The 69,417-nt window shown below is 48.6% G+C and overlaps 4 protein-coding genes across 6 annotated transcripts in view; 1 reads left to right on the top strand and 3 right to left on the bottom strand.

Moving 5' to 3' along the window:
* Positions 1-5,953: 5,953 nt before the first annotated feature.
* On the top strand, positions 5,954-10,209 carry LRIT2 (leucine rich repeat, Ig-like and transmembrane domains 2). Its single transcript, XM_029244798.1, has 3 exons — positions 5,954-6,063; positions 6,346-7,127; positions 9,416-10,209. Exons 1-3 carry the CDS (start codon positions 5,954-5,956, stop codon positions 10,207-10,209), a joined length of 1,686 nt encoding a protein of 561 aa, XP_029100631.1.
* A 5,802-nt stretch (positions 10,210-16,011) lies between these two features.
* Positions 16,012-37,012, bottom strand: CDHR1 (cadherin related family member 1). 2 transcript variants are annotated; one of them, XM_029201194.1, is made up of 17 exons: positions 36,958-37,012; positions 36,336-36,431; positions 35,427-35,572; positions 34,555-34,605; positions 33,328-33,417; positions 31,975-32,061; positions 30,530-30,646; positions 29,300-29,443; positions 27,853-27,931; positions 26,463-26,563; positions 23,620-23,823; positions 22,957-23,109; positions 21,188-21,352; positions 20,721-20,788; positions 19,974-20,202; positions 19,062-19,319; positions 16,012-18,407 (listed from the first exon to the last, which is right to left on the bottom strand). In XM_029201194.1, exons 1-17 carry the CDS (start codon positions 37,010-37,012, stop codon positions 17,838-17,840), a joined length of 2,613 nt encoding a protein of 870 aa, XP_029057027.1. In that variant the 3' UTR covers positions 16,012-17,837. The 2 variants fall into 2 exon arrangements, with proteins under 2 accessions (XP_029057027.1, XP_029057026.1); XM_029201193.1 differs by lacking the exons at positions 22,957-23,109; positions 36,958-37,012 and having other exon boundaries at positions 36,336-36,782.
* Positions 37,013-45,979: 8,967 nt separating this feature from the next.
* CUNH10orf99 (chromosome unknown C10orf99 homolog) lies at positions 45,980-54,857 on the bottom strand. The gene is made up of 3 exons (XM_029244918.1): positions 54,748-54,857; positions 52,743-52,832; positions 45,980-46,128 (listed from the first exon to the last, which is right to left on the bottom strand). The coding sequence occupies exons 1-3, from the start codon at positions 54,815-54,817 to the stop codon at positions 46,043-46,045; spliced, it is 246 nt and encodes an 81-aa protein (XP_029100751.1). The 5' UTR covers positions 54,818-54,857; the 3' UTR covers positions 45,980-46,042.
* An 8,507-nt stretch (positions 54,858-63,364) lies between these two features.
* GHITM (growth hormone inducible transmembrane protein) overlaps positions 63,365-69,417 on the bottom strand; it is a 16,195-nt gene continuing 10,142 nt past the window's right edge. For both annotated transcript variants that reach the window (XM_029245857.1, XM_029245859.1), the window contains exons 7-9: positions 65,891-66,079; positions 65,262-65,433; positions 63,365-63,737 (exon numbers count right to left, since the gene is read on the bottom strand). In XM_029245857.1, coding sequence (XP_029101690.1) covers positions 63,653-63,737; positions 65,262-65,433; positions 65,891-66,079 — 446 coding nt within the window. In that variant the 3' untranslated portion in view covers positions 63,365-63,652. The remainder of the gene's footprint in view (positions 63,738-65,261; positions 65,434-65,890; positions 66,080-69,417) is intronic.

The following is a 69,417-nucleotide window of genomic DNA, read 5'->3' as shown; positions in this document are numbered from 1 at the left end:
GCATTTGCCACATTTGTACAGCCACATGCACACACATGCAGAGACCCTCACTGTGGACACATGGATTCTAACATTTTTTTCTCCGGGTGCCATTCTGCCTGAGATAATCATCTGATTTTCAGTAAATTCTAGAGGTTTAGGTGCTGGCCAGGAGACCACTGCTCGTTTACTCTCAGAATGTCAGGCTGGAGGGATCTGAGAGACCCTCCGTGGCAGGTGACACGGTACACTCAATGCTGTCCGGCACACAGCTCACCTCTCTGTGTAGCAGCATTTGTGATTCTAACTGAAACTTACCTGGGTTCCTGAGGGTGTCTCAGAGCCTTCTGGGTCACTCAGTAAGCCACTTCAAAGGAGGATTCCCGTTCAGTTTGCTTAAAGCTGGGAAACCTCTGAGATGTCATCTCTGCACATAGGAGAAGACAAACGTTCCCAGCAGAAGGGCCAATGTTCTGTCTTGTCTGAAGGAGTGGCTTCTAACGAAGGGAGCATCCAGGCTGTTTGGTGCCAAGGCCTTTGGGTAATAACTGAGGAAATTTGGGGACAGCAAGTGATGCAAGAAAGCTATCTTTCCAGTATCACCTAAGAGACACCATATTGTCTTGACTCTTTGCTAAATATAAAGACCAGTGTGATGCAGTGATGTCTAAAGTTACTGTACTTCCTCTCACATTTACGAAAGACCTTACAACAGATAACCTTACAACGTTTTTTCTTGTTTTCTCTCATTTTGATCTTCACAATGACCTGTTTTGAAGGCTGGGCTATTTGATTTTACAGACAAGAAAACTGAAACCCAAAGAGCTGAATAATTTATAGAGCACAGTGATGGATTTTCTTGGAGGATCCGTGTCTTTGACAATGTTCTGGCCAGGTTGAGGGCCTTTGTTCAGTATTGATCTCTGCAGTGTGACCCACAGCAGTTTTACTATGGAAATGGATTTTTTTGAGCTACTGAAACCTGGGATCAGAATCATGAGAGCACCAGTGCCTGTGAATGTGGGATTTCCATACATGGCTATTTCCTGCCCATCACCTGTAGGGTACACCTGACTTTAACTTGGGGGCTGTTGCTATTGGTTAGAGAAATTATTTGGTTGGAAAATGACAAAGCCACTGTCTACATCATAGGTCAACAAACTTTCGTTTTTCTATAAAGAAAGCCAGATAGGAGATACTTGAGGCTCCATTACTACTACTCAACTCTGCTGATGTAGTGTGAAAGCAACCCCAGACCATATGTAAGTTAATGAGCATGGATGAGTTCAAATAAAATGTTATTTACAAGAACAGGTGGCAGGCTGGATTTGGCTCCCAGGCTGTAGTTTGCCAACCCCTGATCTAGATTTGTAAAGGCATTTCTGCTATGCCTTGTGAGAGTTAAGACTCAACTCTGATTGTTTGGTATATGAGACTGACAGACACTCCCCAAATCAGAACAAATATAAGTGCAGTGGATGACAGCAGCCATCTGTTGAAATGATAAAGATGTTTTCTCTAAATGATTGGCTGAGCCAATCGAGACTGAACAATTATTGACCCAACTAACATGCAGTTTTATTGAACTTTGAAGAAAAATCAGGAACTTGAAAGCAAGAATGTGTTAGTATTTATCCAGTAACGTGTGTGTGTGTGTGTGTGTGTGTGTGTGTGTGTGTGTGTGTGAAAGAGAGAGAGAAAGAAAGTTTCAACTTTCCAGTGATTCATGAAGACCTACCTTGGTGGTCTGAATGGAATGGCCCCCAAGATGGTCAGCCTCCAAATATCCATATGTCAGCCTTTCTTTGTATGTTCTGTCTTCCCTGGTTTGCTCTTGTAGAGAAGAATCATCCTGGATTGTGCTCATGAATATTCAAGTCACTGGAAAAAACAAATTCACACTGTAAAAAATAAAATGATGTCCTGTTTATATATTAGTCTTTTGGTATATGAATCTGGTTAGTATGAGTCAGTCCCTGGAAACCTAATGTCTTCTTAAAATCCTGGGAGAAGAATTTCTAGGACTTCCCTGGTGGCGCAGTGGTTAAGAATCTGCCTGCCGGTGCAGGGGACACGGGTTCAAGCCCTGGTCCAGGAAGATCCCACGTGCCATGGAGCAACTAAGTCCGTGCGCCACAACTACTGAGCCTGCGCTCTGGAGCCCGCGAGCCACAACTACTGAGCCCTCATGCCACAACTACTGAAGCCCGCACACCTAGACCCTGTGCTCCACAACAAGAGAAGCCACTGCAATGAGAAGCACGCACACCACAAGGAAGAGTAGCCCCCACTCACCACAACTAGAGAAAGCCCACGCGCAGCAACGAAGACCCAACACAGCCATAAATAAATAAACTAATTAATTAAAAAAAAAAGAATTTCTAGTCTCTCAAATGCTGAACACCAGCCCGCACTAGGGTGATCCCACAGTATGTGGCCCTTGGAAGCCTTGTTTGGAGGTTGGTTGGAATCATGACATCTCCAACATGTCTTTTTAATTTTTTTTGGCTGCAGCATGGTTATATTCCTCCTGACCTAGGCAGAGGGTATGTCTGCTGTCACTTGATGTAGACATGTAAACTTACAGGGAACCAAAAGGCAGACAACAGAAATTTTATCCTGGAAAGTGGATGTGGCTATTAAAACTAGGCTGTTAGTCAAGGGGCTCAGTGAGCAGTGCGTTTAAAGGGCTAGAGCTGGAAACTTTTGTTTTAACTATCATATAATCCAGGAGAGACAAAAATCAGTTTACAAGTACTTGAGCATATTTTATTGTATGGGCATTGTAGTCAGGATTGGTTAGGCTTATGCTGTGCTAGCAATTCTCAGATTTCAGTGGCTTAACAAAGAAACATTTATTCCTGCTCTCACAGGGTCTACTTGAGCGAGTGGGAAATGAGGATGGAGGGAGGGGTCTGCTCTCTTCTTCACTCAGCGACCCAGGCTGATGAAGACTTCACCACCTGGAATGTCAACAGTTGCTGTAACAAGGGAAAAGAGAACCTGGAGAATCACATAGGGGCTTTTAAAACATTATTTCGTCCAACATTTCATTAGCCTGAATATTGGTCACGTAGCCCACCTGTTTCAAGGGGGCTTGGGGATGTAGTCCTCTGGGTGTCTATCACAGGCACAGGGAGCCAAGAAGACCGTCTGAGACATGGTTGGAGCAGGTGGAGGAATGAAGGAAAAACACCAGCTTGAGAAAGAGGAAGGACAGCCTATCTGCTTCCTGGTAGGTTGCCTAGTTCTCTGTCTGAACTCTCCCAAAGTTCCGATCATATTGGGGGATGGGGGGAAGGGGGCGTTTTCCAGTTGAACAGATAGGAAATCTAAGACAAGCCAGGGAGCTGCTGCTCAGAAGCCATTTTTATCTAATTAATTTCACAAACACAGAGTAACTCCTCCCCCAAGATTCTGTCTCTACTAAAAATCCTAAGAGCCAAGCTCCTAAAAGCATCCTTCCAGAAGGGAGATAGGGCTATAATATCCTCAGATTCCTTCCTTCCTTCCCTTTGTTGTTAAGTCTCTTGAGTTTAGGGACACCACTTAACCACTAGTTGTTTAAGAGAAACGACACGAGCCAAGCTAACTTTAATTGTTCTAGTCTCCTGTTTTAACTGACAGCACAGCTATTCCCTATGCCTATATACAAAATAAGGAAACTAGAGGATGAGGGAGTCAGGAGAGAAGAAGGAGCTGTGATTCCAGAGATGACATACCAGTGGGCGTCCTTCTCAATTTTCTGGCAGACCACTGAAAGGTTGAGTTGAGCTGGATTCATTTAAAGAGGCTGGAGGGGATGAACAGAGAAGAAATTGTGGGGATGTAGGGCTCTTTAGGCCTTTCTATTTTGGGGTGAGAAAAGAACTCACTAGTCATTTGTGATACCCATGGATTGAATCACATTTTCCCACAAAGCAAGGCTGGCAAAATTTTGGCCAACCTGGTAGGGAACTCTGGAATGAGAATCACCCATCAGAGTTGCCCCCATCAGGCCAGACTGGCCAGGGCCCTGTGCCCTCACCTCCCTCAGTCTCTGCCTGGGGCTGCCTGGGGAAGGGCATGACCTCATGCAAGCGCTCCTTGGAGTTGAACATCGACTCATTCCTGGAAGGGTGTCTAGGCAGCACCTCTCCACATCTGCCACAGCTTTTTGCTCATTGTACTCTCCTTGCTTTTTAAATTTTCACTTTGAGAGGAAGTCCAGAGATCTAGCCAGATTGTAGAGTTAGACTGTCTGGAAATTCCAGCAAATATATCTGGCTTGGATGGAAAGCCTGGGGTATAATCAGCTTACTTGGTGACCCATTTCCCCTCTCACTGGTTAGCTACTAAGCGGATTTTCTCCCCTGAGGTCTTTTATAGGATATAATGTATACCATGAATCTTAGGGGAACCCATGGAATTTCAATAGTCATCAGAGAGTACCCCAGGTAATGGAAAGCAGACTCTCTTCCAGAGTCTGTTGGTGTGGGAGGCGAATTAAACTTTATTGGGCACCTACTTTATGTTAGGTACTTTATTTTGCATAATATTAATATTTCCTAGAAACACTATAAAGAATTCATTTATTTTCTCACTTTGCACAGGAGAAACCGACTTTCCAAAGATCTCAAGACTAGGAAGTATAAGCTAGATAGAAGATCCCATGGGACCGGATCTATAACAGTATTGCTCACCATGGCCTTCCTTGCACCTAGCAAAGGTGTGGCTTAGAGCAGATGACCAATATATATTTGTTGAATGAATGAAGAATGGCAGATCAAATATACAAAACCACATATTATCTCACTTAAAAAATTTTAACAGGGCTTCCCTGGTGGCGCAGTGGTTGAGAGTCCGCCTGCCGATGCAGGGGCCGCGGGTTCGTGTCCCGGTCCGGGAAGATCCCACATGCCGCGGAGCGGCTGGGCCCGTGAGCCATGGCCGCTGAGCCTGCGCGTCCGGAGCCTGTGCTCCGCAAACGGGAGAGGCCACAACAGTGAGAGGCCCGCGTACCGCAAAAAAAAAAAAAATTTTTAACATGAGAAATACACAGCGTTCAGGGAAGATTTATAACATGTAGAAATACACAGCATTCAGGATAAATTATGTGATCCAGGATAAGAAACATGCTTTGATTTAATCAGAAAACACAATCTCGTGGTTTAGCCTCTGTACCGTGATGCTTCTCTGATTCTGGTCATCCAAGCAGCAGGTGCAGCTGTCTTAACGCAGAAGAAAAATGAATCCACCATGCGAGGTGCTGGGGAGATTACCACTGATAGGAGTGGTTGCAGAATTACTTTGTTAACCATTATCTGCATTCACTTTTAGAGACTGGTTGAAAATTCTAGGTTACAGAAGCCAATTGTGATTGATGAAGTATTAGATGTATTCTGGCCAAATCTCCTGAACCATAGTGCTCAGGATAGCATTACCTGTTTGTTTCTCAGATCGTTTTTTTGTTTGTTTGTTTGTTTTTTGCGTTACGTGGGCCTCTCACTGCTGTGGGCTCTCCCGTTGCGGAGCACAGGCTCCGGATGCGCAGGCACAGCGGCCATGGCTCACGGGCCCAGCCGCTCCGCGGCATGTGGGGTCCTCCCGGACCGGGGCACGAACCCGTGTCTCCTGCATCGGCAGGCGAACTCTCAACCACTGCGCCACCAGGGAAGCCCTCTCAGATCTTTTTTATGAGACTGAGGGGAGGCAGTATCAGGACTGAATTGGACATCTGGCTTATAGTTTGCTCTCTGGACTCAAAAACCAGAAAAATGGTAAATCTTCTGACCTTAGTTAAGAGACATAGCTCCCTCTTCTGGGTTCTTACTGAGCTTGTGATCTGGGCCATAACAGACCTCAGAGCATCCAGGGGCTTTGCTGCTGCTGTGCTGACCTACATCATTATGGATTACCAATAATAGGATTTGCCACTCGGAAGCTTGGACTATACTTATTCAAAAACTCATAAGGTAGTTTCTTACAGAAGAATATGGCTTCAGTTTCTCACTATTTCTTGCTAGTTCTGGTCTTTCTGGATTCACATGCAGCTCAGCTATCCTGTCTGCCAGGATGTACCTGCTCAGAGGAGAGTTTTGGCAGGTGCGCTGGGCTAACAAGATCCCAGTAGGGGATGGGCTTTCTTTGGGGATGGTGTGAAGTGGGAGCAGGCCAAGATTTGGCAGGAAATCAGCAAAATCTCTGTGACTTGTGCTGAACTTTGATAAACTGCGCGTTACCAAAATGGGTCTAACTCTTGTATTTCAAGAGAATCATATTATTTCCTTCTAATTCATATGTCTAATGCCAGGATAAGCCTGATCCCACTTCCCACTTCCCAGTTTCCTGATGTACATCTCAAAGCTGTTGTGGTTTTTTGTACAGGACTCTGCAGTGCGTGTCTATCACTTTGGGAAAGATCCCAAGGAAACTTCCTGAAGAGTTCAAGCAAGTGAGAATTGAAAATTCACCCTTATTTGAACTGCCCCGAGGGTCTTTCATCAACATGAGCACCTTGGAGTACCTTTGGCTCAATTTTAACAATCTCACTGTGATCCATCTAGGAGCCCTGGAGCACCTGTCAGAACTGAAAGAGCTGAGACTGGAGGGGAACAAACTCCGCTCAGTACCATGGACGGAGTTCCGTGCCACCCCGCTCCTGCGGGTCTTGGACCTCAAACACAACAGGATTGATGCACTCCCTGAACTGGCTCTTCAGTTCTTGGTCAACCTGACCTACCTTGACCTATCCTCCAATAGGCTTACAGTTGTAGCCAAGAGTGTCTTCTTGAACTGGCCAGCCTACCAGAAACACCGGCACCCTGGCTGTGAGACCGAGATTCTCTCCAGCATGATGCTGGCGCTGCACGACAACCCCTGGTTATGTGACTGTCGCCTAAGGGGACTTGTCCAGTTTGTAAAGTCCATCAGTCTTCCAGTAGTCTTGGTGAATCCCTACCTCATGTGTCGAGGTCCTCTCTCCAAGGCAGGGCAGCTTTTTCACGAAACAGAGCTCAGTGCTTGCATGAAGCCGCAGATCTCAACCCCCAGTGCCAATGTCAGCATCCGGGTGGGACAGAATGTGACCCTGCGATGCTTGGTACAGGCTAGCCCCTCACCAACTATTGCCTGGACTTATCCCCTGAGCACGTGGAGGGAATTTGATGGTAAGTGCATGCACCCTCTCCACGTATCTGGGGGGAGGGTGTTGGGGAGGTCTGTAGCAACCCTGCCCTCAATAGAGAAGTTCTAAACTGAGTCGATCATGAAGGAGGGGTGCAGGTAAGACTGGGACAGACCTGAATTATACTCACCACGACAGAAAAAATTCCGAGACAGTGTTCCACTATTGGCATTATTTTATTATTATTATTATTTGGTCATGCGACTCAGTGAAAGCCCGGAATCCTAACCACGAGGCCGCCAGGGAACTCCCTATTGGCATTATTTTACATGGTTGCGTACAGATCTCTATAGGATATAAGATGTAAATATACATACTCCATATAATATATATTTATATATTTGTTGCATACAGATCTATCAATATAATATATATTTGTTACACACATATATGTATAATATATATCTATATATTTTTGCATACAGGTCTCTATAGGAAGTAAGATGTAAATATATATATATTACATACATATTTGTTGCATATATATATATTTGTTGCTTACAGATCTTGATAGGATGTAAGATGTTAATATATATGAATTGACTTAACAATATTTTATTGATATAAATATTATAGAATTGTATATGAACACATATATTCTTTGAAAGCCTTCTAGATGCAAAAAAACCATACCGTGTATTTTTAAATCAGAGAATTTCTGACTAGAACTGATTCTAGAGATTATCTGTTACTTATTTCTTAAACTTCTCTGAGCAGAATCACCTGGGGTGCTTGTTTCAAATAAAATTTTCAGGCCTCTCCCTGGAGATTTGATTCTGTTAGTCCAGGGGAGGGCCTGAGAGAATGTATTTTAACAAGTGTTTCCTCCCTCTGCCATTGCCTAACCCCCAGCTCACTCTTACCAGGCAAGGTTGGGAAGTCCTAGATATTGACTGAATTTTACACTTCCTACCGCTGTGTTGATCAGACCTTATTGGCTTGAAGTTGCCATGCTGGGACCCAGGGAGAGGGAGTGACCTGCGTGGGCCCCACCGCTGGGATTCTAAACTGCCTCTCATTTCCTGAAGTTCATGCTCTGTTATCACACCTCAGCTGAAATCACCTTTAATGCCACCCTTCAGCTCTGGGGTACATCACAAAGCCAGGGATGGCCTCTTTAGAAGTATCTCGATGCTATCTAGAAGACAACTAGAAATATCTAAGTGAAACTTGAGAAGTACAGTCAGTCACCCAGGTATTTGTTATATATGGTGACAAACCTCTGGATGATTAAAAAATACTTAATTAGCTGAAATTTTGACTTTTTCCTATCATTTGATTACGTCTTATAGGCTTGAGGTTAAATACCAATGAAGGAGAAACATAGGATCTGTTGTCATAGCCTCTTTGAGAATGATGAGATGCATCCAGATGTTATCTTTTGTGATGTTCTATTATCATTCTCTTTGGTACCATGTTAGATCCATTCTCTCAGTAATAATAACAGCTAACACTTACTGAGCACTTACTATCAAACTTACGGAGTAAATACTGTTATCATCCCATTTTACTGATGAGGAAATTGAGGCCAAGAGAATCTAAGCAACTCATCCAAGACCATATATTTAGTAATGGATAGAATCCAGGCACTTGGCTCCAGGCTCTGAGCCACTCTACATCCGGGAGGTAAAAAGGCACTTCCTGAAGCTCACAGTATTGTACAATCACCCTGTTGTTAGAGATCTCCTGGAAACCACGTGTTAGCTCAGCGACGCTAAGGTCGTTTGGTGGGAGGAGCTAGTGAAGTTAAAAGAGTGTGGTCTGGGGCTTCCCTCGTGGCGCAGTGGTTGAGAGTCCGCCTGCCGATGCAGGGGACGCGGGTTCGTGCCCCGGTCCGGGAGGATCTCACATGCCGCGGAGCGGCTGGGCCCGTGAGCCATGGCCGCTGAGCCTGCGCGTCCGGAGCCTGTGCTCCGCAACGGGAGAGGCCACAGCAGTGAGAGGCCCGCGTACCGCAAAAAAAAAAAACCAAAAAAAAAAAACCAGTGTGGTCTTCATAGACAGAAGAACTAGGTTCCAGATCAATCGACACCCCTGAACGATTCTCACTATAGGCAAGTTGCTTAATCACTCTAGTCCCCAACTTCCCATGTGTAAAATTTGGTTGCTTACATTACAGGATTGCTGAGAGGCAACACCTGGCACCTAGTACATGCTTAATAAATGGTCACCACCACCTTTTAACAAAAAACTGGCATTGCTGGACACTCTCCAGCTGACTGTCTATCAGAGAAATGTCTACCTGAGCTGTTTTGCTGTCTCTCTCCCCAGTGTTGACCTCGTCTCCTGCAGAAGATGCTGCTCTGTCGGAGCTGGTCATACCTGCTGCCCACCTGGTAGACAGGGGCAGTTACACCTGTGTAGCCTCCAACTCCATCGGCAGGAGCAGCTGTGTCATCTCCCTCCACGTCCAGCCCGCCCAGGCCGCGCCCACACTCCATTCTCTTTTCTCCACTTCGGAGGGCAATGCCTACGTTGACCTGCGGGTGGTTAAGCAGACAGTGCGTGGGATCGTGCTGGAATGGTTTGTGGCGGCCGACACCCCTGAGAAGTGGTTCACCCTCTACATTGGGTCGGATGAAGCCCGCAGGAAGGAGGTCGTTCATGTCGGCCCAGGAGTCAGCACATACTTGGTGGATGATCTCCTCCCTGGCACAAAATATGAGGTCTGCCTTAGCCTGGGGCGCCAGCCCCCACGCCAGGGGCGGTGTGTGGTCTTTGTGACGGGCCGAGACCACGGCGGGCTGGAGGGACGGGAGCGCCTCCTGCACACCACGGTGATCCTGTGTGCTGTGTTGCTCTCGGTGCCTGTGGGCGCCTATGTCTGGGCAGTCCAGGCTCCCTGCAGCTGCAGGGAGTGGGGCCTGCGCTGCTGTCCTCAACGCAGGAAAGCCCCCAGATGCCCCCCGGCAGTCCCAGAGCACAGGGATGTCTCCTACAGAGACCACACAGCTGTCTGTGAAGATGGCCTGGGGCACAGAGGTGCTGAGGGGGAGGGGGACGAGGAGAGAGATGTAGAGGGAGATAGTGGCCCGGGAGGAATGGTGTGGGCCTCCAGCCCCTAAATTAAATCTCTGTGGCAGCTCAACTTGGCTCGACCCATTTAGTCAACAAGTATTTATTGAGCAGCTGCTCAGTTCCAGGCTCTGAACTTGACACAATGATCCAGGAGACACAATTCTTATCTTCACAGAACTGGTGCCAATGGACCCTTGTCCAGTTATCCATGGTGACTCGAAATTAATAAATGTTATTTTCTAAATATATAACCCTATAACATTTACATGTTTACATGGAACATTTACATATAACACATTTCACGTGTTATCCTCCTGCAGAAAGGTAGGATTCTAGCCTTTGTTACAGGTGAAGAAACAGAAGCCCAGAAAGTTACAATGACTTGACCAATGTCACCCAACTAGTAGGCAGGAGGGACCACCCAAAAGAGGTTCTAGTTCCACTGTTTCCTTTAAATGTTTGCTTTGAAGTCTCTTGTGTCTCCGGTTGTTCAGAAAGTATTATTCTTCCTTTTAACAGCAAACGCCCAACTGAGGTCACATAAGTTTGATGTTCTAAAAAGCTGCCTTTTGGGGTGATGAGAGCCTGGCGGGTGATGTGAGTCTCTATTTGTGGGTGTCTGTGTCCCTGTGAGCAGTCCTTGGTGCTCCTGAGAGCCTGGTGCCATCAGCAGTGAGGAACAGGGGACTGGCTGCAGCCCGGGGCTCATGGTCCAGTGATTGATGGAAAGCAGGGTCACAGGAGCCCTATTTGGAAAGAAAAGAATTTATATAAAATCATATAACTATAATTATTATTATTGCTCTTATACTTATTACAAAGAGGAGGCTACACAGTCCTGATTCCCACCTAGTTTCATGCGATTGTGAGATTAAGGCTTATTTTTTCAGCCCTGTGTCCCTAGTATTGCAGTGCTGAGTGTGACAAATGTTTTTATATGAATAAGGAAATAATCCGCACTCCCTTCCCCAGTTAATGTTCCAAGCTCTCCTATTAAACCCCTGAGAGGTGGTTGTTTCCTCTTAAGGGGCTCACGTGGAGTGTGTGTGTGGGGGGCTGAACCTCAGGGACAGCTCACTGTCCCTGCACGCACCCCTGCTAGTGAAGGTCTTTCCCAGGATTTAAGCCGACATCTGTGTCCTCACAGCTTCTCCCGCTGGCCACGGGGAGACGCTCTGAAGACTCAAGTGTGAGCTGACCCCCTTGTGACATCCCCAGAAATATTTTCTCCCTCCTTCCCACCTTCCTTACCAATTCCTACCCATCCTTCCAGACCCATCTCATGTATCACGTCCTCCAAGTAGCCCTCCTTGACTTTACATGTCTAGGAAAAAGAAATAATGAGTGGAACAGGATATGCAATGTTTTTGTTACTTGCAAACCCTTTGGGGCAGAGAGTGACCTTTCTTGCTGTAGCTGCTGGGCTCATCCAATACCAGGACTGTGTTGATAATCAGTGTTGGTTATGATGAATTTTAAAAAAATTGAAGACAGCTCTCATATTCAGACCAATTGTTACCTCACTTCTTCAAGTTCTCCTCATTTATCTTTTTCTGAGCACCAGAAGCTTTTTCATGGAAAATTTCTGTCACACCAAAAGTGGAGGAAATCTTGTTCTTCTCTTCAGTCAGGTTCCGTAATTTTTTTTTTTTTTAACATTTTCCACTCTTACTTCATCTAGTCCTCGCTCTCAACAGGTTTTTTAAACTGGAGTATTTATGGTAAATACAAAACTTACCTGTGAATATTTTAGTTCTATCTCCAAACAGATAATGAAGTTTCAAAAAGACACGACCACAATTCCACTGTCACACCAAAGAACATGAATTTTTGAACTATATGTACATATATATAGTTATATATACATATGTGTACAAATAACGCACACATATAAGTAATGTAGCGGAGAATTTTTTTATGAGAGATTTCCCATGATAAATTCAGAAAAAAAGTGGTTGGAGCAGGGTAAGAACGTACTTCCATTGGCCTCTGCATACTCCTTTCACAGGATCAAAGGCTGTCCGTGGGTCATGAGGGGGCGCAGTCATCGTGAAGTGGCCTGGGGCTACCTTGAAGGCAGGAGTGGATGCTTTGGCCTCCACTTCGGGCAAAGAAAGCTTCGTGGTGGGTGTGGGCAGAGGGATAGGAGGAGGGAAGGGGCTGTGGAAGAGGAGTGTGGGTAGCAGGGAGAGTCAGGAGCATATCCTGAGCAGGGGCAGTGTTCAGCTGCGTCTGTGACATGGAAATTTAGGGAGAGGGAACATAATCTAGAGAGGATTTCTGAGAATCTGATATTTTAAGACCCTTAGCCTGCCCCTTAAAAAATCCTGAAGATGGGGCTTCACTGGTGGCACAGTGGTTGAGAGTCCGCCTGCCGATGCAGGGGACATGGGTTCGTGCCCCAGTCTGGGAAGATCCCACATGCCGCGGAGCGGCTGGGCCCGTGGGCCATGGTCGCTGGGCCTGCGCGTCCGGAGCCTGTGCTCCGCAACGGGAGAGGCCACGACAGTGAGAGGCCCGCGTACTGCAAAAAAAAAAAAAAAAAAAAAGCCCTAAATATGCACGTTAGATCGATTAGGCAGTATGATGGTAGGGGTAATAGCACAGACTCTGGAGCCCAGTTTCCCGGGCTTAAATTTTAGCTTTGCTTCTTACTGGCTTTGTGACTCTGTTTCCCTGAGCCTTAATTTCATCATCTGTGAAATGAGGATAATAATAGTACCTACCGCATGAGGTTGTCCTGATGCTTGTACGAATTTTTACATGTAAAGATCTCAGAACAATGCCTGGCACATAGTAAGCCCTGAATAAGTATAACCATTTAAGGCATCCATGTCCATTTGTGTTTTCTCTGAATGTGACTCAGAAGACAGACTGGTCATTTGGAACAGCAGATCTTATTAGGATTACATATGTGTGTCTATGTAGAAATACATACATATATGTATATATACATATAAAGACAGGGTATCTATGCTAATGTCCTTCACATTCTGTTTAATTAATGCTTAATTAATGTTCTGTTCTGTATAAATAGTGTTTCAAATATGCTATAGTTTTAGATTCGGTTGTCATGCTCTTGGGAATCTGTTTAGAGCTTATACCATGTCTATTTAAGGTAAGTGCCTTTGATACAGGAGACATTTGTAAGCAGGGCTACTTGCTTTTAGAATGAAGCCATTGCTAGTCCTAGGCATCTGTTATTAGCAACTTGAGAGAGGTGTTTTGTCCTTTTTTCTTTTTGCTTGTTAGAGCCTGTGTCCCTCACACCTACAGGAGGGCCTGACACAGATGATATACTCAGAAATTGTGTTATTGAAAGAATGATTGAGTAAATTATTGATTAATAAATAAATGACTGGACCTCACTCAGCCAAAGAGGTGCATTTGTACAATTTTATAATGTCACCAATATCACAAGTCCATTGTTACAAAATAAGGTCACTTACTTTATTGATCAAATTATGGTTGCTTAAGCCTTACCCACTTCATTCTAGAAACTAAGACTTTCTATTTTTAAAAAAAAATTATTTATTTTATTTTTGGCTGAGTTGGGTTTTAGTTGTGGCACGCGGGCTCAGTAGCTGTGGCACGCGGGCTTAGTTGCCCCGAGGCATGTGTCATCTTAGTTCCCCGACAAGGGATCGAACCCACATCCCCTGCATTGGAAGGCGGATTCTTAACCACTGGACCACCAGGGAAGGCCTGGAAACTAAGACCTTCTGAGCATTGCCCCCTCACCCAGTTATTTCTGTGAATCTCCTAAGGGGTCTTCCCTGTGTCCACATGCCGGTCAGCAGTCTTAGTCCTCACCTGGCATCCTCCCCATTCTCTCTGCCCATCCTCCCACGCTCGGGGCCCTTGAAGACTGTCAGGGAAGTATTCCTGCTTGCCAACACATGCCAACATCCATGCTGGGTGAGCTGACCCAGGATTTTCTCAAAGCTTCCAGTCCTCATGGTGGGGAGGGATAAATTGGGAGATTGGAATTGACATGTACACACTACTGTATATAAAATAGATAACTAATAAGAACCTACTGTAGAGCCCAGAGAACTCTACTCAATACTGTGTAATGACCTATGGGAAAAGAATCTAAAAAAGAGTGGATATATGTATACGTATAACTGATTCACTTTGCTGTACAGCAGAAACTAACATGACTTTGTAAATCAACTATACTTCAATAAAAATTAATTTAAAAAAAGCGTCCGGTCGTCAGAGAACCAGGAGACTCCGGCTCCTGCCCAGCTCTTGCCAAACTTCGCCAGCTGGACTCTGGGGGACAGCTGTTCAGTACAGAGTCCCATGGGTCCTCTTAGGGGCAGTCTCATTGGTTCCTAACTCCCTGGGAGCGTAGATGCTCAAACGCAATCTGTAGGGCTGCAAAGATCACAGATGTTGTGGTGTCTGCCCCGCCCTCCCCCACTTGCCTCCTGGTCCACTCTCCTCTCTTCTCCTATCAGAGGGTGGAAACATCCTGGAGGTAAGGATGAGCAGAAGAAATCCTTTCCTCAGGGTATGATGCTCTAGCATGGGACCGTCAGCCGTCCTCAAATGCCCTCGTGTACAGCTAAGAGTAGCGCCTGTCTCCTGAGCTTGTATCAGCAGAAACAAAGCTGGTGGCAGGTGCTTTGCATAGATTAGCTCTTGTCATCCTCATAGCAGTGATTTTTTGCATCCTGTACTGATGAGGAAGGTGAGCCCCAGGGATGCTTGGTGTCTTGTCCCAAGTCACACTTAGGTGGCAGAACCAGGATTCAGACCCAGGGCTGTCAGACTGTAAAGAGCAATGTTTGTTTGTTTTTTGTTTTGTTTTTGTTTTCTCAGCCACACCACGCAGCTTGTGGGATCTTAGTTCCCCAACCAGGGATCGAACCCGTGCCCCCTGCAGTGGGAGCACGGAGTCCTAACTACTGGACTGCCAGGGAATTCCCGAGCACGATGTTATTTCACATAATTAGAAAGTCTGAGCTCAACAACGGGAAAAAAGCACACACTGTTCTACAGACTTCTTGGAGTCACATCTGTTGGTTGTCCATCTATCCTTGGGGCCCAGGAGTGGTAGAGCCCACCCAATCTGTTATCCCTGCCTCCCAGCTCTTTACCTTGAGGTCTAACATTGTGCCTGTCTTAGTGTGACTGGGCAGGCAGTCCCTTGGCCCACACTGTTCCCTAATGCAGTAGCACTTGGCCTGGCCTCACTCCCACTGTCCAGAGGGTCCCCTCCAGTGCCACCACATTTGCTAGTCCCTTGGTGTTAGCCACATCTTCCTCCTCTTTCTCAATGTGGCTGGTGCTGGCAACTAGGCACTTTCCCCATGCTTCCCAGTACAAGAGTTGCTCACATGCCCAGTTTCCACGATTGCCTCTCCTTTGGTTCAAGTTCCTGGGCTTGTCCTGGAGCCCCCATTCCCCACCCCTGGGCCTTGGTACTGGCCTGAGCTTCCAGCCCAGGGGCCTTCATGTCCCAGAGACAGCACTGCTTCCTGGGCTTTCATTGCCTATACCAGGCCTCCCAATTCCTGCCCTCGCTGGGCTGGGCTGCGAGATAATTAACTTTAGCTGCAGTTGCCATTCCTCCCCAAGCAGCCCTGCTGAGGTGTGTCCTGCTCATCCAGGCTCTGATAAGCCACACTCAGGTAGACAAGCCCCACAGGCGTGTTGCTGTTACAGATGTATGCGTGGCAAGTTGAACAAAATTTTGCAGCCCCCCACAGTCGGATCCGGGGGCCGGGGGATGGATCCACCAAAGGAGCCAGGCAGCAGGCTGAGCTTGGCTGTCGGGACAGTTGGTCTCTACAAGTCAGCTAACACTGATGCTAAGCAGGCAGCCAGAGGTCAGCTTGGCTTTTGGTTAACAGATTTTATTTACCATTTACAAAAGAGGTTAACTGCATGCAAGTTGTAAGGGTGCTGCATTGCCTATGGAGGGCAAACGTGATCCAGCACAGCCCTGTCCTGAAACCTGTACCTGTTTGTTCAGTCTGGGCTCCTGGCTTGTCAGAGCCCAACCCTTAATACAGCTTGGGTTGTGGACTGCAGAAACCCTGGCAAGAAGCCTGCACACTGGCACATCTGAGTAACACACCTTCAAACACCAACTCAAAAATCAAGAAAACCACATGTGCATGCAATCTGTTTAAATAAAATCACGGACATATTCTAGAGAGGTTATTAGTGAGCGGAGTGAAACACAAAGAATTGTTCCGTTTCTCTCTCTGGGCACACGTTTAGATTTCCTCTTGGCAGATTTCCTTAAAGTCAGACGGAACTTCTTTGCATTAATAGAGGCCTGCATGTCGTCTCTGCTGGAGGCCGTGGTCACAAGCTGATGAGGTGTGCCCCAGCTACACAAACATGCTGAGGGGCCGGGAGCCCTCAAATGAGCTCCATGCCGCCAAACTGCTATGTGGCCTCTGGCAATCAGTCCTCTAGGGAACTCATTTTCGTCATCTTGGCAAAACGGAGCCTTGGCTGGATGTGCTGCCCAGCTCTGGTCCTCTCTGACAACGGCTGTCCTGGGCTGCACAGGGGATGTAGTTGGGGGGTGGGGGGTGGGGGGTGGGGAGGGAGGAGACATGGAAGGGAAGCTATGCCATCACCCAGCTCGGGCTGTGGTGGATCAGTGGCAGTGCCCTCACCCAGCACAGCGCCTCCTGGGGGGTGCTTGGAAGAATAGCTGAGGGGCTCCCAATACTTTGTGGAAGAGCTGCACCCCAGAGAACTGGGCTGCGGAAAAATACTTTGCATTTGTGCTGCTTTGCACTTGGTTAAAGCCCCTGTCGCTACTACTTGTTTTGATCCTCGCCCCAGACCCATGAATGAGGCAGACTCACTTTCTTCATTTTCCAGATGAGGAAGAGCAGAGCAGGGAGTTTAAACAGCTTTCCCAAGGTTATAGCATGTGAGTAGAAGAGCTGGATAAAAATGGAAGTCTCCCCAGATCTCAGCGCTGCACTGTCTCTTCAAGGACTTCTGGTGGGACAGCTCCTAAGGGGACTTGATGCTTTTCCGGATATCTCTAGGGCTGCCAGCGTGGCTCCAGCTATTTCTGGGACCAGGGCAGGCCCATGTGGGCATAGCAGGGGCCCACAGTCTCTGCCCAGACACCATCCTCCAACTTCCAATGGCTTTTAGGCACAGGTCCACAGTCAGCGTGAGTTTTTGGTGCATCTTTGCCCTCCCCTGCTGCATTTGGTCTCCTACAGCCTGCAAGGTTTGCTGACCCTCAACCTTAGTCAGCACTGAACCCCCTTTTTCTGCTCCTGTTCTTAGCTGAAGACTTCAGGATCCAGGTTCTAGTTGACCTTGTCACATGTGGCCAGGGCCCTGCTCCTGGACTGAGAAAGCTGGGGCCCCAGCAGGACCCAAGAGACACTGTGAGATCTGGGGTTGGTGAGTAGAAGACATAGATCTGGCTCCTCGTCAACTCCCAGCCTCTGCAGAACAGGCAGCATTGAACCTGTGCCGAGGATCTGGGTGACGGGAAAGTATTTGCCAATTGCATCCATAACCAGAGAAATAAATTCCTCGCCCAAGGCACTGTCCTGAGCCCTGGATATGGGGGTTACACCATTGCACAAAACAGGGGTGACCCTAAGGGGCAGAGCTGGGGAGTATGGCCCAAGCAGCTGGGCAATCGGGTTGGGAGAGAAGGACCACAGGACACGTTCTAGAAGTAAGCCTCGTTATGCACATTCTTCTTCTCAAACTTTTGCCTGAGCTCAGAGACCAGAGCTGACTGGACGGGTCTTCCCGCAGCCTTGTGTTTTGCCAAGGCCTTGGGTTTTGGTGATGGATGGGGTTGCTGAGGGGCGAGTGAGCCAGAGACTGTAGGCACCATCCAATGGGCTGGTCCCATGCTGGGTGCCATGCTGGGTGCCATGCTGGGTGGTGGAGGGGGAGCGGGGACTTTGGGGGGCGGTGCACTTCCCAGGCTGTTGTTGTTGCAGTTCTCATTGGGAGGATCCTCTCTGAGCACAAACTTGTCAGCGGCCTTGGTCCTTCTGAACTTGAGCCACTTGATGCCGGCGGTGCGGGGTGCAGGGCTGGGCCGCTTGCGGAGCACACGCCGCACCGGCAGGACCTTGTTGGACTTCTTGTTGCGCCAGAAGGTGGCGGTGGAGATGAGGACGGTTATGGCCACAATAATGGCCATGATGCCGGCCAGCACACCCACGGCCTTCATGGGGTTGTCTTTGGTCTGCATCAGGAAGGCAGCCATGGGGTTTCGGGACAGCATCTGGAAGAAAGATGCATTCGGCTGCTCCTGCCTCGTCCCCGGAGGACAGAGCAGGGGCCGTAAGCCTGATGGTTTTTAAGCTTTCTGGGGTCAGGCATCCCTTGGAGAATCTGCTGAGCACTATGGGCTTCATTGCAGAAAAAATGCACACAGAGAAAACACAATGCATGCACCTCTGCAGAAAAATGCACACAGAGAGAGCATGACGCAAGCACCTCTTCTGGATGAAGAACTCCTGCATTAGTGCTACTGCTTTCCTTTGATTGGGGGGAGTGTGTGTCACGTTTGCCCAAGTGCATTAGGAACCTCTTAAGTGATGACTTCCTGCCAGACCCTGAACTGAGAACTACACATAATGATTTTACTTCTGCCTTTCAACACCCATGTGAAGGAGGCATCACTAGCCCCATTTTACAGAAAGGGAGTGGAGGCTTGGCAAAGTCCAAAGGCACGCCATCACAAAGTGTTGAAACTAGGATTTCGAGCTGACTTCAAAGCCTGTGTGTTTGATGGCACAGGTGGTCTTCAAGAGAATCGGGTGGGTGTCTTTGGAGGAAGGTGGTCTTTCTCCCTCTGGCCATGTTGCAGCGAGGTCTGAGCTGGCCCTCTGGCCCTCCCCCCCGACTCCCCCGCAGATCAGGGCTCCGTACCCACCTCAGTGTCTATGATGTCAATCTTGAGTAAGGCCGTGGTGCTGAAGGATGGGGAGCCGCGGTCCTTGGCCTGCACCTCTAGTGACCACGTGTGGTCCCCGCTGGGTGTGATGTTGTGCAGGGCATCCAGGGAGCGGATGGAGTTCTTGAGCCGGATCTCCCCCGTGTGTGTATCGATGTCGAACACGTTGGCTGGCTCTGCGTGGGTGATGGAATAGTCCACCAGGTTGTTGGGCTCCTCTGCGTCCTGGTCTGTGGCCTGTGCACAGAGAGGGACAGGCAGAGCTGGGCTTCGAGGGCGATACTTGTGTACCCTGGCTCAACCAACACGTCATATAGAGCTGGCTGGGCTGAAGGGAAATGGTCCTAATCCTATTTGAGTGAATGGAGCTGGGAGAGGAATTGAATGAGCCAGGGTGGGTCTGCGCTTGGCTCTCTCTGTGTGTTGTAGCAGTTCATTCTCAGAACAAGTCTAGGCAGTCCAGTATCGTCAAAAAACAAAAGCCTGGAGGCGGACTGACTTGTCTAAGGATGGAGAGGTAGAAGGAGGGGAGCTGGGATCCAGAGTCAAGTCTGTTGGGTTCCAGGGTTCATGCTTTTTCTGTATCGGGAAGGCAGCGCAGCAGGGAAAGCGGTGCTGCAAAGGCAGGCAGACAAGCTGTGTGAACTCAGGCAAACCAAACATGCAACCTGCCTGAGCCTTAATTTTTTTTACGTGTAAAGTGGCAAAAATATCTTCTTTCTCAGAGGTTACTTCTGGGTTGAGGTGGGGATGACGGTATATAAAGTACCTTAAAAACCCTTGCTTATTTCAGGAATCCAGTATATTTTAAAAGAAATCCTTATGCTACAGTGCCGCTTGCAGTTGCAGGGACAAGACTTTTACGGGAGCTCAGCTACCTTCGAAGCCCACCTCAATTTTCACTGGGGTCCCCAGCACCATTGTCTTCTCCTGGACGCGCTTTCCAAACTGGGGGTAGTGGTCATTGACATCCAGCAGCGTGACGAACACCTCGGCTAAGCTGTACCTGCCCTCCATGTCCTCTGCCTTCACGTAGAAGTTGTACCTGGCAGTGTCCTCGGCGTCCAGGCTGGCCCAGGGCTGGGTGTAGATGATCCCAGAGGATGGGTGGATCAGGAAGCTGTTGGGCACAGACAGCGCAGGCAAGGGTGTGCACAAGCACACTCACGTACACGCGTGTACACTCACAGAGGTCCACACATGCCTGTGGTAAGGAGCCGCCTACAGGAAGGGGCGGTAATGCACCAGGCAGCTTCCCCAAGGCATCCCGAAGGACCACCCACCTACTTAGCAGTCTTACCAATGTAGAACTTAACCCAAGTCACAGCCCTTCCCTCTCCTCCCGCGACCTGCCCCTTCCTAGCCCAGCACTGCTTGCCTGGCCCCCAAGGCCACGAGCCCCAGCTCCAGGCCATAATGATGTCCCTTCTTCTCTCAGACTCACCTCACCTGGTGGGTCCCCACACCTTGACCCCAGGCTCTCTACAGCTCCCCTCCATTCCTTGTGCCCAGGCTTGCCTCCCCGACCCAGGTCCTGCTCTTCCCAGGCTCCTCCTGCCTTTAGCACAGATCCTCCTCCACCCTCAGCCTCCCAAATCCCTTGCCTGAGGTCCTGTCCGGGATTCTGGATCTACTCACAGGTCTGCCCCGGATCCATAGATGGAGTATTTGACTTCACCCCAGGGACCTGTGTCTGGATCGACGGCCTGGAAGAGAGAAAGCTCCCAGTGGCCCCTGCCCCTTTGTCAGGGCATGTTGGCAGCTCTTGCTTTCAATGGCAAAACAAGGATTTGGGGGGTTTGCCCAGCTGGGGAGAAACTGATCTGGAGCCCTGCTCTGGAGCCCTAGTTTCGCCCCAGGAGATCTCAAGTATTGGAGGAACCAGATCTGGAAGGCCTTGTATTTCTCATTATATGTCCTCATTATAGTCCTGTGAGGTGCTGTTATTCCCACTGTATGGAAGAAACTGAGGCTCAGAGAGGGCTGGTAGCTTGTCTAAGAACACAGCCAGTGAGTGTGGGCTTTGCGATTCAAACTGGAGCCCCAGTTTGTCTGACTTCACAAGGTCCCCTTCACCCCCAGTCCCTGGGTCAGCCCCAACCCACTGTGACAGCCAACACGTTGGAGCCCCCTGGGGCATTCTCGGGGATCCTGGCAATGTAGTAGTGGGAGGTGAACTTGGGGACATTGTCATTGGTGTCCAGGAGCTGGATCACGATGTCCGCTGTGGAGCTGAACTTCTCTGGGGTGTTCACTTCGATGGCCAGGAGCTGGGGAAGGAAGGAAAAGGAGGGCTTGTCTGGGTGGCAGTCGCTCTGCAGAGAGCCTGCCACGTCCCGTCTCAGTACCATCCCTGCCTTGTCTCCCGTTTTCTCAGCAGCCAGCCAGCTATGCCTGCCCCCACCTGCAGGGGGTACCTCTAAGGCACACATCATTTCCCTCCCCACTGACTGCAATGCCCGTTTCCTTATGGTTGCCATTTGCATTGGGACCAATTTCTTTTGCTCCACTGATTTGCATATTCCTTTGTTTTAAACTTCCATTAAAAAAACTATTTTGCTTCATAATATACTTTAATATCTGTTAGAGCAAGTTCCTGCCTCATATTCTTTTTACCTGAATTTCCTGACTATTCAGGTCTATTTCTCCAGATAAAAACCAGTATAATTGTGTCAAGCCCCCTCCCTCCTCCCCTAAGGAAATTCTGGGTAAGACTTAATTGAGGTGGTGTGATTCTTTATTAATTGACGAGAATTTGCATTTTTAAATAGGTGTGTCTTTATATTTCTTGCCTTCTTTATGTCCTTTTGTTAAATTTGTGCATTTTTTTGTCATTTAGATGCTGCATATTTCTTGTTATGGTAATTCCTAGAAATTTTATCTATTAGTTGTCACTGTAAAAGTGCTCTCTTATTCCATTATTCTCATTGCTGTTTTTTGTACGTAGGAAAACGATTAGGTTTTGTGTATCAACTTTATAATCAATCATATTAGCAACTTTGCTGTGTCTAACAGTTTTTCGATCATTTCTTTTAGATTTTTCTAAGCAAACAATCACATCATCTAAAATAATGATGATAATAATAATTTTTATCTCTTCCTTTCTAATGTTTGTACCTTTTGTTTCCTTTTTTTATCCAGGAATAATGTTATTCTAGGAAGAGTGTTAAAGAATAGTGGTGAGAGCAGTTATCCACGTTTTGTTCCTGACTTCATAGAATGCTTTTAGAATTTCACTTTTATCGACTGACTGATTGAAGTATAGTTGCTTTACAATGTTGTGTAGAATTTCACTTTTAAACATGATGCTAGCTATCGGTGTCTATGCATTTATAATCATAAATAATTAAAACAATTTAAAAAATACCAACAAAGTATTTTTCCTTTTTATTAATATAAATTATATATTATGTATAATATGCATTATTCATTTATGTTTATCATTTTAAATAATTACAAGTACAAAGGAGTATATTTTTCATCTCCTGCTAAAGTTTTTAACAGAATAGATGACATATGTCAAATGTGTATGAGAAAACATCTATCCTGAGGATCAAATAGTTTTCTTCTCTCAATCTATTCACATGGCACATTGTACTGGTAGTTTTTCTTTGGACACCTCTCCATGCATTCCTGGGGACAGTCGTAGTTTAGAAGCGGGAGCTCAGTGAGGCTGTGTGCAGTATGAGAAGGTTCTTGTGTCATGATTCTTCTTCTCCCTTTTCCACCTACTCCTCAAATCAGCAGGAGGGGCAGAGAAACTGAGAGGAAAGGAACAGGGCCAGGAGGGGCAGAGTGTGACAAGGGACCCCTTAGGAATGAATCTAGGTGCTGCTGTGACCCCCCATTCAGGGTAGTGCAAAGCATCACCTACCTTGAAGGTTAACACTTTGAACTTTTCAAAGTCAATGGTGGCTGAGTTTTCTACAATGATCGTCACTTGGGCTTCATTCGGGACCGTCTGGGGGACCACTCGGAAGATGCCCCCGGGTCCCACCAGCCGCAGGTTGAATTTGGCATTGGCTCCCTGGACAACAGTTTGGAGAAAGGAAACAGGGAAGATGGATGAGAACAGAAACTCATTAGATAGTCGCGCTGTGCAAGGAGCCTTCACGTGCCCTTGACCCCGGGAGGCGAGTATTATTACTTCTTTCTATAGGGGAGGTGACGAAGAATCAGAAAGGTTGAGCAGACTATGAAGACTCAGCAAGGAAACAAGCACAGAAAGCCTAGCCCTGAGCCGGGCACAGGGGGCGACAGGCCACATCTGCAAAGCCTGGAGGGTCAGACGCAGAGGTGCTTTCATTTGACTGGCTTTTTCCTCTTAATTGATTGTGAATATATTTAGGCCAAGCAGCTAGTCTTTGATTATCTACCCTCCCTCCTCTCTCTCTTTGGTTACCCACTCTTGCGTAATTCATTTTGTGACTCTCCAGGCCCCTGTGAACATCAGCAGGAAAGGCTCATGCAGGCTCAGCTTTGGGACTTGGTCCCATGTGGTTTGCAGGAAGACAGAGTCGAGGGCAGGGCCACATACCTGGTCTGAGTCACTGACAGTGATCTTGAGGCCCCGCAGGATCTCCCCCTGGGGCGGGTGCTCATACATGGACAGCTCAAATCTGTTCTGGGGTCCACTCTCTCCATAGAATGTCGGTGGATGGTTGTTGAGGTCCACGATCCGGATGGTGACAGGGGCCATGGCCTGGGCAGCTGGGGTCCCTGCAGAGCTGACCTCAGTCACCTGGGGTGGGGACAGGTGGCTATGGCTGTGTGGCAGGCTGATTCCAAGATGGCCCCAATGATCCCTGCCTCCTGGTATTCATGCCCTTACGTAATCTCCTCTTTTTCAGTGTGGCCTGGCCTAGTGACCTGCTTCAAACTGATAGGATATGGCAGAGGTGATGAGATATCACTTAGTGATTAGGTCACTAATTTGTGATTAGATTAATCTAATCACTGATAAGTGATTAGATTAGGTCATAACTTCTATCTTCTAGATAGATAGAAGATATCTATCTATATCTATCTTTTGCTGGCTTGGATGAAGCAAGCAGCTGTGTTGAAGAGGCCTGTGTTCCTAGGAACTAATGGTGATGTCTAGCCAACAGCCAGCAAGGAACAGAGGTTCTTAGTCTGACAGCCCACGAGGTACTAAATCCTGCCAATAACCATGTGAGCTTGGACGCTAACCCTCCTCCAATTGCGCCTTCAGATGAGAACCCAGTCCTGGCTGAAAATTTGTTGGCGGCTACGTGAGAGACCTTGAAACTGAGGACCCAGCTAAGCTGACTCTGTACTCCTGACTCACAAACTGCAAGATATAAATGTGTGTTGTCTTAAGACACTAAATTTGTGGTGATACGTTACAACAGTCATAGGAAACTAGTATAGGGCTATTACTTGTCCCGTTTTACAGATGAGGCAAGAGGAGGGAGGCAGTCACCTGGGGTCACACAGCTGGACTAGGAAGAAGGTAGATGTATCTGATTCCTTAGGCAGTGCTCTCTCCACCTCACCGCACTGCCCTCTCCTTGCAGCCAGATGTGGGTTCAAACCCTAGCTTTACCATGTTCTGCACTTGTGTCCACTTGTCCAGGGGGAGGCTGCAGGAAGGGGAGGTGTGGCGATGCAGCAGTGGATGACAAATACAGGCTGCAAAGCCAGGGCCAAGAGTCCACAAGCACCTCAGGAACGGGTGGCAAATACCATGTGAGGCCCTGCAAGGGCTTCCTTCCGCTCTCCTATAAGCATGTCTGGTCTTACCTATCCTCAAATGACCCTCCCTGGCCTCTACTCCATCACACACTATAGCTGCTTCCTAACTCTTCTTTGGTAGAAGCTTGTGCCCTCTGCCCCCTTTCCTCCCATTCAATGCTCAGCCCGTCCCCAACTCAGATACTTCACACTGACTTCCATGCTGCAGGTGGCACTGCCCGCTCCCCCTCCCCCTTCTGAGTGTGCTGTCCCCTTGGCTAAAGTGGCTCCACTTTGCAGGTTGGACTTGACCCCTGGTCTCTCCTTCCCTGGCACCTCCCTCTTCCTCACTCTTATCCTGGGGTGCTCCCGCAGTGGCCTTCTGAGCTGGTGGCTCCTCTCTCCCCCCAGCCCTCCTCTGGGTGGTCTCATGCCCTCCCCTCCTTTCACAGCTACCTGTATGTTGATGCTGTCTGCCCTGAAGTCCAAACCTGTTACCCTCAAGTTTGGATGTTTCAACTTGAATGTCCCCGAGGCACCAGAATGCCTCATGCCCATCCTACTCAACTTGCCTTCTCACCTGTGTTTGTGATGGCATGGTACCACCCTAGATGCATCCCTCCCTCTCCTTTCCCCCACCCCTCACGGCCCCATTCTGTGGAATCTGTCTCATTCACAGTTTGCCGTTTGTCCATTTTCACCGTTCCGCCTCCGCTCATCCCCACGGCCCCTCGGCATCTGTCACCTGGGCTGATGGCTTTGCTTCCCTACCTCTCATCCACTTCCCTCCAAACCCAAGCTGGGACCAGTGCTCTCAAACGTCAGGCTGAGACTGGTGCCAGAATCACCTGGGAGCTCAAAACACGCAGAATCCTGGGTTTCCCCCAGGCGTGCTAAATACCCATCCTCAGGAGTGTGTCCTGGAAACCTTTTTTTCCCCAAGCTCTCTGATTTTGGGAATCCCACTGGTCTAGCGAGCAGTCAGAGTGAGCTTTGAACAAGACTCTAATTCTGCTCAAACCTTTCCATGGCTCTTCCCTGCTCTTGGGCAGGACTAGGTACATAGTTTGCAGGCCCAGTGAAAAATGAAAATAGGGGGCCCCTTGAGAATTTCAAGACAGCAAGAGCAGAGCATTAAGCCCAGCATGGGACCCTTCTAACTGTGGTTCCTGTGTCATCTCACAGGTTGCATGGCCGCAAAGCTGGCCCTGTTGCAGGGAAAACCCATGCCTCGTATTCAAGGCCTTTGCTCCTCCGGCACCACCTGGGCTCCAACCGTTTCTCCTTTACGTGCTGCCTGTGGACTCTTGGCTCCGGTCCCACCTGACCCCTCACTGCGCCCCTGCTACATCATGTTCTCTCACCTCCAGCCTCGGCTCACTGGGCTTTCCTAGCTTTGCAAGGCCTCCGCCTGCCCCACCCTAAACAGTGCTCCCCAACACCAGTCTCCACTTGCTGGGTCCTACCCATGTTCATGGCATCGCTGCTTCCATCCTTCCTTCTCCTGCCTCATCACAGCTCCCCTCGCCAGGTACTACCTCTTGTAGGTGCTCCTTGAAGCAACATCTAGATCCTTCCTCCCTAGATCCTGCGAGCCCTGGGGGGTAAGGGGGCAGCCCAGGTCTCATCACCTTTGGAACCTTCCAGGGCTGAAGGGTGGGGAACGCCAAGCTCGTGGGAGGGTACCTGTACATGCAGCTCATACACCTCTCTCCGGAGCTGGGCAGGGCTCTGGGTGATGGAGATTGCTCCAGACGTCTCATTAATTTCAAAGGCTCCATCACTGCCTGTCACAGAAGACAGATGTGCCCTGCAGTTCTGAACAAGGCCACATGGTGGCGCAGGGTGCCATACGTTCCTCAGACGCTATCTCATTCAAGTCTCCCCATTATCATCTGTGTCTTGCCAATGAGGAAACTGAGTCTCAGAGGGGCTAAGTAACTTATCTAAGGTTACACAGTGAGTGCAGAACTGGGACTCAAGCTCACTACTTTCTGGCTCCCAGGTGCTCTAGTATTTTGCTTCGTGTGTGTGTGTGTGTGTGTGTGTGTGTGTGTGTGTGTGGTAGAAAGAGAAAGGAGAAATAAAGAGGTATAGAGGAAGGGAGATGGGAGATGGAGAGAAGGAGAGAAAATAATGGAGGGAAGAAAGGAAAAGACTGGAAGAGGAGGAGTAGAGGGAGATGCAAGAAGACAGGAGAGGAGATGGTGTGGTGTGGGCACTCGGTAGGTGTTTGAAGGATTGCAGCGGTGGAGGGGAGGGAAGGCAGTCAGAGGTCTGCGTGCCTGGGGAGAGATGCCTGTGTGTGATAGTGGACACATCTGCACGTGTGTGAGCTGCTGGAAGGGGCGTGTGTACCAGGCATGTTCCAGGGACAGGGTCAGAGGAGGTGATGGTGTCTGAGTGAGAGTACAGAGATGTGTGCATGTCTGGGACCAGGTACGAGGTGTGGTGGTCCCCTGGAGGGGACCAGCTACTGAGGGCTCAAGAGCCCTCCCCAGGGCTGGCTTCTCCTGCTCAGTTGCTGCCCAGCCCAGCTGTGGAAAGAGCCAGCAGACTTAGGTTCAAACCCAATGGGAACTTGGGATAATTTAGCTTCTCTGAGCCTCAGTTTTCTCACCCATGTACAGGGCTAGTACTAGGCACACGCAAAATCATCATTGCATTTAATTCACTGAATTCAACTCTATGCTCTAGGCCAAAACATTTAAAAGAATGAGAAAAACACATGGCAATTTAAAGAGTATAAGAAATCTTGCCACCCCTTCCCATTAACGAGGTATGCCCAGGAGCCTGTGGGAACATGAATTGGCACCACCTGTGCCGCTTTCGGTATCCAGCCCCCAGCCCCTCCCTGCCCAATGCGTCTCTCCCTGTTGCTGGACATAATGAGAAGCAGGGACCAAAGCAGACGCCCAAGGAGACGTGCCGCCTCCTGCAGGGACCCAGCCACTCTTCTCCACCCATCTTGTGCTTCTGGCCTATAGATGAGGAAACTGGGATCCGGAGAGGTTGGATCTCACTCTGGTTACCCAACGAGTTGTAGCTGCAGCCCAGCAGTGAGCCCCAGACTCACCGTTCACGAGGCTGTAGAGAACACGGTTGGGTTTGCCGCGATCTCCATCCATGGCGACGACGGTCAGGACCTCTGAGCCCTTGGGGGGAACAAGGATTTTATCCTGTGGCCCTGGGAGGCCGTTCGAAGGCTTTGGGAAGTTGCCCCACCTGACAAGCCCTGCTCGATCCTGGCCTGCCACCCCCTCCTGGTCTCCCTACTCAGGCCCGTCTCCCCGGAGGCCTATCCATCCTCATGGCAGTTTCCTGACTGTCCTCTCCCCCAGCCCTGGCACCTCCTTCCCGCTTAGCTCCTCAGCAGGACCGTCTGGGCCTCGCCCTGCTCTGACCTGCAGCCCCCATGGGAGCAGCCCGGCCTTTCTCTCTCCCTCACTCTGTGCCCTTCTGCACCACTCAGCTGCCAGCATCTGAAAAGGTGATGTCTTAGCTTGGGCCCAGCACACGAGTAGTGCTCAGTAAGTGTTTTCATTGTTGTATAAAGTTGGGAATTATCAGAATCCGGGGAAGTGAAAATTGAGAATGCAATTCCGTTCCACAGAGAGTTCTTGAGCCGTGGCCATGGGAGGTGTGGCTGGGGGGGCACATAAACACATGGGCTCACCCCGAGGATGGGCGTGCCCGTGGAGGGGCGTGCTGGGCGTAGGAGCAGACATCAACCAAAGATGTCGGCGAAAGCAGTGCCTGGGCTGAGCCGAGAAGGGCAGGAGGCGTTAGGCCCATGGGCACGTGTCCAGCAGAAGGAAAAGGGTGCAGTGGTGAGAGGGCTGGGCTGAGTAGAGGATGGTGGGGCCTCCGGGGTGGAGGGGAGGCCGGCCCCTAGATGCCAGGCCCAGGACTGGAACCTGAGAGGTCAAAACACAAAACACAGGGGTGGCGGGGGAGGGGGCGGGAAGGAGGGACGGAGACTGTGCTGAAGGGGAAGGAAGCTGAGGCCAGCCTTCCATCTGGGCCCACGTGTGATGTCCGACAAGGGTTGTGGTGATTCGGCAGCAAACTGTGGGAGAACTACCGGTTTGAGGGGCCCCAGGCTATACAGGCTTGGAGGGAGGGAAGCGAAAGGCACCTCACCTCCTGTACGAGGTGGAGGAAAGGGCCACTTAAACCAAATCATCAGCTCTCTTCCCAGCCTCTCTTCTCAGCCCTTTTGAAGGGCTGACATGTGCAGCCGGGCTGGCGTAAGCTTGAGTGAGTGAAGAGACGCCTGGCATAGCCTGGGCACCCGGTACGTGCTCCACACACAAGCCACCGCTTCTTCCCGGGCCTACCTCCCCCCGCAAAACGACCTGTTTGTGGCCTGAGTGAGGGGTCCAGAGCCGGCCTCCACATGAGCTGAGGCTCGCGAGTCCGGGTCGAGCCCAGCCATCCAGCAGGGGGATCCTCGGGCAGCGCGAAGGACAGGGCAGGAGGTGTCCGGAGGTGACACTGGGCTGAGGGGCGCAGCCACCCACCGGAAGGGTGTCCTCGTACACATAGCCATAGTAGGGCGTGCCCACGAAGACAGGGGCCATGTCCTGCACGTCCTCCACATTGACTGTGACCGTGGTGGTGGCCGAGAGCACCACGCTGGCCCCTCGCAGCCTCCCTCCGCCATCCTGGGGAAGGGTCGGAGAGGGAAGAGAGGTTGGGCTCTGGAGTTGAGCAGACTCCCACGGAATCCGGCTCCTGTCACTTACTGGCTGCCCTCCCTGATTTCCGTTTGCTTCCGTGTCACCTGGAGATAATTTTGCCCTCATACGGGTGTTAGGAAAATTAAATGAGATGATGCAAGAAGGTCTTCAATCAGTGCCTGCTATGCAGTAGGCGCTCATAGGCATTCCTTTGGAAAGAGGGTTAGGTTTCTCTCCAGGGAAATCATGTCTGATCAGTAGCACAGGAAGAGGGGGTCGGAGCCAAATCCCCTCTCCCAGCCCGGAGCCAAGCCTCAAACACTCTTGAGGACCTGCTAAGAGCATGATGTGGACCCGCGCCTGAGCGTGTATAATGGAGCTGTGCGCCCACCAAGCCAGCCCTCGTGGAGTGGCTGGCAGGCAGGCCCGGCACGAGCCTCCTGGTGCAGATTGAGGGGGATGCCCTGTAGCCAATATGTGACCAGCAGGGGCCTTCCTGGAAAAGAAAATGGGGGTCTTAGAGGGACGGCTGGGGCTTCCTGACCTCAGGAAAGAGCAGCCGCTTTGGCCGAGCACCTGCTGAGTTGCAGATCCCATGTCACACGCTTTAGAAGTATGAGGAATTTAGTTAAGTCTCGGGGTGGGCAGATGAGAAAACTGAGGCTCAGAGAGGGTAACCGGTCACACAGAGAGGAAGAGGGTGAGCAAGCCCGGGCAGAGAAACAGAGGTGCCCAGAGGCCAGGTTGTGTGGATGTGAGGGCCATGAGTCTCCAGGCACGGCCACCTGCACCTACAGAGGAGAGCCAGGCCTGTCAGTCCTGAGGGGGCGTACGCCCTCTCCCAGGAGGGAATATGCCCTCTCTGGCTCAGAAACACCAGCCTCCCTGGGGAATATGTCCACGTCTGGGCAGGCTCCACGCATTAGAGATTCCGAGCAGCTGCACCCCCATCCCACCTTCTGCCCCGAACTGCCCCCCAGTTGTAGAACCTAGCTGCTCCAATCCAAGGGCAGCTTCCCCTGACGGAGGCTGAGGAGCGTCCAGGTGCTGCCATTCCTCCCTCTCTATTACCTTGGCAACCACAGCAATGAAGTGGGCCGGGGCCTTCTCGTAGTCCAGGGTGGCCCCGGCCTGGAGGTGCAGTATACCACTGTGGCGGTCCACAGAAAACTGGGTGGAGTGTGGATTCTGTAAAGAGCGAGGGGCGGGCTGGGCCTTGGGGAGGGACCCAGGTCCCTCGCCTGCTCTGCTTCCTGAAAGGGGGTCTTCACCGTCCTCCCTTCATCACACGAACTCTGGTCTCAGGGCTGAGGTGCACACTTCAGGGCACTCAGTCTTCCCGGCCCCCAGGGCCCCGCTTCCTAGGGCTCTGGGCTTCCCCTCCCTCTCCCTCAGTCCAGCAAAGACGTTCCCTTCCAGCAGGGCCTCAGCTCTTTTCTCAGCTCAGCTAGAAAACAACGGGGCCCAGCTCGGGGCTAAGCTCTGGCCTGGAGTTTCCAGCAGGCAGAAATGTCAGCAGAGTGCTCTAACCTAGAGGAGGTGAGGGCTGAAAGCCATAGTGACAGAGAGAGCCTTCGGGATCTTTCAACCCCTCCATTAAGTGACTGTGGGTCAGTCAGCAGCATCTGGGTAGGGGGTTGGGGCGGTCAGATGGGGACAGGAGACAATCCTCAATCTGAAGAGGGGTGACTGTGTGTCAGGAGCTGTTGTTGGAGCCTGACACGTATTTAATCTTCACAACTAACCAATGAGGATGCACCTTCAACTTGCCCATTTTACGCATGAGGAAACTGAGCTGGGAAAGTCATACAATGATGGAAGCCCCATGCGTGGGAAGCGGTGGAGTCCTTTCAGAACCCGTGGAGCCCAGGGGCTTTCTCCAGAAGCTGTGTCTCTAGCCACTGAGCTATACTGCCTTGAAAATGGTGAGAGCAAGTGATTAACTGTGGAGAGCAGAGAAGATGCTGCAGAAACGCAGCCATGGAAAGGAGGGCAGTGGGTTCCGGAGGAGTCCAGGGAAAGGCAGGAGGTGTGGGGAGGGGTCTCCGCCTTCGACAGGGTGGGATGGATGGACAAGGGTAGGGTGGAGGTGTCACAGCTCTGCTCATTCTGAGAGTTGCCCCTTCTGCCTTTTTTCCTATTGACACTTCTAGGCTCAGACAAGTTTCTTTTACTTTGTGTGTGTGCAAAGTGCCCAGGCCATCTTCTGGGGGAGGGGTTGGTGGGGGGAGAGCTGAGGGTCCTGAGATCTGGGGAGAGGGAGGCAGGTCAACTCAGAGGGAGCCAGGATGGGCCAGTCAGGGGAAGATGGCTTCCTCTCAGGCCAGTCTTAGGTCCCCACCTATTCATCCCACGCCTGCATTTACTGAGACCTCTTTGGGTGGGATGCACCATCTCTGACAATCTTTGGGAATAGTTGAGGCACTGACCTAAGGGCTTTAGTGATGGAGATGGGGGCTGTCCAGGTGTCCCTGCTAGCCCAGGCCTCTGGTTATTTCCTGTGTGTCCCACCTTACCTTCAGGAAGTAGGTGACACTCCCTCCAGAACCTGTGTCCCTGTCCACTGCACGGACCTTGGCGATACTGCTCCCGGCAGGTGTGTCCTGAGGGGTCACAGCCACAGAAGGTCAGTCCCAGGGGTAGTGACAGATGCTTGGGGAACTGGGGTCTGGGGGCACGGAAAGGTGGAGTCAGGGAAGTGAGGGGTGAAAAAGAGGTGAAAGGTGGTGATTGACCTAGGGAGCATCCAATAGGAGGAGGGGCCTTGATGGAGGAGACACACTGGAGTCAGAGCGGGGTCAGGAAAGGGCAGAGGAAAGGAGGAACAAACAGACATCCTCCCCCTGAGAATGGCTCCAAATAGACAAAGGCTTTAAATATGAAGTGGCTGTAAACAGTTAACAAACACAGACATATTCCGTATCACCAGGGATCACACACGTGCAGTTTAGAGCCAGCGCAAATATCTTTCTCCTACTGAATTAGCAGACATTTAAAACTCCCAGAATGGCCAGTGTCGGCCAGGAACCAAGAGACAAACCCTTTCTCACATCCTAGGGGAAAGGCAAACAGGTGTCATTCTGGAAAATCAATCTGGCAACACCTCACAGGTGCCCAGGCTTTGACCCAGCAATTTCAAATCATTCCAGTTAGAGAAAGGAACTTTTACGCTCAGAGTTTGTTGTTTGATGTTTCTTATGACGGCAAAAACTTAAAGTATCTTTAATATCCAAACATAAAGGAACAGTTCAGTAAATGCTGGAATATGCACTCAAGGAAAGCTATTAAAATCTTAGTTACCGCAACTTTACAATTACTGAGGAAAATTCTTATGTTATAAATTCAGTGAAAAGTAGAATACAGAAAACATATGTTTAGTATAGTCACAACTATGTAAAATAAAGAGAAAGCAAGAACCTATGATCATGAAAATGATGAGGAGGAAATACCCCCAAATTTAACAATGTTGTCTCAAGCTGGAGGGATTAAGGGTGGTTTCTGAAACTCTTTTTTCCCCACTTTTCTGTACAATTCACATTTTTACAATAAGAGTACATTATAGGGAATTCCCTGATGGTCCAGTGGTTAGGACTCGGCATTTTCACTGCAGGGGGCGAGGGTGCCCCCCAAAAAAGAAAGTGCATTATAATTTTAATGGAAAATGGTCAATGAACATTCCTTTGGAATAAAAATGTGAGGGGCTGGCAACAGAGGTGGCAGGAGGACACAGAGGGGAGGGGTCTCCAGAGGGTAGTGAGTGATGGAGAGGGCTCTTCACTCCAATGCCTGGTCCCCTTGGCCAGGTCACAGGGCAGCCCAGAGGCCTGGGGCGGGAGTGCATCGACCCTGCCTGGTGGCCCCTTGCTCACCTCGGGAACCTGGACAACGTAGGGCTCCTGGATGAACCTGGGTGCCTCGTCATTGGCATCAGTCACCAGGATAGTGACTTTTTCCGCCACCTGAGAAGGGGCAAAGGGGACAGGTGTTGGAGCATTGAGACCTTCCAGGTGATAAAGGGACAATGGCCTCTAACACCCTAGGTGTATGTCTCTGCCCCCTCCTTCCCCCTCCCTTCCCCTCCCTCCCTCCTTCCTTCCCTCTTTTATTCATTCATGCAGCCCATACTGTTAAGGAACTACTCGGTGCCAAGCACTGTGCTCCATGCTGGAGACAGAAGACACAGTCTGACAGTGTGAATTTTGCAGGGTGGAGTGGTGGGCAAATAGCAACATATGAAAGAACAGTCGTGATGTCATTCAGGGCGGCAACCACAACAGGCTGGGCGCTGGAGGCTGGGGCCTGCACCACATGACTCTGAGGGTACCGTGTGCCCCAGCCTAGGCAAAGGCACCAGTTTAGGGGGCTACATCCAGAGGCCCAGAGAAGAGGCATCTGACCCAGCCTGCGGTGGATGACAGCAGGGAGGCCTCACAGAGGTGTGAGAAGTAAGGTCTGCAGCACTTTGTCAGGTGAGCAGGAAAGAGGAGGAAGGTGTGTCAGGAAGAAGCAGCAACACGGGCAAAGGCATAGTGAAGCACATACACGGGTTCAGAGCACAGAAGCAGATTTAGGGCTACACGGCTGGTGGGGTGAATGTGGTAGAGAAGGCGGGTGAGTCTGACGGTGCTCTGAATGGCAGTGTGAAGCTTGGATTCCACCCTGAGGGCAGTGGGGGCCAGCTGCTAGCGCTTTCTGAGCTGGGATCTGTGGCCAGGTCTTGTGCTGCACAGTGATGGCTCCAGATGTGGATTGAGGTCGGGGAGCCTTGGAGGGAAGGGAGCCCCCAGGATTATCCGGGAAGCAGTGATGAGGGCTGGGTGAAAGTGGCAGCTATGGGGAAGGAGGGGAGGAAGGAGGGGTCGGGTGCCCAGGTGTTCAGCTTGGGTGATGGTGCAGAGCCAAGAGCCAGGCGGGAGGAGATGGATGGGCAAGCAGGTTTGAGGAGACACTGCTTGAGGAATGTGGGTGTGCTCTCTCTCCCTTCCTTCCCCTCTCTCCTATGAGCATGTTGGGGCAGATCTTGCTGGACCTCAGCTTGGGTTTGCTGGGAGCCCTGCCCCGCGTGCGGCCGGGGGCTGGCTGGAGTGCGTACTCACCAGATTCAGGCCGTCGGAAATGCTGACAATAGCTTTAATCTCGTCCTCCCTCTGTGAAGCACAAGGACGAAGTGTCCAGGAGTCTGAGGCACCATAGGGACCCCTGGAGGCTGGGTGCATCAGAGGAGGCCTGAGCATTTCAAGGGAGCCCTGGAGCAGGGCGGAGTGGCTGAAAGTTGCCTCTGACCATGCTTGAGACCTTATTTTGGGGCTTGGCCCATCAGGGGTTCTCATAAACCCAGAGGGTGGAGGTGCCAACAGAAAATGCACCCCTGTCAGAATCTGAGAGATGCTAACAAGTGTGCTGGAGGACCCAGGAAGAGGTTATTAATCCATTTAAAAATTTTCCTCTTTTTGCCCCTTATCTCTCCCTTGACTCTCCACATTCTACAGTTCCTCAGAGGTCCAGGTCTGTGGTGTCTCAAGCTCTCCCCTTGACATGGTGGGTGTCGAGGTCCCCACGTCCCGTAGGGTGACAGGGAGGGGAGAACAGTTTCACCTCCTCTGCTGTGTCCCCCAGCTGTCTCTGGGACCCACCCTTTCCTTTCTCTGCACTGGTGGAGTCTGCCATTGGATCAGAGCTGGCAGCATCCCGCGGCTGAGGTGCAGGTACTTGGTCCACCAACCTGGTGTGGGATCTCACAAGGGAAACATAGCCCATGCCCTGTCACCCGCAGGTTCAGAGGGCACAGAGGGGAGGAGTTTTACCAAACTCAGAGCCGCTTTCTAAACCAGTCTTTCCAGCCCTGATCTGCTGGCTGAGTTTTCTGTGATTTATGGGCGCTCTCCAAGGATGCTCTCTAGGGCACCTTCCCGCCCACAGAGGTCTGTCTACATGCCTGGCAGGCAACGTTCCTCGCAGGTCCCCATACCTCTCTGTCCAGCTCTTCAATCAGGGTTATGTTTCCAAAATTGGGGTCAACCGAAAAGACACTTCTAGCGCTGGGGTCAAAGCTGATGTGGTAGGAGACGGGGTCTCCCTCAGGGTCTGTTCCATTCAGGGTGTACACATGAGAGCCTGGAAAGAGACAGTTGAGCGCTCACTGCTGGCCCCGTCCCGGCTGGCTGCTTCCTACTCTTTTTCTTTATTCTTCACGACTATCAGATGGCTGTTAGTACCTGCCACTTTACAGACTGTAATCTAGAATACAGATTACAGAGGGCTTCAGGGCTGCTGGGTCTAACTCTAGGGTCTCTGCCTGGAAATGACTCCTGTCCAGGAACCAAGACTGGGGATGCGGGATGAGGGAAAAGGGAGGAGCCTTAAGGTGGAGGGGTGACCCACGTGCAGCACTGTTCCCCATGCTTGGATTATTCAGGGAATTCTGAGCAGGTGCTTCCTTTACACTGCAGTGGTCCTTTTGCTCAGGGTTCCCAGACCAGGTGATGGAGAGGAAGTGTGAACCTCCCTCCTTCTCCGGCTCCTCTCCCTGCAGATGCCACTGAGTTCATTGTTCTGGGGCCATTTTAAAGCCTAGAGCCCTGGGGCTCTGGCACGTTAGTACTTTGCTCAAGGTCACGCAGTGGGTAAAGGCCCCAGCGCTGAGGACTGCCGCCTGCCCCTGGGGCCGGCCCTGTCTCTGGGCTCGGCACCTGGGTCTCCAGGACTGGCCCAGCTTAGGTGTCCACGGCCGCCGTGCCCTCCTTTCCTGCAACTGTCCCCGGGGAATTCAGAGCGCTAACAGGATGTCCCGGGAGTCACGGGTTCGGTCTCTATGTCCAGGGGAACGTGGGCCGCCCCTCCGGGAGACCTAAGTGGGGCAGACGCCAGGCGTACTCACCCACAGGAGTGTCCTCCGGGAGGCTGAAGAGGGCCATGTTTCCGTTGGTGCTGCCCACCCCGTTGTCGAAAAAGTAGGGGGCGAAGTTGGCCTGGGCTAGGAAGAGAACACAGAACAGAGGACACCCGAACACGCGCAGGGACAGCTCGGCACCGGCGTGGTCGCGCGTCTGGCCCACCCGCGGTCAGGCGAGGGCTCCCGTCCCAGAGCCCAGCGCGCCCACCGGGGCCCTCGGCCACCTCCTCCCGTGGGCTCCGGCTGGGATCGGCTTGTCAGGGACACGCACCATCTGGGCGTTTGGAACTCAGGCGGCGGCCAGTCTCAGCCCCATCAATGGGCAGACTAGGAAACCTCGCCCAGAGAGGGGCAGTGCCCTGGTCAAGGTCACACGGGGAGTGGAAACACCCTCCCACAGCCCTCGGGGCAGCTGCCAAACCTCCGACTGTGCTTCTGAAGAAGCGGAGAGCAGCGAGAATCCCCCTTCCCCAGTCCGTGTCCCCGTCCCCCATCCCGAGCCCCACTCTGGAAGTGAACGGTCCAGAACTGTCCCTGGGTCCACCCGGCTGGCGCCAGCACCCACCCCTCGTCCCTACCGGGGCCCGCGGGGCCTGCGGCCACTCACCCAGGCGGAGGAACAGCAGCCCCAGGGCCAGGACGGCCCGCAGGCCGCGCCCCATGTCTCCGCGGGCGGGTCTTGTTGCTCCCCGCAGCCGAGGCCGGGCGTCGGAGCACGGAGCATGCCCTGGGCCCGCGACGAGTGCAGAGCCGGGGTGGGGGTGGGGTGGGGGCGGCGGCGGGAGGCGGGCGTGGGCGGGAGGGCCGAAAGGTGCGGAGGGCGCTAAGCGGATGACACGGCTCGGATCGGCGCCGCTGGAGCGCTCCCGCCCGCAGCGGAACGAGACCAATTAGTGGGTGCAGAGCTGAGGGGACCCGCTCCCAGCAGCGGGCGGGGGTGGAGGGCGGGAAGGCATTCCTCTGTGCTACCGCGACCTCTGTCCCCAGGTCTGGAGCGCAGGAGCCAAGGGGACCCCAGGGCCGCAGGGCGCTGGAAAACTGGGACTTTTTCCGGGTCTGCAAATCCTGGTAGGGCTGGGCTCCATTGGAGTTCTCCCTTCTTATGAACTTCCTCTGTGACTGTCAGGGAGTTTGCCACTCTCTTTGAGGCTGACTGTAAAACAGCGGCAGGGCAAGGGCGCAACCTCAGCGCGGAAGGATCCCTCCCACTAGTCTCTAGGAGAAATGAGGGCGGGGCAGAAAGGGGGTGGGTGGGCTCTGGGAAGGGCACGGCCTGAAAAATCCAAATCGACTCCAGGGATGTGTCCCTGAAGGCTTTGGGGGTGAGATTTGCGGTTGGGAAAGGGGCAGATGGTGAGGGTTTATCAGGACCACCTCTCTGAGATCTCAACCCATTCCTGTTCTGCACCCCCCAGGCCAGGCTAGCTCTCCCAGAGGGTCTGATTACTAGTCTGGTCGCTAGTGGGGGTCCACGTGTGTGGTGGACGGCAGAGAGGGCCTTCAAGTCTCTAGTAAGGTGGAAGGCAGAGATTGCCAGGCAGCAGGCTAGCCTCCCTCCCCATCTGCAGTGCCCAGTTGTGACCATGGAGAAGCAGCAGACCCACGCACGCCTTGCAAGGAAGGGCGAACTGTTTGAAAGCAGATTCAAGCCCCGTGATGGGACAGACTTGCTAACAGAGCTGGCCAACACAGGTATGGACTGTCCCAGGAGGGGTGAGCTTCCCGTCCCTGGAAGACGTTTAGGCAAGCGAGGTGCTGCTATGGGGGCCCCGGGTGCTGACAGCTGGGAGGAACACTTAAGCTCAGGAGCCTTCCTGGTTGCTGATAAGTTTCCCTGGGCTGGACCTTCACTTTCTTGCTCAGACACCAGCATCTGGTTGAAGAAGCAGCCTGTTCTCCTTATATTCACAGGGTGTACAGGGCGGACACTTCAGGCCCGAGCTTGGTCACTCTCAAGGATATCCTTGGGAGGGTGTGGCCACAGACAGAGAAGACCCCTTTATGTGCTCCCCAGAGAGGCTGGGGTCCCAACATTTCCTCCCCAAGGGCATTCACAGGAGTAGAGCATCCCCCATCCCCCAGGCCAGTCCCCCTCCATCTACTGTTAGCAAGAGTTAGGGATTCAGGCCAAGGAGAAGATGAATGAGCAGTCCCAGAGTGTTTGGCAATATTCAGGCCCAATTAACCAAAACCCTTCATGTTGAATCCCCTCGGGCTTGGCCCTATCACTGAAAAGGTGCACTTTATTTATTTTTTGAAAAGGTATAACAGTTTTTTTATTTTATTTTATTTATTGAAGTATAGTTGATGTACAATATTACATAAGTTACAGGTGTACAATATAGTTATTCAAAATGTTTAGAGGTTATACTCCATTTATAGTTATTATAAAATATTAGCTACTTTCCCTGTCTTGTACAATATATCCTTGTAGCTTATTTTATACTTAATAGTTCGTACCTCTTAATTCCTTACCCCTATATTGCCCCTCTCCCCTCCCCTCTCCCCACTGGTAACCACTAGTTTGTTCTCCGTATCTGTGAGTCTGCTGGAAAGATGCACTTTCACTTGCACAGACATTCCTGCATCTTTCGTGTTACAAAATGCTGGGACAAAGCTAGGGCAAGCATTCCCTGTGTTCTACACAGAGTTGAGGAGACTGCGGCTCTCTGTAGATCACCCAGTGAGCTGGAGGCACAGACAGGGTTTTCTGGGGCAAGTGTCAATGTGCTGAGAAAAGCCAGCTCTCCCTGTGTCCCATCTGCCCACCTCCTCACCAGTGGTTGTGGTGCTTTTGACTTCTTTCTCCTCAGTTCACTCAGTCAACAGACTTGTACTGGAGAGGGATAGAGAAGGAGTACCCCACATGCCGTGTGTGTGTGTGTGTGTGTGTGTGTGTGTGTGTGTGTGTGTGTGTGGTGTGATTGTCCCTGCTTTCGAAAGGAAGAAGTTAAAGCACAGAAAGGGTAAGTCACTTGCCCAGGCTCACACAGCCAGTGAGGGAAGGAGTCTGGATTCACACCCAGTTTGGCCTGGCTGTAAAAGTAGTTGAAACTCTTTCCATGGTAGAGGAAGATGACCGTGGAGCTCCTGAAGCTTCAGCTCCTGAGCCCCTTTCTCACACGTCCTTCCAGAGCCCTAATTTTGTATTTGTAGTTTATATTCTTCTGTCCCCCTTCAGTTGTACAGGTTCAGATCTGCTATAGTGACTAGTGGCCTCGTTTGCCTGGGACTGAGGGGATTTCTGGGGTACAGGACTTTCAATGCTAAAACCATTAAAGTTTGACTTAAACGGGAATGAGTTAGTCACTCTAGACCGGCCCCTGTCCTCAAACAAATCATCTGAGAACCTAGGAAAACAGCAGCTCTTTATGGAGGTTCTCACCATGGACCCTGATCTTGACCTTGTGGTGCTGAGGGTCTGGAAACTGCCTGGAGGGCTCAGTTTCTCATAGCTGGGAAGGAAAGTCCCACCTGCCATGAGACATGGGGCTTGGCCCTCACTCAAAGACCCCGGGCAGTCTCGGGCACACCCGTCACCTTATCCTCCACGGGCCCATCACCCCTGCATGATGACAAGCTCCCTCTCCCCTGGGCCTCCTCACCATGGCACCTGCTGTGAAATACCAACTCAGGTCATCTCTAGGTCAGGTTCTGAGAGCTCTTCCTCAGGTAGATGTAAAACAGCTGGTCCCGCTGTTAGCAAGTGGGAATTCGAGTGCCAGCTGCCAGACTGGACATGCACGTGTGTTCTAGCCCCATGTGCCAGCATGTCACCCCAGGCTCTTGTGACCTCTTCGATCGTATCTGATCTGAGCGTGCTAACCCGCGGTGCCTTTGCCCACATACATGCACGCACATTCACACAGCTGCCCGAAAACACACGAGTTCTAGTCCTACTTGCAGACCCATTTGTGCACACATGCGTGCACAGCCAGCGGATCGCTCACATCTCCTCATTTAAACACGCATGCCCAGGTCGCGTGTGTGCACCTGCACTAGGGGAGGTTGGGCAAGGAGCGCTCTCAGCTCTTTCTGTTGTTGAGCAGCAGAGGCCTGCTTTCGGGCTCATGTTCCTAATGACTCTGATCTAGGAGGGGGAAAGGGTTGGTCTCCAGCACCCTGCTACTGCCCCAGCTGTCTGGGATGAGACCGCCTGGCAGACTAATGTCTGCCCTGGAACTTGGCATCCTGAGCTGATCTGTTCAGTTGCCAAGTTCCAACAAAATGACTGCTCATGACAGGGAAGCCATGGCCCAGGATGGGATTTGGTACTGAGCGTGAAGGCATAGGGTCAGAGGATGTACCTTCTCTGGACACGACTGTGAGGTCCCACCTATCCCAGCCCAGGTGAGGTCCTGAGGACTGTCCTCTACAGGTCTGGGTCAGGTATACCCACCTGGCTGGAATTTGGGAGTCCCTCCCTACAGCAGTGGGCTCTGTGGGGCTGGGGAGTCCTGGACATTATCTACTCTGAAATGTGGCCACTCTCTGACCCCTTGCTGTGTCCAGGCCAGGTATAAGGTGGCTGCCTCAGTGTCCTTTGACATGGGGATGGCATTCTTCCTCTTATCTAAGACCTGACTTGTTCCCCTAACTGAGAGACTCTGCAGGAATCTGGGGCTGCCACCTATTCCCCCAGTCTCCATCTAGCTGGAACTAGTACCCACTTGCTGGGATTCCTGTGTCTCAATGCTGGCTCTTGGTCACTGTGGCATTCACACAGGTGGGCAGAAACTCCAGTCCTGGCGTTGCCTATTTTCACCCTATAGCAGTCTCCTTTGCTATCTCAGCCTGCCAGATGGCTGAGCCTGGGTAGGGGATATTCCCAAGAATGTCTTCTCCTCCAGAGAGTAGTATGCTTCTGTCCCCAGACAGAACTGGTCCTTACTTGGGACCTTGACAGGGCCCTTAAAAGAATTTAGTGCTGTAATCTGTCTGCTTTGGTGTCTCCTCCAGAGTGCCGTGAATCATTTAGGGGAGAGACCATGTTTCATGCATAGGTTACTTCAGTATCCACATAGGTCCTGTCCCACAATAGATCCTTGATGAGCAGCTGTTGACTCGCTGAATGATGACTGAATAAATGAATGAATGAAGAGACACCTGACAGTGTCATAAGTCTTGGTTCTTGGTCCTAGTCAACAACTGACCCTCTTCAGGTCTTTGACATTCTCCCTCCCCCTCCACGCATCCATAAATGGGTAGGCTGAAGTAGCCAAAGGGTATACACTGAAATGCCTGCTGAGCCAGGCAGGATGTGGAAAAGTGTGAAATGGCTGAGGGAAAGGCAATAGGGAGTGGTGGGAACTACTGCACACGTGTAAGCGTCCATATCTATAGCGTATTTAAACATTGAGTTGAACAAGTGAAATGGTGGCATTTTGATGTGGAAAAGGTCTGACATCTTGTAATTTGATAAATTCCACCCTCTGGTTCATACTTTGCAAATCCTGAGGGTCAGGGCAGTTTGACAGATTAAACAACAGATGAACCAAAGACCTCTTCCAGTGATGGAGCTGTTGATAACAAGCCTGCCACCTGCCTCTGGACCTGGCCACATGTTACCAGACTGCTTGTAAACAGGCAAGGTCCAACCACCACTTGGGAAACCAGACTAGATACCTAGACACACCCATATCCTAAAGGTTTTATGACGCTTCCACCGCAGGGCAAGTGGCTCTGGAGTCAGTGGGAGGGAGTCACATGTGGGGTCCTGCGTGAACATTAACCAGCTGGGACTCTAGAAAGTGGTTTGCCCTGGATAGTTGGCCCAGAGATAAGCTCAGAGATGAGTCAGCAGAGTGGGTGGGCACACAGGGCTGTAAAATGCATGTGGTTTCCAACAGGAGGTTCTGTGATAGCTGGGGATGGAACTGGTCCCGGAGGACCTAGTCTTTTTTTTTTTTAATTTTACTTTAATACATACATAATTTTATTGCAAAGATGTGATCAATAAAATGTTTTTCAAACACAAAAATTATTACATTTGGATAACATTTTATGGGGAACTGGAACATAAATATAAGTTGTAAAAGAACAGTGTAGAATTACCGAATGTTAAAGAGCTCATTCATATAATTTTTTTTTGAATTTTATTTTATTTATTTTTTACACAGCATCCCTGTATAAAATTCTCCACCATCCCTGCCCACTACTTTCCCCCCTTGGTGTCCATACGTTTGTTCTCTACATCTGTGTCTGTTTCTGCCATGCAAACCGGTTCATCTGTATACCATTTTTCTAGATTCTACATATATGCATTAATATACGATATTTGTTTTTCTCTTTCTGACTTACTTCACTCTGTACCTGAAGACCTAGTCTTGAACGGGGGTGGAGAGGGGGAGAGTTCTGGATCCGTTTAGTTTGGTGGAAACAGATCTGGGATGACAGTTCGGCTTCTATTTCAGAGCCAGACATTTCTCATTTCCTCTCCCTAACAGCCCTCTGTGACAGGCAGTCTTGGCCTCATTTTCCAGATGGGGAACCTGAGACTCTGAGAGGTCGTCTGACCTCCCTGATGTCATACAGTCAGCCATCACCTGAACCCAAGTCTGTCTGGGAAGCCTGTGCTCTGTCAACTACACTAGGGGTCCCACCAAGTCAGGGAGTGTGGGCCCCTTCAGTTACCATGGAGACTGCACACTTTCTCTAGTGACACTACTGTAACCTGCCAGTGTGTTTAGATTCTTCAAGGAGTCAATTAAGGCAACAGAAGAATTCCAGTTTTATAACGTAAAGTCATTTCCAGATGTCTGGGTTTTCTTCGTATCCTCTTAGGGTCCCTGTGAGCCTTGAATAGCCTTATTCATAAGACATTCCCTGTCAACTCAATACCCTTTGAGGGTTAAGTTCTTCCATCAAGTTTAAAAGCCCGTGTCACAAGTTCTGGAGAGGGCATCCCACAGGTGAGCGTGGGAAGGAGAGTGTTTGGCATTTGGACAGCGTCCGGCTCTGCATGGGCACCTCTGTTTGCTTGGGAATTGGTCTCAGTCTTTCCCTTGCTCCTCAGAGGAAGGACAGATGGGGCAGGGTGGGCGGACAGGTGCAGGGTCCTCAGCTCCTTTCTGTGCCTCCCACTTTTGGCCTGGGCTGCTCTGAGGGCTGGTGTCCCTGGAAGCCCCTCTGGGTCACTGTCCATCTGGCCCAAGGCTGGTCTCTTTCTGGCACTCACCTCCCCCAGGCCAGTGGCTCAGAGCTGCGGGGACTGCATTCCTGCCCCTCAGAGACAGCCTCCTCCCAAGGGCCAGGTTGTGTCTTCCTTTTATTTGTGTACCTTAAATGACTTCCCTAGTGCGCCCTCAAAGATGCCGAGGCTTCTGCGGTTGTGCTTTCCTGAGGAATTGTTGGCCTTCGAATTGTTCCTCCTGTTGACTCTTGAGCACGCGTGTTTAGTTTCGTGTGAGTGTTTTCTTTATCTTCTCTTGGGTAGGGTGGGGTGTGGTGGAGCGGAGAGGAGATGGGTGAGGGACGAGGATCTGGAATGGCCAGCTCCCCCATTGCTGGGCGGCGAGGGGTTCACCTTGCCAGAGAGTTCCTGGTGAGAGTCCCACACAGCGCAGGAAATGTCCACTGTGGACTTGGCCCCCAGCCCATACACTTACCGAGCCTCAAGGCTGCTCCACTGCTGTTCAGAAGCCCCTGGAATCCTTCCCCTGTGTCCCTCCCCTGCTGTTCTGCCTTCGTTCCAGCTCATTCCATCTCTTCCTGATGGTCCTTCCTACCTGCGTTCTCTCCTGCTCACAGACAAGCTCTGGCTCTCCATCGTCCTCAGGATAAGCTCTAAATATCTGATAACATTTGGGTGCTCTCATGGCCCCAGACTGAAAACTCCACTTCCCTTTTGTCCCGTGATTTTGCTGTCCAGTTGCTAGATTCTTCTCAAACACTCAAGTCTTTACCCCTGCTTCACCCTAACACACACACACACACACACACACGCACACACGCACACACGCACACACACACCCATTCTCCCGCTGGGACTCTCCCATAACTCAGTGCAAGCATAAGCTCCTCCTTTTTTCACGTCCATTCCCGTGCCTGGTTCTCTGTTCTTGCCTCACAACTGCGTGACGATTTCTCTGCCCTCGAGGACCATATTTGCTCAGCTCTGAGCCTCACAACTCACACCGTCTGACCATTACCTACCCCCAGGAATGGGTGACTGAGTGAGTGAGTGAATGAGCTCGCAAATGAAGTTCCTGGAAGGAAGGCAAAGGTCTGTCCTAGGACAAGGTAGGGACTTTGAGCTTGCCCTAGGACCGTTGTCCCCATTGCCCAGGGCCAGGGAAGCTCTGCCTATCAGCCTCGCACCTGGTGGGCCTGGACTTCTCAGACGTGCCTGTGGGATGACGTGGGGAGGGCCTTCTCACCTTGCCGGGAGAATCAGATTAGAAGGCATTTACTGAGGGATAAGCCTCTTAGACCTGGGCCATCTGTTCCCTCTGAGCCTTCTCTCCGCAGTTCTGTGTTCACTTGGGCATAAACACTCCCCTAGGGTGGGGGGCAGGGAAGGCAGGGGCTTCCCGGAACCAAGCTCCTCTGTGTGCCAGGCCTCTTGTGGGCATTTTACAGCTGTCTACTTGCCGGAGCCTCATGTTAACCCTCTGAATAGGTTCTGGACTCTCCATCTTACAGACAAGGGAAACTGACTTGCCCAGGTCACACAAAAATCCTGGGGAGGACTGGGGTTTGAGTCCTGGTGCGTCGGACCAAGACCCTTGCTCTTGTCACTATTCCTCTCTCCCCCCTTTTGCTGGTTAGGGTGTGCTGTGAGGAAGGCGTGGCCTGCAGGAGAGACCTCAGGGTGTGGGGTTTCCTCTAGTAGAAAGCTGTGGCTCAGGCCCTACCACCAATTTTCTCAAGCAACCATGTGCTATGCATTTTGTTTATTTATTTACAATTCGTTTCTTTGAACGTTCTTTCCAGCAGATTCACATCGGGAAGTCAGGAAGGGGTTCCTTCAGGAGCCACGGGATGTGGGGCTTAGGTGTACTATCTCAGGACAGATGAACCTCTGCATGGCTGGTTGGCTGCTCTTGGGCTCCTGTTACTCTGCACCCTAGCAGGCTCGGAATTCTCCAGATTTGTAGCTGCCACAGGTCACGGTGGAGTCTTGACTATCAGCGTTCAAGGCGCCAGGTGGAGACTGAGGCCAGGTGGGCTGAACCTGGCACACAATAACTCTGAAGGTTGGTGGCATGATTGAGACCAGGATCTGGAGTTCTGGAACTTTCCCAGGGCCTTTGCTGCCCGACACGAAGCCCTCCAACGTCCCAGCTCACTGCCATGAAGGTTGAAAGGGGTTAGTGAAGCCCACTGATGCCTTCCTTGTATGTTTTGTGTCGCTGGATTTTATATCTCTGAGCCAGCATGAGCCCAGAGGGGCTAAGTTATTTGTCCAGGGCCACACAACAAGACAGGCATTCCAGGACTTTGACCTTTGAATCCATGTTGTGGTTTTCAGAAGATTCTGGTTCTGGCTTTTCTAAAAGGCAGCAATGAGCACAGTCCAACATGGCAGGCAAGAAATGTTGTGTTTAAGAGAAGAGGCTCAGGTTCATGGGCAGAGGCTTTGTCATCAGCCCCAACTTTGAGGGGAGTATCCTGGGGGAACCTAAGTCTTCTGGGTGTCTAAGGCACTGAGCATGAGGGTCTCGGCTATATGGAGCCTGTTTTGGGGAGCACTACACCTGTGGGAGTGCCCCAGGCACCACCCAAGAGTGGGGCTTTGGCTTGGACTTGCATGGTCTGCAGCTTCTCACATGGTGTCCTGGGAAGGAGCAGTGGGCAGACAAGACCAGACAAGAGGCAGAGAGGCAGACAGAGTCAAGGTGGGGGAGAGGGGAAAATACAGTTAAGATTAATTTTTAGATACAAATATTTTTTAAAAAAAAATTAAAGCAAGAGTCAGATCTTACACTCCTTCCTGGAGGCCCAGAGGGGGCTTTTCATTGCAAACATGACCAGCCCAGGCTATTTCTATCCCAGCAGGCAGTAATCTGATTTACAGGCAGAAGATGGAGAGAAGGTAGTTTATCTGTTCAACTGTCTGTCAAGAGCAGAGTCCACTAAAGCTGAGGGGTCTGGAAGCCTTGTTTCTGATGGCGGTGGTGGGAGGGTTCACCCACACCTACTTGCAGGCCCTTCGACCCTCAGGCTGTCTCCTCCCTGTCTCAGGCAATATGTGTCTCATCTTCTGACAAACCAGTCCCATTTATGGGAGGCATAATCCATAAGGAAAAAAAAAACCTGCATGCATTAAGCTAGTCTTCATAGTTTTTTGTTTTTTAAGATTTTTTGATGTGGACCATTTTTAAAGTCTTTTATTGAATTTGTTACAATATGGCTACTGTTTTATGTTTTGGTTTTTGGCCACGAGGCATGTGGCTTCTTAGCTCCCCGACCGGGGATCGAACCGGCACCCCCTGCATTGGAAGGCCAAGTCTTAACCACTGGACTGCCAGGGAAGTCCCCATAGTTTTTATTAAAGTAATTAATTAATTAATTAATTAATTTTTTGACTGCCTTGGGTCTTTGCTGCTGCACCCTGGCTTTCTTTAGTTGTGGTGAGCGAGGGCTACTCTTGGTTGTGGTGCGCAGGCTTCTCGTTACGGTGGCTTCTCTTGTTGCAGAGCACGGGCTCTAGGTGCACAGGCTTCAGTAATTGTGGCTTGCAGGCTCAGTAGTTGTGGCGCACGGGCTTAGTTGCTCCATAGCATGTGGGATCTTCCTGGAGCAGGGCTTGAACCCGTGTCCCCTGCATTGGCAGGTGGATTCTTAACCACTGCGCCACCAGGGAAGCTCCGTAGTTTTTGTTATCTATCTATTTATTTATTTATTTTGGACGCACTGGGTCTTTGCTGTGTGCAGGCTTTCTCTAGTTGCAGTGAGCCGGGGCTAATCTTCGTTGTGGTGTGTGGGTTTCTCATTGCAATGGCTTGTCTTGCTGTGGAGCACGAGCTCTAGGTGTGCGGGCTTCAGTAGTTGTGGCACGGGATCAGTAGTTGTGGCCTGCCGGCTCTAGAGTGCAGGCTCAGTAGTTGTGGTGCACGGACTTAGTTGCTCCACAGCATGTGGGATCTTCCCAAACCAGGGCTCGAACCCGTGTACCCTGCATTGGCAGGCGGATTCTCAACCACTGCACCACCAGGGAACTCCCCATAGTTTTGTTTTTAATAGCACAAAAAAATTCTGGAAACAATCTGAATATCCTATGGTAGAGAACTGGTTAATTAGTAAATGGTACCTCGTGATGATGGAAATGTTTAACAGTGATAAAACCCTGTGATTATGAAGACTATATAGCATCATGAAGAAAAATGCTTACAATGCAATGTTAATTTTAAAAATTAAAAAATGAGGTACAATAAAAATAAAACTAGGTAAGCATGTTTGTATAAAAAAAAAGGAAACACAAATGAATGAGGAGGGTTATTAAATTATGGTAATGAAATTCTTCTTTTTCCTGTTTTCATTTCTGGATTATTATTATATGCAAGGTGGTATGATTGTTAAGAACATAGAATCTGGAGCCAGATTATTTGGATTCAAAGCCCAGCTCTGCCACTTACTTACCCACCCTAGCTGGGTGACCTTCAACAAGTTACTAAACCTCTCTGTGCTTTGGCACCTCATCTGTAAAAATGAGGATAGCAAAAGTATCTAACTCTTAGGATTATTGTGAGGGTTAAATGAGTTAGCAGATGTAAGTGCTGCAGAGTAATTGCTATATAATCACTAGCTATATGAAAAATAAATTTAATTATCATAATTCATCCATAGCTTCATCTCTTAATCATAAATAAGTGCTAATATTGGTGTAATTTTCTCTTTTTCTTCCTATTTGAAAGTGCTTTTGCCTTTCCATAGTGATAACCATAGTAATATACACTGTAAACTACTCCTTTCTATTAGTATCATATTGTGAGAGTTTTCCACCAGCATTTTTGACGGAGAACCATGATTTCCTGATCACTGTTTCCCCTCCACCCCCTGTCCCCACCCTCAGGCCCCAAGATTCTCTTCTGTGGCTCCTACAATAAATACTGCAGTTAACTGACTGCAAATATGGGTGCAATTCTCCACCCTCCTTTTGCAATGTGACTTTGCAGCTTCTCTCATCATGATAAGGGGTCTATTTCCCTGCTGCTTGAATCTGGCCTGGTGACTTGCTTTGACCAAGAGAATGCAGTGGAGATGAAGGTGGACCAGTTCTGAGGCCTGAAGAGGCCTTAGGTACTTCCACTCACATAGGAGGAGCCCTGCAGCCCCACGTAGACAAGTCTGAGTTTGCCTTGTTGGAGGATGAGACACCATGTGGAAGAGAGTCCATTTGCCCAACTGAGACCATCCTAGCTTCAGACCACCAACCCCCAAACATGTGAGAGAGCCCAGCCAAGCTCAGCAGAAGTGCCTGTCCAACCCTTGGAAGAATGAATGAGCCCAGCCAAGACGAGAAGAACCATTCAACTGACCTGTTGACACATGGAAAATGATAACTACTTATTGTTTTGGGCCACTGAAGTTGGAGGTGTTTTGTTATGCAGCCGTGGCTGACAGGTATAATCACAAGGAGCAAGACTGCTGATCTGAGTCCCTCTGATTGGTCCACTGGGCAGTATGGGCTGGGCACCTTCTCCACCTCCTCCTTTCCTGCATCCATTGTACTGAGCCCTTGTGTCCACCCTGCTACCACCCAAAGTTGCCAAAATTCTCAAGTCATCACACTCGTGGTCCTCAGTGGGTAACCTTTGTCTCTGCAGTCTGGGCTCCTTTCTGAAGACAGTGGCAACCCCACGGTGGGGAAGAAATCTCTCTGTGTCCCTTTCAGCCCCTGTCTCCCACTATGGGTCAAGTCATTTTGCTGGGCTTCAAAGCAGCGAGGGTGGCACGGAGCTCTCAGGTCTCGGGAAGTCTGTGGGATAGGCAGGCACACTCTCAGACTCGAGGGACCCTCCCACAAGGCCGCCCCGGCCTTCCCCAGGAGCTCCCTCTCACTCACAGCCTCAGGACACATGGATGGAGGGCAGCTTGACAGAGTCCCCAGGGTCACAGAACTTCCCAGCTGGTGGGGTCTAGACAGCTGTCAGTCTGACCCCAGCCTAAACCTGAGGTTCCTCAAGTGCTAACAGAATCAACAAATTGAACATTCCTTTTAAAAGTGCTGCCATATAGATTGCTACAAACTTTTCAAATGCTTTATAGAAAGCCCTTTTTTAGTAAATTGGTAAATGTGGTAAGTTCAGCAAATTGGCCACTCAGCACATTGATTTTTGACAATGGTTTTGTCAAATTGACCCAGAGTCCTGTGCCCACCTCTTCCTGTCACCGCCACGGTCCTAGAAGAGCACATAGGTTAAAGCCATGCTCAGGAAAGATGCCTTAGATTGGACGGTAGGTGATATTGTCCTGCGTGTGTCACAGCTGGTGATGTCAGCTCAGGGACATCCTCCAGGCTGCCCCAGGTTACCTTCTCTTTCGACAGACATGCGCAGACACTCCTATGTCAGTGAACTGGGATAGAGAGGCTGAATTCCCAGAGCCTGGCACACCCAGTGTCCCTGCTGTTGATTCCACAGTGTTGAGTGAGCCCCAGGGTCAGCTCTGGAAGATGGCGGGTGGAACCTCCAAGCCTGGGCGAGCTCAGACTTCCTCCACAGCCACGGGAGGGCAAGTTTATGGGGTAGCTGGTGCCAGGCCAATGCCTGGCTTTATAGTCACGACCCCATGGACAATGAGGTGATAGACTCTATGAAAATATAGAGTCCATTATTATACCCTTTCACAGGTGAGGAGACTGAGGCTTAGCAGAGCTGGGGTACCTGCTCAAGGGCGCACAGCTAGCCAGTGGTAGAGCTGAGATTCCAACCCAGATGGAACTTTCCTTCCAGAAAGTATGCAGTCTCCCTTGGGCACGCACATGTCTTCATAAGCGTGATGCTGGAAAGTTCTCTCTCTGGAGGAGAGCATTTGTTGCAGTGGAAGGAGGAAGACAGATCCAAGTTCCTGGCTCTGCCTCATAGTCTTTCTGAGCCTCAGTTTCCCAATCTGTAAAGTGGTGACCATGCTTCCCCAGGGTGGTTCCAAGGATTTAAATGAGACCGCATGATAGGGACCTAGTAAAAATGTGTTTTGCTCTTCTTGTTCTAAGTTGTTTGCAAATTCCTGCAATGGAATTTAAAAGACATATACACTACAAGAAATCCAGACTCAGCACGGGAGCCGTGCACTTAGATTATCCTAAAGTCTTGTGTGACTGAAAAAAGAGCTGCCCTTGTACTGTGCACAAGGAGTTAACCCAGCTGTTTTCTATGAACCGTGTGGGCTTGTCTGTGCGTGTGTACGTGTGTGCGCACGCACCATGCATCCTTAACTTCTCTTATGCTTGTTGTGATGAAAGAAATTTTCACAGGGAGTTCCCTGGTGGCCTAGTGGTTAGGATTCTGAGCTTTCACTGTCATGGTCTGGGTTCAATCCCTGACCGGGGGACTGAGATCCCACAAGCTGTGCAGCGTGGCCAAAAACTAAAAATTTTTTTCACATTTTGAGAAATAGGGAAGTCATTCTGGCTTATACGTGAGTTAACTTGAATTTTATGCTAACTAAAATAGCCTGTGTGTGGCCTTATCAAACATACATTGTACATCTCCTATGAATAGTAAAAGGGCACATTGACCAGAAGTAAAGAATGTCCATGTTTAAAATATAGATTAAATGCCCCTCTTCCTGGGATGCCAGGGCTGGTACTCCTTTGATTAGCATTCCTTCCCAGGTGCCAAGGTCATACTGAGTCGCTGTGTACATGCTGGTCTGTTCTTTTTTTTTTTGAAACCTTGAAGAAATGCAACCCTGACTTGTTTAATGTTCTTTGCTCTGACAAGATAAAAAGCTGTGCTGAAAACCCTGCTTCTCCACATTTTCTCAGAGTAATCTGGGAGGCGGGCTTCTGGGCTAGTCCTCAGTTTGGCTCAAATCAAACTATTTTCTATTCTTATTATTGATTGTTTATTGATTATCTTCATCGACAAGGGCCTCTGAGCAAGTCCATCCTGGGGAGGGGTTGCAGGGTCTGAGCATACCCTGCCCCTCCCCATGGGGAAGGACTCACACACCTCCTCCTCCAGGCTGGAGCCTCCGGGGAGAGCAGAGCTGCAGTCAGCCAGCCCAGGCCGGGACTCACACTGGGGCTCAGTGTGTGAGAAGTGGTTATTTTTACCCGGCCCCAGCGCCATGTGAGGCCAGTCTCAAAGGAGGGGCTGTCAGCTTCTCCAGAGAAGTGGCCCGAGGCTGAGTCGTGCAGCCTGCCTCTCTCCCTCTGCTTCACACCCAGGCCCCCGCCCGCCCCCAGCTTGGTGCACAGGACTCTTTGTAGCTGGGAGGGGTGTGGGAGCTCGGCTCTGATCACAGGTTCCCTGGGCCACGGCCCCAGAGGAGCCAGCAGGGCTGGGGCCTTCTCAGACTTCTGAGAGGGGGTCTTAGGCTGCAGGGGCGGTGGGGGGGGGGCAGGCAGGAACCCTGGGTTTGTGTCAGGCCTGGCTGGCTTTTGCCATGGAGGCTCTGCCAGGCCCAGGCTCTAGGACCCTCTTACCAAAGGCCAGCAGAGGTCCAGCTGTCCTAACCTTGCACCCCGGGTCAGGCAACTCCCATGCATCAGCCTGCCCTTGGCCTGGTGCCCCTGGCCTGGTGCCCCAGTCCTGGGAACTGGGTGCATGCAGCCCTCTGCTGGCCCGTCTCCCTCACTCCCCAGTCCCCTCCGGCCTTGGAGGAGAGGGCAGCCTTGCTCTTCGACACCTCGCCCTGGCAGGGAGCCCGGATCTGCACCTCTAGCCTGGCGCCTTGGACTGGTGCTGCTCGCCCACAGCTCTGGGACTCCCTGGACCTGTGTGCCCCATCCCCTGTGGTCACCCTGCCTCACTCACGAGGTCAGCCCTGCCTCAGTTCGTAGCTTCCGTGAGTGCCTCCAGACTCCCCCCACCCACTCTTGCCCATCTCCTGCCTGCTCACCTGCTGCTTCCCCTGCCTGCCCTGTCCCCTCCACACTCCGGGTGCCAGTTCCTTGTCTTTCTTCAGGTCGCACAAATGTCACCTGCTTTGATGCCTCCCACCCAGGGTAGGGGTCTTCCCCATCCCATTTTCTAATTGCATCCTGTTCTTTCCCTTGTAGGAATGTATTCAGTTCAAGGTGATTAATTGTTGACTTTTTTGGGGGGTCAGTTTCCCCCACTAGACGGGAAGCTCAGTGAGGGTGAGATCATGTCTGCTTGTGGCCCTTCCGCAAAAGTGCCTGATGTTCCCCAGGCACGGGGGCCAGGGGGTGCATACACGGCCTGTCTCACGGCCTCCCCAGAGCTTCTCCTTACACCTGGGCAGGTGCATGGTGCTTACTTTTCCGGGTCATCATGTCAGGGCCAGGAACTCGGGGACAGCAGGGCTTGCCTTTCCCGGGCTTGGCAGGATGACTCAGATGCCTTCTCCCTGAGGGCAGACACAGGAACAGAGACCCTCTCTTAGCGTGCTTGGGGACGCCAGGGACTGGGTCTGTGCAGGAGTGACAGGAGGGAACTTCAACTCCCAAGGCTGAGGGCTCAGGAATGTTTATTCAAGGAAACTCAGGATTGGCCAGGCTACCGGAGGGCCCGTGGGAAGAGTGGGCCTTGAGGTGATCTATTTTCCATAAATAAAAAAGTCAGGGCTTCCCTGGTGGTGCAGTGGCTGGGAGTCCGCCTGCCGGTGCAGGGGACGCGGGTTCGTGCGCCGGTCCGGGAGGGTCCCACATGCCGTGGAGAGGCTGGGCCCATGAGCCATGGCTGCTGGGCCTGCGCGTCCGGAGCCTGTGCTCCGCAACGGGAGAGACCACAGCAGTGAGAGGCCCGCGTACCGCAAAAAAAAAAAAAAAAAGCCAGTGTGGGGAGATACTCTGCCTCCAGAATACGTCTTCCTCATGTCCCTGTCCGAGTAACTGTTCAGCACCGTCACTCAGAAGTGTCTACGCCCTTTGACACAGTAATTCTCTCCCTTTGGTAATCTAACAAAATAATCCTCAACTTAGGAAATGTTTCATGTACACACATGATTTTTACCATATACTTAAAATAGTGCAAAGTTGTGACTCATTTGAATGTCTAAACATGTAAATTCATCACAGCACATTCACTTGATGGCAAGTTATACCTAAAAATATTAGTTAAATAACACCACTTTGGGGAATCTGCTAGATATACTCCTAAATGGATAGGAAACTTAACGAGGAAAGGTATTCATCTTCATTGAATTGTCATTGAGGTAACATTGGCAACCTCTAACTTTTCCAACAGAAGAGGTCTGATAAATTGCATTGCTATAGACTGTGTTTATGAGGAGCTCTCATCACTGTTTTCCATGTTGTATATGTGGCAATGTTCATTGCAGAAACTTTAGCAAACAAATACTTTCTATAATCCTACCGTGCAGACAGAGATGGTTGCTGTTGACATTCTGGTATAAATGCTTCCAGATTTCAATCATAAGTATTTTTGGTGACTATAATAATATAGTGATCAATAAAAGAGATACAAGATTGAACACACAGAGAGTTTTCAATTTCAAAGATGCTTGTATGCACACCGAAAAGAAATAAACAAAATGTTGAACATGGCCATTCTTGAGTCATGAAACTATGGGTGTTTTTCCCTCCATATTTATTTCTATATCCCCAAACTCCAATAAATGTTAAAATAACCATAATTGCTAAAACAAACAAACAAAAAAAAGTAGGCAGTTTTTAGAGGGTTAGGCAAGAGTAAAAGCTCAAAATATTCAGCTATCTGAATTGAGAAAGACAGAAGAGCTAAATAGTCATATCCACGGAGGTGCAAGGGCTGTTTCCCCCAGTTCCAAATGCACACGAACATGCCCCCCACCACATACTCTCATCCCATCTGTCTGCCACAGGTGTTTCTTGTGCGTGAGATTTGGGGGTGTTCAGACTCAGATGGTCTACTAGTTAATTTATTCATTCACTCAACACAGATTTTGCCCCAAGCTTCATGCACGTGTAATAGAGCGGCTCCAGAACTTCCAGCAAGGTAGGACTTCGGTGCACGAAGCAATCTAGCTGGCAGGTTGTGTGTCTGAGTGGTAAGCACACTGCTTTTATTTAGTTTTTGTGTGTGTGTCTGGGGAGCTGGGGCTGTGGATGGAGATTGCAGGGGTTTAAAACTCCCGAGCCACCCCCGGTGCTGCCACTGTGGATAGAGGTGCTGTACAGGTTCAGGGGTGACAGCCCGTCTTTCAGGGCCCAGGACTGCCTGTGAGGGCCTGCCCTCCAACATTTCCTGATTCCAATCTTCCCAGACGTGGGAATCCCTGTTCAGGGACCAGCACCTTGGGCGGGGGAGGGGGATAGTCCTACCTTTTGCGGAGAAGACGGACAAGCAGAGAAGCAAGATGCAGAGTAGGCTGGCGAGGGCTAGAAACCTCATGGTGGCCGGGTGGGAACGTCACGTCCCGGGGAGGCCGCTGTGCCGCAGAAGTCCTCCCTTGGGGCCACCGGGGACCTTTATAGAGTGGCAGAGAGAGAGGTGTTTCCTGGTGGGCAGGGCACCAGCAGCCTTGGAATTCTCATAAAGGGTAGAGTCAGCCCCTCCCAGGAGGAAAAAAACCTCAGCTTTTCGAGAAGTTGAGAGCATTTCATGAACTGTAAAACATAAAGCTATAAATGCCCAGCCCCAGGAAGGAGCTCCCGACAATGGCCTTAGAAAGCTCCTGGCAGGGAAGAGTCACTTCTCAGGGTTGAATATTAACTTTTAGTGTCAGTATTCATTCCATCAAATACAGATTTTCCTGTTCATTCCTTAGATGTGGCAGGGAGGCCCATAAAACCCCTTGCAAAGTCTCAGGGAAGAGTCTTGAGCAGTGAATGAAAAATAGGGAGCACAGTGCTAGGAATCAGATGACCTGGGTTTGAGTCCTGGCTCTGCCACATATCCGCAGTGTGTCCTTGAATTTGACGTTGAATAGCTTTGAATCTGCTTCCCGTCTGTGAAATGGGCACAGTGCTCTCTTTCCCACAAACCTGAACGAGGACATGTGTGAGGAGCCACCTGCGACATGGCAGATGCTTGTACGGCTGGAAAGGAGGGGGACCAGTGGCTGCACCTTGATGGGCGTTTAAGACGGTGATGAAGCAAAAGAACATGTCAGGTACAGAATCAACCTGAGCCAAGATGTGGAGAAAGAGAACATCCTACAACGGCAAGCATGGGGGAAAGTCGGCTGATGGTGCAGAAGCCTCAGGAGTCACCTTATCCATTGGACACACATCATGGGCTAGGCTGTGCACCTGGCCCCAGGGACACAGAAGACACTGCCTGGCTGGTCTCAGGGAGCTTCTCGTGGTGGAGGCAGTCATGCAGACACACAGAATTTGCATCTTCCCTTGTAATATTATGTCCATCTTGTCCTTTCATAAGTGTGCCCTTCTAACCAAAGAGCTGGTTCCCAGCCTTGAAGGGCAAGTGGGAAGATGGTACTATCAGGTTCAACGCTCTAGAATCATCCTGGCTCCCGGCAGTCAATTCAGACAGTCCCCACTGCCCGGAACTGGTTCTGTTCTCTTGCTAGAGATTAGATATTCAGGATAGATCACATGCTCAGACAGCTTAGTGAGCAAACTGTTTGCCAGGGGATATTTTGACAGTCAGCCTGTATGCTTTCATGTGTTCCCAAGAACCTTAAAACCAATCCACACAAAGAAACTGGTTGGGGCGCTTAAGGACCAAATGTCATACTGTGTTAGTCACCTGCCCAGCCCGGCCTGATTCCCTTTCCAGGCTGCATTCTGAATCCTGCTCTCTGTGGTGAGCGGGCAGTGGCCATGGTGGACGGTGTGGTCAGGAAGACCCAAGGGGTCTACCAAGGACAGTTCCAGAGCTGGGGCCCAGGAAATGCTTGAGGCGTGGCCATTGTACGAAGGAGGGTCAAGAAGAGGATGGGGCTTGTCTTGAGTCTCCATCCGTCAGCCCTCACGCTGTTTTTTCTTAGATTGCTTGTTATAGGTTCCTAAACCCAGCAAACTTTCCCAAAGATGCTTCCTGAGATTACAACCATGACCCACATCAAGGACTATTACCACTATTTTCTGGGGTCATTTAGGGTGCCACCACTGAGTTCTCTGGGCAACAGCCTACCTTTGGCTGCCACTCACTCGTTACCTGCTGTAACAAGTACTCTTTGGATTGGCATGGTTCCTTCTTCCTTTTGGCAAGCCATCATCAGAGGGGAAAAGAACAAGGTACTTGGGCAGAGGGGGCAGGGATTGGGCCAGATATTCAAGCTGAACTCTACCTGCTTAGCAGTGGTGCAGAAATTAGGAGAGAGTCCCAGGCTAGTGAAGAGAGAGATCCGTTTGGATACGCAGTCAAACAAAGCCAGGGCTTGGGTAATTTTCCCAGAACCCTCAGCCACTCAGCCACAGAGTCAGAAATAGACTCTGTTAGGTTAGGGTCTCAGTACAGCTAGGTTCTGTACTGCTAGGTTAGGTTAGGTTCTCAGTACAGCTTTTTGGGGGGCACTGAACAGCTAAGAACAGGAAGAACTTGTGATCTCAGGGGTCTTTTCCTTACACACTCACACATACAACTCACGGATTTGCAGGTATTCCCAGGACCATGTGTTTAATGGGAAGAGCAGATTCAGAGGTCAGAATTCGACCTGCTTTTTAAATGCTTCTAAAAAATTACTGAAGCAATCTATGATGCATTAATTTGAATAACACAGGGTATTAAGTATAAGTTCCATCCAAAACCCCACTCCCCAGAGACAATCCCTGTTCACAGATTTTCACCTGCTTTTTTTAACATTTCAAAGATAACTGTCAACTTCTTACTTTAAAAAAGGAAGAAACACCTCTGGCTCTTTAGAATATTTGAAATCTCATGTTGAGCTGAGAGAGGTGAAAATGAGAAGCATTTTAACAGGAACACCTGTTAGTTTTAAGCACATGCAGTTTGGGTACAAAAATAATCAAGTTTGAGGCTTTGAATCATTTCCAGAGATGATTTTTGAACACTTGGCAATCTTCCTGAGAAAAACATCTCCAGAGACACACCTAACGCACAGGGGAATTTACAAGGAAGAAAAAAATTTTCAAGTCAAATCTGTGATTTCTAAGGTCAATTAGGAAAATGCCTGGAGCCCTTTATGGTTAGAGCATTTTGACCCATGTCCCTCCTTCACTCTTGGCCACCATGCTCTTCTTTAAGGCTGCTATATGGGCCCTGTGATTGATCAGAAATGACTCTCCATCCTTTATTTGCTCAGGAAATTGCAGATCAGTTTATAATAGAGGGGCCAGCATCTGGTGTGATCCTTCAGTTGTCTTCTCATTTAATTCTCCTCCCACCTCAGGGATGCAGGCATTTCATTTCCATCTTACAACAAGGGAAAGGGAAGTTTTCCTTCACCTAAGTATGTTATGGCAACGTCTCACCTGGAACCAGGTGTGTTTGCCGCCAAATCAGAGGTTCTTTCCTGACAGTGGTACCATTAGAACTCATAAGTAGTTGAAAAGAATCCACTACGCTGAAGTTTAGCTTACACACTACCCTCAAATTGTACCAAAACCTGACAACTTCCTCTATTTTTTACAATGAATCTGAACTTCCTCATAAGCCTCCAACCCATTGGATCTCGCCTGCCCCTGGGTGTCCCACTGCTGGGGACAAGGCTGGTAAATTCAGGGTCTGTTGCCTCCACTTTCACCCTTGCTGGTCCCCTGGGTACTCAATGATGCTGTGAATCCACCCACTGTTACTCATGCCTCCCTCCCCACTGGTGTGGGCTACCCTGCCTCACCACGGTGGCTGCCAGCAGGCCTGCAGGCTCCTCCATGGGCATGTGCCACAATGTGACCTTCTCTTCCACACCACAAAGCCACCTGGGGAGGCTAGAAGGCACTGTGTTCTATCCTGTGGCCACCCCATGCTGGTGCTGGAACACCTGTGAAGCCACTATCTCTGAGTCCCTAAAGGGAATAGTCCCTTGGCTTTCTGCTCTCTCTCTGGAGTCCCTGGCCTTTTGCCTCCACCCCTTCACATCCACCCCATGGTCTTAGCCTGGAGTAGGGGACTCAGGATGCTTGCTTTCTATTTCTGTCTCCCTTGCTCCCCTACACTCATGAAAAGCACAGGCTCCATAGCCACATGATGCAGGTTCTCAGCAGAACACTTGGCAATCTTTAGCTGTGTGACCCTGGACAAGTTGCTCAACTTCTCTGTTCCTCAGTTTCTTTCCTTCTCAGTAAAACAGTAACTGAAGTTGGAGAGGAAGAGATCCCTTTGATGAAAGTGAATGCTAAAGCATCGTGCCCTATGAAAAGAAGTTTTTGTTATATTAGGCAGTCAGTTGTCAGCAGTGGGGAGCATAGCTTTCCCTCCCTTTTTTAATAACCTGTCTCCAAGAAATACCAATTCCCCAATTGTGCTCAAGGATGTATGACGCTTCTTTAATGTGGAACGATGACTGTCTTTTCTTGCCACGATTTGGGGCAAAGAAGAAATAAACACTGAAATTCAGGTCTAAAGGACTGATAGCAGATGGACTGATGGAGAAGGGTGAGAGGACCAGCAAAGCAAGTGCCACTGACTTGGGCAATGGGGAGGAAGGAGGATGCCAAGGTTTCCGGCTTTTGCCAGCATTCGGAGCTGGGGAACGGCAGGTGGGGTTGGGATGGATCCTGTTTGTCAGTGTCTGTTGCGTGCTTTGCAGGTTTGGCAGCAGGCTTCCCAGAGGAGAGGTGTCCCCTTCCCTTACTCTTGCCCCACTCCTGGAAGCACTAGGACCAGGCGGATGCGCAAGGTGCTGACAGAGCCCTGCCATCCTGGGCTAAACTTCAACCCTGATGTCACTGCAGACACAGCACCTCAGGGCTAAAAGGGCCTTGAAGGCTCTGGGTTCAGTTCCACTCAGAGGTGAGATGGTGCCAAAGGCCACAGGGTGGAGAGAGTTTCTGCTTTCCCACTAAGTTCCTAAAATCTGAAAAGCTTCTTTTGAGGTGTTCAATGTATTTTCTCTCCATATGGACTTACTTTTCTAAAAAACTACTTATGGGCAGATATAATATACTGAAAAAGATACTGAACACCCCATTTCCCTTCCAAACGCCCATTTTTTCTGCCGCTCATAAATAACAAGAGTGAAAATCTTGTCATAATTTCTCCAACTTTTTTTTTCTTTCTTTCTTTTTTTGGCCGTGCCAAACAGCATGAGGGATCTTAGTTCCCTGACCAGGGTTCGAACCCGTGCCCCCTGCAGAGGAAACGTGGATTCCTAACCATGGGACCGCTAAGGAATTCCCCAACTTCTTTTTAAATACGTCTTCTACTTAAATGAGGTAGGTGACCATACTTCTTTTCTGAGGCACCCAGTATAAGGGTGACATAATTTGTGAGCACACAAGTAGAGTCACAAACACATTTGGTTTGCAGGCAGAGAAGGCTGGGTTGTCTGCAAAGTAGGTCCAGATGCTTCCCATGATGCTTTGCGGGAAGGCTGCCCCAGACATGCCCCTTCCCACCAAAGCTGGGAGCCCCCTCCAGCCCCCAGCCTTTCTGTGCTGGTGTGTGTAGGACACCTGTGTTCCTGTGGGCACTCAGCATAGTGAAACTGCCCCCTTTCTCTGAACTCTTGTAGTGAGTAGTCTCCATAATGCTTTTGTAGTTTCTCAATAATCACTTCACAATTACCTTGGGTCATTTGTTGCTGTTTCTCACATTTTAGCAACATGGTACCAAATAGAGTGCCTATCTCTTGACCTGATCTCTTAAAAAAAGTGACTTGTAAAGATTAATGCTGTTATGGAGGGAGGTAAAGGGACGGACTGGAAATTTGGGGTTGGTAGATGCAAACTATTACATTTAGAATGGATAAACAACAAGGCCCTAATGTACAGCACAGGGTATTATATTCAATACCTTGTGATAAACCATAATGGAAAAGCATATAAAAAAAGAATGTATATAGGTGTATAACTGAGTCACTTTGCTGTACAAAGTGACACATTATAAATCAACTATACAGCAAAAAAAAAAAAAAAAAAAAAAATTTAATGCTGTTGTGTTCAGGCGCAAAATTCCCCACCAACAGTAAGGGTTTCTGTCTCCGGCATTCCGGGCTCAAAGGTCAGCAGGGCCAACGGCCCTCTCTCACTATGAGATCTCTCCTGGCCACCACCCACTGCCTCTGCCCATCTGATGCTGTCTTCTAGCTGACAAGCTCCCAGCCAGGCTGTGACAGCAGGGTGAAAAGGGTCTCATCCACCCTGGTTTCTCCCCACAGTTGGTGCTAAGAGTTCATTCCTTCAAGGAGTGCTGAACTGAACCAAGTCGTTAATCCCTTTTATGAACAGCCAGATCACGCCAAACCACAAAATCTTTCTCTCTCAACTTCTACTGGCATTCCTGTTTCAGAGTCATTCTGCATTGCTGGGAAATCAGTCCAATTCAACCTGTATGAAATATGTAACTGGGTGGGGCTAGGTTGTGGAAGATTCTCTCTGAATCATCAGATACCAGTTACTACAGGACAATGAACTATTAGAAATGGAAAACAAATCATCGAAAAATACCATTATTTCTTCAATTCTAAGATGCCACTGATTTAAAGATACGCTGTTTAGTTTGGTGGAAAAGAATCATGAAATGGAACACACATTTCAGAAATGAAGTCTGAAAAATACTGCATTTTAGAACAGGTAGCATGACTAATGAGCTAATTAAGACACGACATCCTTCCTAGGAGATCAGATGATGTTTCAGAAAATGAGAAATGGATTTTTTTTTTTTTTTGCCTAAAGTCCATCAATTTGCAGGTCTCCACTCTTCCCTTGAGTGATGTGAGGAAAAAAAAACCCAGTGGTATGTTAACAGTAGCCAGAGAAATAGTGATTTTTCTTCTGTTATCATTTAAGACCTATTATAATATTTTAACTTATATTCACATTTTATATTGAAGTCTTCACTGTCTTAGCAAAATCAGAAAAAGTGCTATAATAAAATGCTGTCATTAAAAAAAAATAAACAAAAAAAACCCCCTTTATTTTCTAGATAAGCCTTTGCCTGATGCCACTGTTGAAATTATATCATTTTGTGTTGTGTGTATATCATCCCAACATAAGGATATAAACTTTGTGTGCTAAAACGTGACTGACAACAACAGGACCAGTAAGATTTCACTCTAAGATCACACTGTACAGGGGCTAAGGTAGAGAAGGGAACACACAGAAGTTTCATAGATCTTTCTTAGGAAAAAACCCTTCAAAACCAGCCAGCAACAGCAGCTAAAACTTACATAGCGTTTACTAAGTGCCTGCACATTTCACCTTAACCCTATGAGGTAGGTTCTGCTATCATCTTCATCTTACAGATAAGGAAATGGGCACAGAGAGGTTAAGTAATTTGCCAAAGGTCACGTAAGGAATAAGTGGAAGAGCTGGGGTTCAGATAAATGCAGTCTAGCTGTAAGGACCATAGTTATAATCATACCATACTCTATATACTACATCAGTAAGGGAATAAGTTGCTTTCTTGAACAAATCTCCTATTCAATGATATGCATATGGTTCAGCTGGAAAAATTACAGACCAATCACCATCTGGCTAGAACCATTATTATTTCAGAAATAGGCATCCTATGTAACTTGAGGTGGGGAGAATAGTTATTTATGGATTACTGTAGTAAATATTTGTCAAAACACCAACTATCTCAATAATCATACACTTATTTCATTCATAAGAACTTCCAAAAATAACTCTTCTGTATCAAAAAACTTATAAATGGCACAAGGGAGTTAAATAATGGCCTATGGAGGAAAGAAGGAGAATTCTGCTAGGGGAAACTCTAGTGAAGCATTTTCTCCATTACATTTTTGATTGATATAGTTCATGAAAGAAGCCTTGCTTTGCCGCCTTCTTTTTTTAAATAAATTTATTTATTTTTGGCTGCGTTGGGTCTTCGTTGCTGTGCGCGGGCTTTCTCTAGTTGCAGCGAGCGGGGGCCACTCTTCGTCGAGGTGCACAGGCTTCTCATTGCGGTGGCTTCTCTTGTTGCGGAGCTTGGGCTCTAGGCACACGGGCTCAGTAGTTGTGGCTCGCGGGCTCTAGAGCGCAGGCTCAGTAGCTGTGGTGCACGGGCTTAGTTGCTCCGCGGCATGTGGGATCTTCCCAGACCAGGGCTCGAACCCGTGTCCCCTGCATTGGCAGGCGGATTCCTAACCACTGCACCACCAGGGAAGCCCTGCCTTCCTTTTTTTAGTGACTCCTCTGAGAGGGCATGCAAGAAACTAAATCTGAGGGGGAAAACTGCTTTCATAATCTCAAGTGTAAACCACGAACAGGCTTTTCTGATATAAAAGTTAAAGCCTGAAGAGATAAGAAAGGCAAGCATTTATTCCTTTAAACATTTCAATAAATTTGCAAAAATATTCAGCAACTATGCACATATTGTTTGTATACTTAAAATGCAACAATTTTCCTGCTTCGAATATTTTTTTCCTGAGTGTTTTAAGGATATTTTGTTCTACTAGACGATTCAAAAGTAAGACTTACACACACACATAATATATGTAACAGGAATTCTCCACATGATTAGCATTGTGGACTCTCCTAACAGTGTCAAACAATGAGAAGCCAAACATGATCACATCCACATCGTAAGGAGAGCCTGGAGCATCACCTATGTCTTTGTCTTCTGCTCAGTGCTTCTGATAAGTTCAGCAGATGTACAGCCATGACTTGTTTCCAAACATCCAGACCCCCTCACTGGCTCACCACAATTACATGAGTGCTAAGTTCTAAGTATTCAAAGAAAGACTGCAGGTGTCGCTTTACTTCTCTCTGGTCCCTTTACCAAACCCCTACATCACTTATGACATTACTTGTTAATATTCCGCAATCCAAAATGAAAAATGCAGGTACACAAGTTTGCTAAATTTCACTTAACCAAATAAATTTAAAAATAGATAAAATACTTAAATTCCTGCAACACAAAACTTGGTTTTCATATTCATTTGAACATTTTAGAATTACTCAAACACAAGAATTGAAAATGTGTGTGCTATTTGGAAGAGAACTACTGAATTTATTCTCCAGAAGAAAAAGCAGACCTGAAGCATCACATTACTGGAACACCTGAAACATGTTGACAAGTTCTTATCTTCTAAACTTCAACGAAAGCTGCTTGCACAAACTATTTAAAGAATATCTGCCCCTATTAAACAAGCTAGATATCTGATGTATTAAGGAAGTCAGAAGCTGAGTCACTTCATTTCTTTCTGTTGCCTCCAGTTGCTAGAATACTGGCAACTCGCATAAATATGTTTAATGTATCCATGTAGATTCCCAGCATCCTAGAAAAGAAATTATGCCTGTTAAATATGATGTAATTCTTGTAACAATGACAAAAACTATTTCTTAATGTAGGAGAGAAGAAAGCGCAACACTGATTATTTATCCCAGGTATGTGAAATGGAAATTTTAAAAAAGTCGCCAACTAAGGAAGTCCTAGACTAGAAAACTATCAAGATTTTTCTTTTGGCAGATTAATCTTTTAAGTGTTAAAGGGCAGTTTTAAAAATCATTATATTCTGATACTCTACTATGAGTACAGTATCTTGCTTTAAAAAAAAAAAAGAAATGGGTGACAGACAATGAAATAATCAAAATAAAAACCAAAGAAACACCTTCACAGAAATGTGTCAGACACAAGCCTGGCATTTTAAAATATAACACACTCCCTCAATGCTTCCCCTCATTACCCCCCAAAAACCTGCTACAAATCTGTAAGCATTATAGCAATGTTTAAAAAAATCATTACATTAAGTTTTAAAGAAATAAAAATAAATTACTTTAAAAAATGTGATAGACACCATGAAACTCAACGAAATTACTTAAATAAAATAACCTACTTTGGTGGAGAGGCCAAGGAAAGGAAAAAGCATTATTATACACCACTTAACATCAGCTACAGTTGAATATCTCCAAAATGGAATTTTCAATTTTTAATAAAAAATAAAAAATTGAAGTGTTTCCAATTTTTAATAAAATAGGCTTTTCTATTAAAAATTTCAATTATGTACACTTTCCAAAAATAACACTTGACTAATACATCTTTTCTTCAGTTTTAAAGTCTGTTAAATATAAATCACACACACACACACACGCAAAATTAATTGACCAACAAAAGCACTATAAGGCTAATTAACAAAATAGGTAAAATACTCTGAATCAATTGAATATATACCTAATTATTATACTTAGTTGCAATATAATCAAATGTTCTGTGTATACATAGCTTACTAAGGAAAGAGAACAGACCAAATAATAACAGAAATAAAATAGTAAAATTCAACAAAGTCATTGTTGCAGGTTGAACTCAAAAGATTTGTTCAAGTCCTAATCTGTGGTACCTGTGAATGTGACCTTACTTGGGAATAGGGTCTTTGCGATTATAATTAAGATGTGAGTTAAGAAGAGGTAATACTGGAGAAGGGTGAGCCTTAATTCAATATGACATCATTATAAGAGACAGAGATACAGGGAGAACATCATATGAGGACAGGAGTAAAGATTAGAGTGATATATCTACAAGCCAAGGAATGCCAAGGATGGTTGGCCATGACAAGAAGCGAGGAGAGAGGCATGGAGTAGATTCTCCCCTAGGGCCCTCAGAAGGTACCAACCCTGACAATACCTTGATTTCAGACTTCTGGACTCTGGAACTATGAGAGAATAAATTTCTGTTGTTTTAAATCAGCCAGTTTATATAATTTGTTATAGCAGTCCTTGGAAACTAACACAGTCATAAAACAAAATAGGCCAAAGCAACACAAATGTCCTTATGCAACAAAGAAAAGACATTAAAGGCTACTTACGAATTGATGGGATCATATTTTTGAACTCCATACACTGGTACTACTTCTGCACGCTTGATTACTTTCTGTGTATCATACAGAAGAAACATGCTGAAAAGAACTAATCCACCATAAATTGCCACCGAGTACAGAGTGGCGCCAGCCACAGTGGTAGGTGGAAGAAACATAGATCCTGAAATCAAAATGGGAAGAAAAAGTTTTTCTGGGAAAAAGGATTTTTCTGTAACTGGATTTACAATCAGCATCACTTAAAAAATTTTCTTCTTTGGCATGTTGCACAGATAAGGAAACATCCGAGTATGTGCTCTAATTTTACATACATTCAGTTCAAAACCCATTATACTCATTCTTGCAATGGGTCACTTGCCCACATTATAGGAAAGTTCCTGCATCAGAGCAATTTTCATGTTCTCCAGACCAACTTTCCCATTTTACATGTATTTGGTAAAACCAATAATAATGGTTTGCCATGATGCCAAATGAGCAAATCCAGTCAAATTACCATATACGTTTTAACCAACTTTTAAAAATGACACTTACTAAATTCTCTCCATTAGGATACCTGAGTATGTCAGATGATTTTAGGACATCATGAACCAAGAACCAAGCATCAAAGCACAGTGGCTTACCTAGTGAGGACACAAAGACAACACCCAGGCCCACGCCCAGGGGTGCTCCCATGTTCAAAAACTTCTCACTGGGTGCACACATGGCCACAGTGGAGAGGCCTCCCACAACACCAGCTGTGTACCATGCAGCTCTGATGAGAAGAGGCCCCCCTAATATCGTCAGAGGAGCCACCACTGCACCCATCACACCTGGAGAAAGAGCAAGCAGGCAGTTAAATATTTACTAAATAACAACCAAAAGGAAAATGCTTCTTCTAACTAACATGCCATCTGAACATATTATAGCTTATAGTTAAACAATATGATTACAAAAAGTCTTCTCCTTATTTAGGTGACACTATCCCCAAAACCCCACAACTAAAACTTGTACCTACCCAAATTCTAAATCACAACTAACACGATTCCTAGTCAATCAGTCAAAACTCACACAAGTATAAACATTAATCTAGAGTTTTAGTAACTATGTCAAATGCAGTGTAGTTCATTATTTGGATCTGAGTCTACCAATAGTCTTTATAACAATATTCACATTTGGAAGAACTGAGATGAAAGGCTTAAATTAACTGAAGGTCAAATCTACTGTGCTGAAAGAGAACACAGTAAAAGGGAAGAATAAGTATATGATGCTAATCTTAAAGTAGGAACTTCACGGACAGATGCTGCTGTTACCTTGTGTAATAGGGAATGTAATCACAGCTTGGAAAAAGCAATTTTAGTTGTTAGATATTTATAAACATGTCCACCCAAAGTATAGTAACAATAATTTCATTAGCAAAGGTAAATAGAAATCTTTTACTTAAAAAAAACAGATCTTAGATAAGGCATTCTTTCTGTATTGAGTAGAGCAAGCTATACCCTTTTCTTTTTTTTTGTTTTTTGGCAGTACCATGTGGCTTGTGGGATCTTAGTTCCCCAACCAAGGATCGAACCTGGGCCCCCTGCAGTGGAAGCATAGAGTCCTAACAGCCAGGGAATTCTCAACTATACCCTTTTCTTAAACATTAAATGTGCATAGTTGAACTCATGGAATAAGCACAGAGCTACCTTCACACTGAAATTTTAATACCAGTGTGTCTCTTGAGACTAACATTTCTAGATCAAGTAATAGGGTATATTTTATCACATGATGATGAAAAATTTAAAAATTTTTTGCTCTAGGAAAGATATTGGATAGAAATTCGTCTGTATGACATTTCTATCAGAATTCCTATCAGTTTTGCAACTGACAGCAAAATTTTAAGAAAAACTTTCAAGGAGATTATTGAGATTTTTTCCAATGATACTGATAAAAATCTTAAATGGCAATAGATGTTTGCTGCTTAAGGACAAATCAATTACAAAACTAGTAAGAATAGCTCAACATTATCATTGTGAATGAAAACTGCCCTTCAGGAAATTAGTACATCCATTGGGGAAAACAAGTATGAAGGTTCCTCAAAAAAACAAACACAACTATCATATGATCCAGCAATCCCAATTCTGGGTTTATAAGCAAAGGAACGGAAATCAGGATATGAAAACAACCCAAGTGTTTGTCAATGGATGGATGGATAAAGAAGATGCGGTATATATAAATAATGGAATATTATTCACTCAAAAAAGAATGAAATGTTGCACTTCTTGACAATACAGATGGATCCTGAGGGCATTAGGCTAAGTGAAATAAGTTGGACAGAGAGAGACAAATATCATATGATCTCACTTATAGGTGGAATCTAAAAAAGTCAAACAGAGAAACACAGAGCATAGTGGTGGTTACGAGGGGCTGGGGGGAGATGAAAATGTGGAGATACCTGTCAAGGGGTACAAGCTTCCAGTTATGATTAACAAGTTTGAGGACCTAATGTACATCATGAATACAGCTAATAATACCGCATCATAAATGCTGCTAAGAGAGTAGACCTTAAATGTTCTCATCATAAAAAAGATACGGTAAATACGAAATGAAGGTCAGCTAATGCTATGGCAGTAATCATTTTGTAATATATAAATGCGTCAAATCAACATGCTGTATGCCTTAAACTTATACAATATCATGTATCAGTTATATCTCAATAAAGCAGGGGAAAAACACAGAAGAGACTAGCTTTAAGCGAGCGTTTCAGTAATTCTTGCACAGTATCACTTAGGCCTGATTGAGACTGCAGCTGTGTCCACAAGGTATTAAACATCTGTATGAAAAATGAAAATAGAATGCATTGGGATGTTTATCCTGGGTCAAAACCTGGCTTTGATGTCTCTTTGACTCTGTGAGTGGTTGCCCTTAGGTCATCCACTTTGGATTAAAGGGGTCTGAAACTCCATCATGCCAGTGGATGAAGAATTAGACAGAGAGTTGGACTTTAAGAAATAACATTGGGGGCTTCCCTGGTGGCACAGTGGTTAAGAATCCACCTGCCAGTGCAGGAGACATGGGTTCGAGCCCTGGTCTGGGAAGATCCCACGTGCTGCAGCACAACTAAGCCCGTGTGCCACAACTACTGAGCCTGAGCTCTAGAAGCCGCAAGCCACAACTACTGAGCCTGCGTGCCACAACTACTTAAGCCCATGTGCTTAGAGCCCATGCTCTGCAACAAGAGAAGCCACTGCAATAAGACGCCCGCACACCACAACGAAGAGTAGCCCCTACTGATTGCAACTAGAGAAAAGCCTGCGCATAGCAACGAAGATCCAATGCAGACAAAAATAAATAAATAAATAATAAATTCATGGGGAAAAAAAAAGAAAAAAAGAGAAATATAACATTGGGGGTGTCAGTCTTGACTTTGGCACTTCCTGCTGTGTGACTTCACCCAGCCTCATCTTCCTCATCCATGAACATATGGACAGGCTAATGCCTGCACACACAGCTTCCCAAGATGTTTATGAAGAATAAAGCAAATTCTGAAAACAAATTAAAAAAAGAAAAAAATGGCATTCATACTGCGCAAGAAAGGGTTAACACAGCAGACCTAAGCCTACCTTTACAAAGACCTGCTTGCAAGGTTAGTCCTTGGCTGGCATCTGAGAACTTGGCACTGGAACCATTCTCTAACCTTAGGGTTAGACTATTTATGCAAAAAATGAGTTATGCTGAATGCCTGCTTTCCTTTTGGGTGTCTGGATTTTGGTAGTTGCTAGGAGGGTCCCTAAATGATCAGCCCCCAATAAAAACCTTGGGCCCTGAGTCTCTAATGGGCTTCCCTGGGCAGAAACATTGTACATGTTACTGCACATTTCGCATTCTTGCCGTGTGACCTCAAAGGAAGGAGACAGCACTGAAAGCCTGTGTGTGGATTTCTCCACACTCTAGACTTTGCCTGTATCTTTCTCCCTTTCTGATCCTGTTGTGTATCCTTTCACTGTAATAAACCTTAGCTCTGAGTATAACTATATGCTGAGTGCTGTGACTCCATCTAACAAATTGCTGAATGAATGGGTGGTCTTGGGGACTGCCCTCCAACACACATAAAACACCCAGAACTGGGCTTCCCTGGTGGCACAGTGGTTGAGAGTCCACCTGCTGATGCAGGGGACACGGGTTCATG

The sequence above is a fragment of the Monodon monoceros genome, unplaced genomic scaffold, assembly GCF_005190385.1.
Source record: "Monodon monoceros isolate NGI ecotype Baffin Bay Population unplaced genomic scaffold, NGI_Narwhal_1 Super_Scaffold_4, whole genome shotgun sequence".
Classification (NCBI taxonomy): Eukaryota; Metazoa; Chordata; class Mammalia; order Artiodactyla; family Monodontidae; genus Monodon; species Monodon monoceros.
Note: the sequence above shows the minus strand (reverse complement) of the source record. Positions and strands in the feature narration are given on the sequence as shown.

Bases quoted from the DNA above. Each gene is read 5' to 3' on its own strand.
- LRIT2 (XM_029244798.1), top strand. From the start codon at position 5,954: ATGGCTTCAGTTTCTCACTATTTCTTGCTAGTTCTGGTCTTTCTGGAT. The intron at 6,064-6,345 runs GTGCGCTGGGCT...TTTTTTGTACAG, and splicing joins TCAGAGGAGAGTTTTGGCAG to GACTCTGCAGTGCGTGTCTA. The intron at 7,128-9,415 runs GTAAGTGCATGC...CTCTCTCCCCAG, and splicing joins CACGTGGAGGGAATTTGATG to TGTTGACCTCGTCTCCTGCA.
- CDHR1 (XM_029201194.1), bottom strand. From the start codon at position 37,012: ATGGGGCGCGGCCTGCGGGCCGTCCTGGCCCTGGGGCTGCTGTTCCTC. The intron at 27,932-29,299 runs GTGGGTGGCTGC...GTTCCCCCCAAG, and splicing joins TGTACGAGGACACCCTTCCG to GGCTCAGAGGTCCTGACCGT. The intron at 20,789-21,187 runs GTGGGTTGGGGC...TCTCTCTTCCAG, and splicing joins CCAACGTGTTGGCTGTCACA to GCCGTCGATCCAGACACAGG.
- CUNH10orf99 (XM_029244918.1), bottom strand. From the start codon at position 54,817: ATGAGGTTTCTAGCCCTCGCCAGCCTACTCTGCATCTTGCTTCTCTGC. The intron at 52,833-54,747 runs GTAGGACTATCC...GTCTGCCCTCAG, and splicing joins GTCCGTCTTCTCCGCAAAAG to GGAGAAGGCATCTGAGTCAT. The intron at 46,129-52,742 runs GTAAGCACCATG...GCTCCTTCCCAG, and splicing joins TGACATGATGACCCGGAAAA to GACACCATGTGAGAAGCTGC.